This window comes from Gobio gobio (assembly GCF_949357685.1).
Source record: "Gobio gobio genome assembly, chromosome: 1".
Classification (NCBI taxonomy): Eukaryota; Metazoa; Chordata; class Actinopteri; order Cypriniformes; family Gobionidae; genus Gobio; species Gobio gobio.
Window position 1 is genome coordinate 76,291,617 of NC_137097.1, and position 72,089 is coordinate 76,363,705.

General features: G+C 43.0%; 2 pseudogenes across 2 annotated transcripts in view; both read left to right on the forward strand.

Moving 5' to 3' along the window:
* Positions 1-7,674: 7,674 nt before the first annotated feature.
* LOC307125019 (zinc-binding protein A33-like) lies at positions 7,675-34,492 on the forward strand (annotated as a pseudogene). Its single transcript, XR_013818698.1, has 6 exons — positions 7,675-8,204; positions 11,011-11,106; positions 12,966-13,196; positions 13,336-13,358; positions 13,440-13,558; positions 33,579-34,492. The product of XR_013818698.1 is annotated as a zinc-binding protein A33-like (transcript).
* Positions 34,493-63,345: 28,853 nt separating this feature from the next.
* Positions 63,346-72,089, forward strand: part of LOC307135856 (nuclear factor 7, brain-like) — a 43,042-nt pseudogene continuing 34,298 nt past the window's right edge. Inside the window, exons 1-5 of the transcript in view lie at positions 63,346-63,436; positions 63,964-64,148; positions 64,225-64,638; positions 64,738-64,996; positions 65,360-65,523. The product of the transcript in view is annotated as a nuclear factor 7, brain-like (transcript). The remainder of the gene's footprint in view (positions 63,437-63,963; positions 64,149-64,224; positions 64,639-64,737; positions 64,997-65,359; positions 65,524-72,089) is intronic.

The following is a 72,089-nucleotide window of genomic DNA, read 5'->3' on the forward strand; positions in this document are numbered from 1 at the left end:
CGCCACCGAAGTAGACGAGCCCACAGGCTTTGGGAGGGTGCTTAGGACAGCCACACCACGCCACGTCAAGCCCTCTGTGGACACCGTAGTGCGCAACAGAGAGTTCAACAGTGGGGGTGAGGGGGCCCCAGTGTACCCTAGGCCGCGGCCCCATCAAGGGCAGAGAAGGCGGAGGAGGCCACCAAACGATCGCGGGAAGCACGGGGACTTCCAGGACCGCGTGATCTCCTCATGCACCTCGGGAGCGAAAGGCATTGGGGGCGGGGCCCAACAGCTGTCGGGTGCCGTCCCCAAAAACCAATCGCGCAACCACGAGCACTCGCGACTGGGCGGAGTTCCACACCAGCGCGAGACTCGCGGCTGCCCGAGATAACATGGCTGTCAACCTTAGGTCGGATCAGGCAGTGCTGACACACCCGGAGGCGGAGCACAACTCCTAATCGTCATCCCCAAAGGATTCCAGCCCACCTTGGGATGTGGCGATCGACATCTCACTGCTATCTGGAGCGTGAACGAAACGAACGAGGCGTCAGAGACGGGCCGCTGTTTCAGTCCAACACTCGCGGGTTTAAGCAATGTGCAAGAGGGGGCGTGGCCCGAGGAATGATCGTCGGGGTTCTTAATACCACGGCACCGCACTCAGGTCACCCTGGCCACCAGCCAAAGTACCGCCTCACTCGGAGACGGTAGATTGGGGTGTGGCAGAGGGGACTCTCTCTCCTCACGGAGATCACTGAGTCTCGACCGCAACATCGCGATGGTCACGTTCCCGCAGTGGGAACATGACGCATCCACAAACACTGCCCGAACGTGCTGAAGCCCAAACACATCGAGCAGTGAATGTGCCCATAGACAGCAACGGAGATCGATCGCACCCGGAAGTGCACGGGCGAACCGTCTTGAAAAAGACGTGCCACGCGCAAGCTCTTTTTGTGAGAGGAAAGCTCTGCAGAGTGCCGAAGCGCCCAGGGAAACACACACACAGCTGTTGCAGATCACTGCACAGATCAGCAGGCAGGCAGCATGAGATCGCTGGAACGCGCCGTAACACCAACACCCTGGAGAACCGCTGGCCTCTCGAAGACTGAAGAGAAGACTTCAGAATTCAGGCTTGTAGGAGTGAAGAGATCCTCTTGGCTCCAAAGCAGAAACATAATGCGATGTTCGCAGCGTACTTCCTTATATACCCACGAGGTGGGGCGGAGTTACGCATGCAAATTCCGCATGCCCATGGCATTGGCACTGCCATTGGGCGCTGTTGAATACGATGAAGATGATTGGCTTCTAAGCGAAACCCCCATTCGTTAGTCACTAACGTACGTCGTAGTGACTGAACGAAAGGGAACTTTTTTTTTTTTTTTGAGATATCAACCTAAAATTTGGTACAGAATTTCAGATATTTAGCTTTGATTTTCAAGAGGTTTTAGAATTTAACATGTTTTGTAAAATGTATATTTTATATAAAATATAAAAATATATATGTTATATATTTTCATGTTCATAAACTTCTATAACTTGTTTTAAACTTTACTTTTATGATTTATACAGTGATGGCTGATTTCAAAACACTGCTTCATGAAGTTGTTAATAGTTGAATAGCTCTGACATACAACAAAGTGTTTTGTATTTTGTGTCTGTACAGTTGCTTTTGAACAGCTGTCCTATACGGGTCAAATTGACCCACAAACAGCAAGAGTGTATAAAATTTTGATAATCACATTTCACAACGCATTATCATGTTGAAACTTTGCATGCATGTTAATGACCCTAAATGAGAAAAGGTCACACAATTTCAAGAAAAACAATGTGGGTTAGATAGTATTTCAGATAGATTGAAAAAAGAAATTATAGCTCATTTTTACCATTTGTGGCATACAAAAAATATTTCTGTATTGAAAAAATTGGGAAAAGCTAATTTTTTTAGCTTCATAGGTTAGTAAAAAACTAAAATAACAAACTATAACCAAGAAATGTTATTATTTTGGGTCTCTACAATTGCCTTAGAACATTAAAATATGCGGGTCAAATTGACCCGTGTACATCACGAACGTAACAGTAAATGTGTGTGTATATGTCAAAACACATCAGCGTGTTGAAACTTTGCATGCATGTTCATGACCCTAAATGAGAAAAAGTCACAAAATTTAAAGAAAAAAAACATAGGTTAACTGATATTTCTGACAACTTAAAAATCAAAACGGGTCAAATTGACCCGCAACATAACACAAGGGTTAAGAAGAGGATCTATGACCTCTGGTAGCATCTCTTTTAATAGCCTAGTTGGTATAGGGTAGAGCATACATGTTGTTGATTTTGATGATTTAACGAGTTTAGCCAATTCTTCTTCTCCTATAGCAGTGAATGAGTGTAATTTTTCCTCAGTGACACTACAATGCCCTTTCTGATGTGATACGTAGTAGACGGCTGCATGGTTTTTTTTTCACTTGTAACATGGCTAGAGGATGTTTGAGAACTACATGCTCGTCATCAATGCTACTGGAGATGCCTGGCCAGAAGCCAGAAAACGGGCTTTGCTTCTTCACTGTCTCGGAACTGAAGGTCAGAGACCATTTTACACACTGCCCAATACCGGTGACAATCTGGCCAATGCCATTAAAGCGTTGGAGGAGCACTTCATTCCTAAAAGAAATGTGGTCGTGGAAAGACATGCCTTCATGAAACGAGTGCAGAGAACGGATGAAACGGTAATGCAATACATTGCTGCATTACGAGATTTGTCTACAACTTGTGAATTTAATGATACTCTTGATGATACGCTGCGTGACCAGCTTGTAGAAAACATTGCTAACCCTCACATTCGCAAACAATTATTACTGGAATCTAAATTGACACTGGAGAATGCCACACAGCTAGAGGCCGCTGATGTGCAGGCAAAATCCATGGCTACAAGCAGTTCTGCTCCAGTACAATCCATACATGCTACTTCTACAACTGGAAGACAGCAAGGCCAAAATCAAAGCACGTACCTCATCAAAACTCTCTGCTTCTGCTCCGTAAGCTCGTACATACTTCCGCTGTGGTTCTGATGGACATCTGGCAAACGCACGGACTTGCCCCGCTGCATCTGCTAAATGTAAGAATTGCAATAGAACTGGACATTTTGCACAAGTCTGCCATTCTGCTCCTACTCGTTCAGTGCATTCAGTTGAATTACCAGAGGTCTGTATTCTTTGTCTACCTGGAGCAACCGACCGTTTGATGTGTAATGTGACCATAAATGCTACACCTGCTGCTACACCTGTGTCTCTTCAACTCACTGTAGACTCTGGTTCATCAGTCTCCATTCTGCCAAAACAACTGTATGAGCAGCATTTTCACACTGTGCCATTACAAGCTCCTACTGTGAGTTTAGTAACTTACTTGCAGGAGCCAATTTCAGTGCTTGGATGTTGACCTGCCATGGTATCTAAGTATGGCTTTACTTGTCCTGCACACTTCTTCATTGTTGACAATGGCACAGCTTTGCTTGGCATGGACCTGATCAAGGGACTACAGCTTCTATTTGATGGACACGCTGTCCTGCCGCCGTCCCAACCTGCTTCAGTTTGTGCCCTCTCCACTCCTCCATCTAAGCAAACTGCATTGGGCTGTGTAAAAAAGTTTACACACAAGGTTAACATTTCTGACTCTGTACCTCCTGTCAGATATAAACTGTGTCGCTTACCTTTTTCTGTGAGAGATGCTGTTTCCGCAGAACTGGAACAACTTTTACATGCAGGTGTAATTGAAAGAGTTGACTCCTCTCCATGGGTTTCTCCGACTTTTGTGGTCCAAAAGAAAACGAGGGGGATCTGCATGTGTGTGGATCTGCGAGTGCCCAACAAGGCAGTTATAGTTGACAGCTTTCCATTGCCACACATGGAGGAAATGATGACATTACTGCAATGTGCAATTGTATTCTCAACTATAGATTTGGAAAGTGCAGATCATCAAGTACCTCTTCATGAAGACAGCCGGGACCTCACTGCATTCATTACACATGATGGCCTCTTCAGGTTCTGCAGGGTACCTTATGGCTTGGCATCTGCTCCATCTGCATTTCAGAAGATGATGGTTGTCATTCTAAAAGGACTCTTTTAGAGATTATCTAGATGACACCATCGTGTGGGGACGCTCGCTAGAGGAGCATGATCAAGCGCTAGAGAATGTGCTGCAATGTCTCAAAGATGCTGGGTTGGTGCTGAATGAGTCTAAATGTCAGTTCAGAAAGCAGAGCTTGACGTTTTTAGGTCATATGGAGACGTCACAGGGTATTCAGCTGAATCAGGAACATCTCTCTGCAATAACTGATGCACCTGCTCCATCGGATGCTGTTCAGTTGCGTTCTTTGCTGGGCCTCTCCTGGTACAACAAATTAATTCCAAATTTTGCTTCTGTAGTGATGCCTCTGCGTGCGTGCCTGAGAGATGAGAGTGGATTTCACTGGTCGGATGAAGCTCAACAAAGCTTAACTAATGCAAAAAAGCTACTTGTACACAGTCCTGCTCTTGCACTGTTTGACCCAGGGCTGCCAGTGGTCATTTCTACTGACGCGTCTGCTTATGGACTAGGTGTCTTCACACAAACATGCACTGATGGTCAAGAACCTACTGTTGCTTTTGCATCCAGAAAACTCACCTCAGCCGAACAGAAGTACTCCACTGTTGAAAAGGAGGCTCTGGTGTGTGTTTGGGCAGTGGAAAAGTAAAGGACAAACTTGTGGGGTTGCAGATTTACTCTGCGGACTGGCCATCAAGCCTTAACAACGCTGCTGACCACAAAAGGGACTTATAGAGCTGGTATGCGCTTAGCTCGGTGGGCTGCTCGGTTACTCTATTTTAATTACACGGTTGAGTATCATGCTGGATCTGAAAATTACACTGCAGATTGTTTGTCTCGTTTGCCCCTGCCTCTTACTTCAGATGCTGAGTCTGATACAGAGCCTGAGTTTGTTGCTTTACTGTCCGACTGCCATATCGCAGGATGAATTTGCTGCTGCCTCTGCTCGCTGTTCTGAACTTTTTGCACTTTGCACACAAAATGAGTGTGGATGGCCTTCATCTCCTGCTGCTTTGGATCCTGTCTTACTTCCCGTACTACAAACTAAGACCTGAGTTCAGTGTGCAAGGTGATCTTGTGTTCAGGGGATCTAGACTGGTGGTACCTGGGGAACTACGCGAGTCGCTGTTCTGCATTGCACATGAGGGCCATCAGGGGATTGTGAGAACAAAACAACGCCTGTTTGAAATTTATTGGTGGCCAAAAATGGACACACTGGTGGAAGAAAAAATTGCGCCTGTCAGTTATGCCTTTCTTTGGATAAAACGGCAAAAACTTCTGCTGTCCCACTCCAGCCTGTTCCTTTACCCTCTGCACCTTGGGAAAAATTGGCCCTTTTGAAACTGCTATCTGGGACTGTCGATATTCTCTGACACTCACTGACTATTAAAGTAAATGGCCAGAGGCAGCCTTTACTGCGTCTATTGCAACAAAACAGGTGACTGCATTTCTTACCTCTGTCTTCAGTAGATTCTGGTAACTGATAATTGGCCTCAGTTCACTTCACCAGAGTTCGCTGCGTTCCTGAAAGAGAGAGACATTAAACACATTCGCACATCAGTGTATCATCCTGCTGCAAATGGAGCTATTGAACGCTTCCAAAGAGTGCTCAAAAGCACAATTCAATCGGCAGTTCTTCAGTCCGCACCATGGAAAGCAACAGTAACTGACTTCCTGCAGATCGATCGTGCTTCACCTCATGCTGTGACAGGTGTTTCCCCCTTCGAATTACTTCATGGAAGGAAAATATGTACTCGCCTCAATGTCCTTAAACCCTCACCTTCTGGTCATGAGCCAAGTTGTGAAATCCCGTTTTGACCACAAGCATCGAATACATCATTCCGCTTTCCAAAAAGGGGATACAGTGCGCATAAAAAGGTCAGTACATCTACCAAAAACTCACCCAAAATTCACTTCTCCAGTTCAGGTTCGGAAAAAAGTTGGTCCTTACACCTACCGCTTGGATGACGGAAAGAGACGGCATGCATCATGTCTTGCACCCGTGCCGAATAATGCACTGGATAATGGACTGACCAACAAGGCTGAAGACTTGATTCCTTCTCCTGTTCCAGTGTCTGGACATTCAGTGGTTTCTGATACGTCAAAGACGTGAGCCAGGTTGGCTAAAGGACTATGTCTATTAGTCACAGAAACTGACATGCGCACACACACACACACACACACACACACACACACACACACACACACACACACACACACACACACACACGCACACACACAGAAACATTCAAGTACTGAATAGTAGTTTCAAATGTTATTTTGCATCCATTTAATGAGTTACTTTGTGTATATTACTTGGTGTATATTTCATATACAAGTGAAAATGTTGATACAGTACTGTTTTGATGTTCTTTATTTCTGTTGCATGTCAATTGTTGGCTACAGAAATAATTAAGTTAACTAAGAGGGGAATATGTGATGTCCTTATATTAGTGCACCACTAGATGACACTCGAGCTCCTTAAGTGAATACATGTGATGTAGAGTGAGTGAGAGGATGCTGAGGATGTGTGTGCATATTACCCTGCTCGTTGAGAACAGTTATTAAAAGTGAATTAAGGAGATTGCCATTTCTTGTGCTCCTTGTCTTGAGGACATAACATTAACTTTATTCTGTGATTGGGCTGCAACTGACTGAGATCCAGCACTACAGCAACACTGACAGAGACATATTAACACATCTTTCCTCAGACTGTTCAGTAAATAATTAATTTTCATGTTTTTTCTGTAACGATTGGAGACAATTTTAAGAATCTTTTTCCCCTCAGGCTACTTACATTTTACCTGATTATTTCAGTGAAGTGTGTCTGATTATTATTAAGCAAATATAATATTTTTCTCACTGAACCTCATTCATTGTACACACATTTATTTCAATTCTTGATGTAAATGAATAATTGTTTTATTTCAGTTATAGTGGTTAAATGATCATTTGTTTGTTGAGATCAATGAATGTAGAAGGCTCTTGCTAATCCACAAAAATGTTAATGAATTTAAAACAGTATAGATGAGTGTCTGTGTTCATTATGAGGTGCTGGAGGAGTGTTTTCAGAGGTGAACATGTTGAGATCTGCCAGTGAGGAAGCTCAGTATCCCGTTACACAGCACAGGAGGTTATGCAGATGAGATTTGAGCTCATGATAGTGTTAAATGCCAAACTGTACACTAAAGTAATCAGGCATAACTGTCCTTATTCTCCAAGTGGGTTATAATTTTGTGAATGGTAAATGAAACTGCATCCTCTGTGGATCTGTCTGTCCTGTACACAAACTGTAGTGGGTCAAATGACTCTGGGTTGGTTCCCAGGATGCATTTCTTAATAAGGCTCTCAAAACCCTTCATGAGAACCGGTGTTGATAAGAGCCGCTGGTCTGCAGGCGTTAAGACAAGAGACTTTCTGTGGAACAGGGATGATAGAGGAGGACTTGAAGCAGAAAGAAACTGCAGTCAGAGTGAGTGAAAGACTGAACAAACACACTCACATGACCAGAAACTCCACCCTCTTACAACACTTACCAGGAAGAGATGCACTTGCCAGGAAGAACACTGACTTTGTCTCGACAAAAGCCACAAACAATCAGCGATCAATGAAGAATGAAGAGGAAATATTTTCAAGAAGGATTTTAAATTGAATTTGTTTCTGAACAGACAGCAGATCTTTGTGAATCTCAGTGTTATTCATTTTTGAAACCTTGATTCAGAAAGTGAAAGTAAAGCTCAGATTGCTGGAGCTCAAACAGAGAAAATGGCTTCACTGTCTGAAGATGATTTCTCTTGTCCCGTGTGTCATGAAATCTTCAAGGATCCTGTTCTTCTGTCCTGTAGTCACAGTTTCTGTAAAGTGTGTCTTCAACAGTTCTGGAGAATTAAGAAAGCTCAGGAGTGTCCCGTCTGCAGGAAAAGATCCTCAAGAGGTGATCCTCCATGTAATCTTGTGTTAAAAAACTTGTGTGAGTCGTTCCTGAAGGAGAGAAATGAGAGGCGTTCATCAGGATCTGAGGAGCTCTGCAGTTTACACAGTGAGAAACTCAAACTCTTCTGTCTGGAGGACAAACAGCCGGAGTGTTTAGTGTGCAGAGATTCACAACAACACGACAATCACAAATTCAGACCCATCGATATAAGGTAAAACAGATTTACAGATAAACACTAGTTTAAACTTACAGTATGTATTATATATGTTACGACCGCTAGGGGTCAGCTGTAACAGGAAAAGAAAGAGAGTCTCACTACCTGAGAGAAGTCGAATAACAAGTGTTTTATTAATAATAAGGGTTTAGCTTCAGGGGTAGACAAGGCCAAAATAACAAACAAAACAAACTTCTTTTTAGAAACTAAATTAAAGAAAACAAAAATAATCTAATCTAATCTAATGTCTGATAAGGCAGCGAGGCAACAAGTCATGCCTAGGTTTGTGGACGCAGCAGAAGAGTGTTTGGGGCGGTCCTTAGATCAGGCAAGGCAAGTTTATTTGTATAGCACATTTCATAAACAGTGGCAATTCAAAGTGCTTTACACAGAAATTAAATTAAAATATTCGTAAGTGAATAAAAAAAAAAAAAAAAATAATAATAATAATAATATATATATATATATATATATATATATATATATATATATATATATATATATATATATATATATATATATAGTATAACCCTTATCTGGAGTGGAAGAAAAATGAGAGTCAGATTTACGTTAAAAATATTTGTCAGGTAACTTTGCGTTTAAACATTAGCCTTACAGACAAATCTTCCTGGACTGAACCACCAGGGCTATCTCAGATCTATCCGTCAGAGCAGATCTAAACGGATCGTCCTCGCGCTGGAGGGATTTCGATTTATCGCCTCTCAACCTCTTCCACCCAGACAGCCTTAACAAAATAATAAAAATAAATACAAAATAAAAAGTACAATTAAAACTAAAAATAAAAACAGGGTTAAATTGAAACATATAAATTAAAGTGCAAGCAGTTCGGACAAAGCACAGAGCTCATTCAGTAAATGCACAGCTGAACAGATGTGTTTTGAGTCTGGACAGATGTGTTTTGAGTCTGGACAGATGTGCACAGATGTGTTTTGAGTCTGGACAGATGTGCACAGATGTGTTTTGAGTCTGGACAGATGTGTTTTGAGTCTGGACAGATGTGCACAGATGTGTTTTGAGTCTGGACAGATGTGCACAGATGTGTTTTGAGTCTGGACAGATGTGTTTTGAGTCTGGACAGATGTGCACAGATGTGTTTTGAGTCTGGACAGATGTGCACAGATGTGTTTTGAGTCTGGACAGATGTGCACAGATGTGTTTTGAGTCTAGACAGATGTGCACAGATGTGTTTTGAGTCTGGACAGATGTGTTTTGAGTCTGGACAGATGTGCACAGATGTGTTTTGAGTCTGGACAGATGTGTTTTGAGTCTGGATAGATGTGCACAGATGTGTTTTGAGTCTGGACAGATGTGCACAGATGTATTTTGAGTCTGGACAGATGTGCACAAATGTGCTTTGAGTCTGGACAGATGTGCACAGATGTGTTTTGAGTCTGGACAGATGTGTTTTGAGTCTGGACAGATGTGCACAGATGTGTTTTGAGTCTGGACAGATGTGTTTTGAGTCTGGACAGATGTGCACAGATGTGTTTTGAGTCTGGACAGATGTGCACAGATGTATTTTGAGTCTGGACAGATGTGCACAGCTGTGTTTTGAGTCTGGACAGATGTGCACAGATGTGCTTTGAGTCTGGACAGATTTGCACAAATGTGCTTTGAGTCTGGACAGATGTGCACAGATGTGTTTTGAGTCTGGACAGATGTGCACAGATGTGTTTTGAGTCTGGACAGATGTGCACAGATGTGTTTTGAGTCTGGACAGATGTGCACAGATGTGTTTTGAGTCTGGACAGATGTGTTTTGAGTCTGGACAGATGTGCACAGATGTGTTTTGAGTCTGGACAGATGTGTTTTGAGTCTGGACAGATGTGCACAGATGTGTTTTGAGTCTGGACAGATGTGCACAGATGTGTTTTGAGTCTGGACAGACGTGCACAGATGTGTTTTGAGTCTGGACAGATGTGCACAGATGTGTTTTGAGTCTGGACAGATGTGTTTTGAATCTGGACAGATGTGCACAGATGTGTTTTGAGTCTGGACAGATGTCTTTTGAGTCTGGACAGATGTGCACAGATGTGTTTTGAGTCTGGACAGACGTGCACAGATGTGTTTTGAGTCTGGACAGATGTGCACAAATGTGCTTTGAGTCTGGACAGATGTGCACAAATGTGCTTTGAGTCTGGACAGATGTTTTTGAGTTTGTATTTAATCAGCATATCTGCAGTGTATTTAGGTACTTGGGCGCTGATTGGTTGGGTTCACGCAGCATTTTATTTCAACCGGCATTTTTAAAAGTCTTTTGCGAGGATCGTTCTGCGTTCAGTAAATATCAGTCTTGCTCTTTCTGTCCGATGGTGCGTGTTCGTCTAAGCCATCGCACGGTCAATGTCCTTAATAGCTGATAATAACACATGTTGTCTTATTTTAAATCTAGCTTTACGAGCTTTCAGAATACGCTTTAGTATCAGTGCTCGTCTCTTTTCCGCCGTTTTGTTAATGACCTCTTTATTAAACCAATACATAACTACCAAAAGCAGCGCTGCTTGCATCTCCTCCACTTGTTATTGTTGCAGACAGAATCACGCAAAAATTATTACTGTCCGTCTCTGACCGGGAGGAGCAGTCGAGTACATCTCTGGACTAATAATTTGCCTAATCTTCTCTGTACTTTAGAACGCAGTGGAAACGCAGACAGTAGCAGATCTGAGGGGAAAAAAGTTCCTGTAAAAAAAGTTCCTGGTACAAATTTTTCTGGGTAATTTCGGTGGAAATGCGGCTTTAGTTGAATTTCTGGTATCTTGAAGACTTTCTCTTTAAATCCCAGGAGGAGCTCAAAACAGCAGTGAAGTCCTTACAAGAGAAACTCAAACACAATGAAAACATTAAAGGAGAGTTGGAGAAAACAGTTCAACACATCAAGGTGAGGATTGAGTCAACTGTCATGTTTACAAGTTTGATTAGAAGTGATTTGTCATAATTACATGTTCCTTTATTGACTCAAACACACACACACACACACACACACACACACACACACACACACACACACACACACTGTTTGTGTATAATGATGATCTCTGTCAGTTGGTTATTCAGCAGTGGGCGGGACTAATGCACCAGAGCTAATCCCATTGGCTAGTGCTCACCTTTCACATTTTCATTTTAGCTCATTATTTTGGGCGAATGCAGATCATGTGATTAATATTCATGAGTGCAACAACCTGTTAGCACAACATTATGCTTCTACCTGAGGATTTGATTGATAATGTGTATTTTCACACTACACACACAGAACATCTACTGCTACAGTTATAGTGCGTCAGAAAGTACTTAGTAACGCGTTACTCTAATTTGACCACTTTTTCCAGTAACGAGTAATCTAACGCGTTACTATTTCCAAACCAGTATTCAGATTAAAGTAACTTATCCAAGTCACTGTGAGTTACTTTTTTTGTCATTTTCCTTAGTAAAAATATTTATTTTTGCTTTCTTGTTGAGTCTCAGCAGGGGTTTTCCTGCATAGAGAATTACGAAGCGGCCGCTCCGTCAAATTTCTTGCCGCCTCCGTCTGTCGACAAAACTCAAGACAGGCAGTCACTTCAGATTAGGCATGTCGTGATAATTAAATAATCATCAGAAATATATATTGTCACATTATCCTTCAGCAATCATTATTAGTATATTATTATTTGCTAGTAGCCTACAAAGTCATCTAAAGCCATTCCATAGCTGAATGTCTTTCCTCCGCTGTAGCTGTCAATCATTCTCCATTCAGCAAAACTGCGCGTCGTTCGGTTCCAGTCAGCAGTCAGCGGTAAAGCTCACTCCATATGATATATTCCCGTTATAATACTTGATATGTTGATAAAATAATTTATCTTCCTGGAGTTTATCTAGCGGTTTCTGAAAGATGTTGTGCTCGCTACTCGGGTGACAACACAAGGACTATTAATTAGCATCACACGCACAAGAATTAAAAACTGTGAAGAAACAAATAATCAGTGAATGTTTGGACCGATATAGGCTACATAGTAGACTAGGATTTGTGGGCTCAACGCTCATCTTCTCTTTATGCCGTGGACTTTTCAATGTGCACTCGCGCTGCACTGCACACTGACTCCATGTTGCTTTAAGCGCATCATTCTGCACCCGGGATGCGCATAAGCGCTTTGTTGCCGCTCTGTTTTGAAGCGTTTCATATATTTTCATAGTTTTGTGCACTTAAAGATTATTAAAAATATATATTGTTCTCACGGATCGATCATATATTTGTTGTCCCTTTACAGAGCTGCACATTACGTTTACAATAAAATATAAATCTTGTAATTTTATATTATTTGTGTAGGCCCATATAATTATTTACATTCATATATAAATATAAATTAAAAATTAAATATAAATTGTTTTTCATAAATGTATTTAATAAGAACACAAAGTAATTTGTACCTTTTCATTAACATGTTTAGGGTTTTATGTTTAGTGTTTTATGTTTAGTAACATGTTTTATGTTTAGTGTTGGCAAAAACAGTTGTCATTTCTATGTTGAGGCGGCAGGGGTGTTGTCGGCAACTGATGAATGTAACTAATAAAGTAACTTGTAATCTAACTTAGTTACTTTTAAAATCAAGTAATCTGTAAAGTAACTTAGTTACTTTTAAAATCAAGTAATCTGTAAAGTAACTAAGTTACTTTTTCAAAGTAACTGTGGCAACACTGCTCTTCATGCTGCTCCAGAATCAGTTCTTTGAGATGATTGAAGTGAATGTGATGTGATTTCAGTCTCAAGCTGAGCACACAGAGCGTCAGATTAAACAGCAGTTTGAGAAGCTTCATCAGTTTCTCAGAGATGAAGAAGAAGCTACAATCACTGCACTGAGGGAGGAAGAGGAGCAGAAGAAGCAGATGATGAAGGAGAAGCTGGAGGAGATGAACAGACACATCTCAGCTCTTTCAGACACAATCAAAGACATGGAGGAGATGATGAAAGCCAAAGACGCCTGCTTTCTGAAGGTCTGATTTCACATCATTGATTGATTGATTGATTGATTGATTGATTGATTGATTGATTGATTGATTGATTGATTGGAGTTCTTGATTGATTGATTGATTGATTGAGTTTGTGATGATCAATGGTGTGTTTGTTCTGCAGGAGTTTCCAGTCTCAATGGAAAGGTGAGTGATCTGCTGGTGTCTCTGGTCTCTCTGGTTCTGATCCAAAGCCACTGCAGTTCTGACTCCTGAATGTTCTTCCAGAGTCCAGATCTCACAGCCAGATCCACAGATGGCTTCTGGAGCTTTGATTCATGTGCCACGGTACTTGGGCAACCTGCCGTTCAGAGTCTGGAAGAAGATGCAGGACATCGTCCAAAACAGTGAGTCTGGAGAAGATCTGAGCTCTCACACACACACTGGAAATCACACATGGGTTTCTCATGACACAAAAGCATGTGATTCTTGTGAATCTTCAGACTGAAACACTGAAGCTCAAATATAACATTGTGAACTCAATGAACTTCATATGTGTTTTTAAGATCCTCAAAGAGTTTCCATTATGATGGTTTTACTAGAGGAACTATTGACAGTCTCTCGAGATCATGAATAAAGTTATTAATTTCATAATCTCCTCAGATTCACAACATACAATTATTTCTTATTTTGTAACTTGAGAAAAAAAGTGAATTTTTTTTATTCCATAAATTGCTACTTTTCTAATGTTTCTTAAGACAAAACTGAAGAATTCGAAATCTTATAAAGAATGTTCTTAAAAATCATATTGTTATATTATAAAATATATTGATCAGATTTACCTTGAGCACATCATTAAATCTATACAAAAGTCCACTCTTCACAAATGGACTCTCAAACTCCCCCACCTCTGTTCGTGACTTGGACTTTTCCAAAACTTTCCGCGGAGTTGTAAACAGAAGATCAGTGAGGGAGGCTGCAGAGATGCGATTGTATAGAGTTATTAACATTTAAATTAGCCAGAAGTGCCATTAACAGTTTTGAGGATTGTGTGCGCGCAACTGATTATAAACATGATGATAATTTGGTTTGCACATTATGTTGTTGCGTAAATACCTTGTATTAATGCCATATAATCTCACTGTGATCTTTATCAGTATTTGATGCTGCGCTTGTATTGTATAGACTTTAAAGTGTCTCAGGGAACATGTACCAGCATGTTATTCATACAAGTTTGACGCATGCACAACCGAATAGATAATCTTGAAGTACAGACTGGTGTGAGACATAATGTTCTGACCGGACATCCTGTAGCCGTTCAATTACTCCCAACCAGGAATACAAAAGAGTAAAAAGCAGTTTTTACAAAATCCCTTATATTATTTTACTTATATATCCCTTCTATTTCCATATATTTATGGTCTATATATTGAAAAATATATAATGTTAATATATATATATATATATATATATATATATATATATATATATATATATATATATATATATATATATATATATATATATATATATATATATATATATATATATATATATCAAATCAAATCAAATCACTTTATTGTCACACAGCCATGTACACAAGTGCAACAGCAGGTGAAATTCTTGGTGCAGTTCCGAGCAACATAGTAGTCACGACATGACATGTACAACATTTAGAGCAGCATCAGATTACACTGATGCGCCCACAATTACTCACAGCACAGTAAACTCTACAATAAACAATAAATAATTTACACAATGTGAGTGTGGTTCTCACAGCTTTAACCAATATACACATACTTACAATATACATATACTTTAAACAATATACTTTAAACAATATACACACTAAAACATACATTAAACAATATACATTACGCTATAATAATAATAATAATAATATACAATGTACAGTATACATTATTATTCACAGTAGAGATCCAATGTGCAATAGGTGCTATATGATAAATAATAAATTATAATGAATGTGTATATAATGTGTGTGTATCTACAGTGGGTTGTGCTGAGTGATATTCTGTCCAGTGTGTGTTATGATCCTGATGGATCAAGAGTTCAGGAGTCTAATTGCTTGTGGGAAGAAGCTGTTCTGGAGTCGGCTGGTGCGTGTTCTGATGCTGCGGTACCGTCTGCCTGATGGCAGCAGTGAGAGCAGCCCATGGCTCGGGTGGCTAGAATCTCTGATGATCCTCTGAGCTCTCTTCACACACCGCCTGGCGTAAATGTCCTGGAGGGAGGGAAGCTCACCTCCGATGATGCAGCTGGCCGTGCGCACTACCCTTTGCAGGGCTTTGCGGCTGCGGGCGGTACTGTTGCCGTACCAGGTGGTGATGCAGCCAGTCAGCAGGCTCTCTGTAGTGCTGGTGTAGAAGCGTGTGAGGATGTGGCGGTTCATTCCAAACCTCCTCAGCCGTCGCAGGAAGAAAAGGCGCTGATGAGCCTTCTTCACAACGGCCTCGGTGTGGACGGACCATGAGAGTTCCTCTGTGATGTGGACACCGAGGAACTTGAAGCTGCTGACTCTCTCCACCGGTGCTCCATCGATGGTGATGGGGCGGTGTTCTCTCTCTATATATATATATATATATATATATATATAATACAGTATGTGTGTGTATATGTGTGTATGTGTGTGTGTATATATATATATATATATATATATATATATATATATATAAATATTTGATCATACATATATGGAAACATATTTTCTTTACATAAGGGATATGATGAGAAAATACTTCTTAAGATGTTGTTATTGGTATATTTGAGAACTTAAAGGATTAGTTAACTTTTAAATAAACTTTTGCTGATAATTTATTCACCCCCATGCCATCCAAGATGTCCATGTCTTTCTTTCTGCAGTCGAAAAGAAATTAAGGTTTTGGATGAAAACAGTCCAGGGTTTTTCTCCAAATAATGAATTTCAATGGGCTCCAAACGGTTCAAGGTCCAAATGACAGCTTCAGTGCAGCTTCAAAGGGCTTTAAACGACACCAGATGATGAATAAGGGTCTTATCTAGCGAAACGATCAGTTTCTGCAAGAAACCGAGCAGTATTTATGCTATTATTTTACCTCTTTTCAGACGAACGTGATAATCTCTGAGCTCCGCCATAACTTCCGCTAAGTGAGGTCAAATATGATCGTGGTCATAGATGTATACGTAGATACCTCATTAGTGCCTGCATGGATCAGTAGAATGAGGCATCTACAATCGATATATCTATGACCAAGATCGGAATTTGTCCTCACTTAGCGGAAGCACTGGCTGTGCTCAGAGATTATCACGTTCGTCTGAAAAGAGGTAAAATAATAGCATAAATATTTCTCGGTTCCTCGCAGAAACTGATCGTTTCGCTAGATAAGACCCTTATTCATCATCTGGTGTCGTTTAAAGCCCTTTGAAGCTGTAGCAGTACTGATTGAATCAGCCAGCTGGCAGGATGTCCAAATCTTGACCTCCTCATCAATATCTCTGACTCTGCTTATCAGATCATACTAAACAAAGGGTCTTTATGTTGACTGGCTATCTAACGTTAATTAACAACCAAACTTCATAGCCTCAAGGCATTCTTGTGACTTCCCAAACACACACCCTTTGTGCAATAGGCACACAATACATAGACACGGGACTGTTTGCGTGACTCCACGCCACACACATATACTTTTTGTGGGAATGAGCACACACGCACACACACACACACACACAGTTGAACACGCTGAACTTTCGAACACGCGCATACACACACACCCATTCAGCCATGTATGGATTTTCACCGAACTGCCTCAATAACGTTTAAATATATATATTTTGTTGTTGTAATGTCTTCATACGATGGATTAAAATAGCTAGGATGTTTACTGTATGTAAAATTAATTTTGTATGTCAGTAACTGTAAAAAATCCTGTATCTCTGTATTCTCAAATCGCAGAACGATAGTGTTTGGTATCTTCTCGATCGCAGAAACCCGACTGTACAAAATCTCGTTCACAAATTACCACAAGATGCATTATTACAAAATACCAGCTTTCCAGCTAAGACAGCTAAGAAAGAGGTTTAAAACGATCACCCCTTTGATTAGCCAAGAGGAGAGGGGTTCCAGGAAAGGACAAAGGACAATGAAAAACTTGCGCCTTTGGTCTCTCGTGCACGATTGGATCACTCCAGAATAAGGGCGTTAGCCATGACGTCCATAAGAACAGAGACTGACCATTAACTCTTTGCATTTTCGCCATTGAGAGAAAGAGCCCTGGGCATTCCGCCACCACGAGAGCGAGCCTCCCCGCCACGGAGAAAAGACCGGCAGCCTCCCTAAGCTTCAGAGAAATCCTCCTGGAACCGCAAAGATCCGCACCGAACGTCTCTGACAACTCAGATACTTACACACGAGAAGCCAGAGCAATGCAAGTATTGTTATTTCACAATCAAACTGCGTGTAAAAGGTTGCCTGAATTATTCCTGTTCACAGGAATGTTAATTTCTTGAGATCTCTTGTGAATAGACTGCCTCTCTCTCGCTCTCTCTCTCTCTCTCTCTCTCTCTCTCTCTCTCTCCCTTGTTAATTCTTTCTATCCATCATTCTCTTCCCCTTTATATCATTCGTTAAGTTTGATTTTTCCTTGTTGGTACCTTATTGTTTGTTTTCTCCTACATGTATATGCATATTTACCCCATGTGAATCGTAGCTTTGTATACTTTAGTTGTTTAATTAAAACCCAGAAATTTCATTGAATTGAATCTGTACAGTATTGTCTTGCTCACAAAGCTCGAAGTCAATGACACGTAAGATCTTAGCTACCAACTAAGCTTGGTTTTCTTGTTACTATATTTCAGTAATACAAATTGTGCAAACATAGGGAATATTATTTGTCCTGATCAAGCAGATTAATGTTTCTTATAGTTTGCAAAATTGATAATTGATGAAGAAATCAATTTGGAGGGTTACTTTTACATGATTAAAGGTTCCGTTATAAATTAAAATTGATCTGTACAACAAGCAAATCATATTCATAGACTCATGAATATTTACACCATTTGAATTAATTATTCCCCGAAACTCATTGTTGTTACATATCTGGTGAAGAATGCGGGCAGTCTTTCAAACTTTGTTTTTGTGAGCATATCAATATTCATATTCATGTGTAATTGTGGGTATTAATATTATGCACGCGCGTTCCCATTCATTTGATTGAACTATGAGGCAAATCGCGAAAAGCGAACTCACTCACTGACTAGGCACAACGCCGAGCTCAGCTTAAGCATATTAACAGATGCTAAATTGACAATATTATACATCCTGCAGAGATAAAGAAATCTCTGTACAGCCTGTACATGTGTAATATTGTTTATCCCACTTGATTTGAACGAAGAAATCTTCTGTCAAGCGGAAGATTGAAATTGAGCGAGTTTCCTCTTTTCAATAATAGGCCTAATATAATATTATATCGTTAAGATAAACGATAACTCCTGGTTGAACATTGGCGTAGCTGACCAAGATCGAAGACCTAAAATATTTAACTCATACATGCTGAAAAACCATCAGCCAGTTTGATAAATGTCTATGGGAGTTCTTTTAAATGTGAAGTAAGCGGATGTGAATTCCTGTATCCACATTTTTTTTTTCTGTGCCAATATAGCACAAAGAGACCCGCCGTGGTCTGATAAGTAATTGTGATTTGTGTTGATTGTGTGTGCAACCATTATTTGATTTTTGGTCGCACATGAGCAGATGTGAATTCCTGCATCCACACTTTTTCTGTGCCAAAATAGCACAAAGAGACCCGCCATGGTCTGGCGTAATGGTGATTTGTGTTAATTATATGTGCAACCAGTATTTGATTTTTGGTCACACACAAGCAGGTGTTGCAACTCCGCGGGCTAAACACCAGAGGGCAACCCGACAGCTCTCGAGTAACACTTCACCAAAACTTTATCCTGAACGGGCACAACAGCGCCATCTGGCGAGCAGGCCTCCTAACTAACTCTAGTCTGTGTGGACTCGACTGCGCCATCGCGTGGAGAATTTCGGATAGTTCTACTCTCCGCTATTATTTTGTCTTAACAAAATTTACTTCCTAAGTAGAGCATGTAAATTGTTTATTGATTACTGTCATAAACGTTTTCATTTATGCAATTTTACTAGCATTAGGCAGCAACCAGGTCTCCGTTCTCGCTGATTAAACACACTTTGAGTTTTTGAGTTTAAAAGGAAAAATTAATTTCCTCTAACTTAAATTGAGATTAGATCTTCAAGTCACTGACAGTCCGCTTGGAAGGAAGGATGCCACCGTGTGGCCGCACCCTGCTAAGTCAGCATACAGCTCTCTTGCTCTTTTCCACTTTCTTCCAATTCTGTATGAAGTGCTTATTCCTGTTTTTTCCGTTCTGATTATTAATTTTCCTTTTGGTTATTGATGATACTCCAACGTTAGCATCAATTGTTATAAGATATTTGGACTTGCTTTCTTTTATTTACATTCTCCTTACAGGTTTATTCAAATTTAAATTCTAAACTTGTTTTGAATTTAATTTGAATTAAGCTGGACTTCTCAATTGTGAATTATTATTATTATTTATTTTTTTTCTCTCTCTTTTGGGTTAGGTTCATTTTGATAATTACCAACAGTATCAAAGTTGCCTTCTGGTTTAATCATTATTTGATAGAAACCTTTGCCTTTGTCTAAATCACTCTCGATATAGGATTTTCCACTTCCTTTTCACCTGCAACCATAAATCACTTGATCCGGTAAACAAGAGAGTCTTAATTCGTTTTGATTTCATCTGTTTACCCTCTTTGTGTATTTATTGTAGGGATCACAAGCATCTGTGGTGAATTGAGAATCGTCTCAAATTGGTCTCCACGAGCAAAGTTGTCCGACCAGCGTGACCAGCACCGGCTGTGTGTGAATCTCAGTTTCTTTTACCTCTGTCCGTCGTTGCGGCCCGCAGTGGCGACATCAGCAATTTGACACTCCAAAGCCAGTCAACCAGTCCAGCTGACACACACAAGGCAATTTCTGGGACCAGTACCTAAACCGGGGCCTAAAAGTGGGCCACTCTTGAAAAAGAGGGTTCTAGGGAACGTGCTGATTTTGCTGTGCTGGCTGGCGGTTGACGGGTTGGTGTTGTCAGGTTGTGTTTAAAGTCATAAGCTGTTTGAGTGGGCGTAACGCGATACAGAGTAACGAAGGACCGAGGACACGACAGTTGGGTGGGAACGCCCGGAAGGCCGACTGCGCAGCTGGTTTCCCACCTGAGCGACCGCAATTCGCCCGGAATAAACTAAATGTGATAAAACCCACATTATAAGCCGAATGTTGGATACTCCCTCGAGTATAGCCTAAGCGTTTGGCCCACTTTTCTTCTCTAAGCCGCACCCTCTTCTTAGGTTTCCTACCACGATAGGCCCTATCAGAAACTCTTACGAAGGGTAGCAGGTTTAGTCCTTTTAGTGTTTCTCCAACACTCCCATCGTGCACGCTCATTCCCCTTTTTAGTGCAGACCAATTGTTTTTGTGTTTGTTTTCACTGTGCTCTTTCCTACCTTCACTGTCCGGACTGTTGTAATTTTGTTTCTTTCAGTTCACCAAGAGACCCCAAGGAAAGCTGAATAATAGTGGGACAACCGAGCAGCCGGCGTCACCAGGTGACCCACAGGGCTACCGCCTGTCAAAATATCTATTCCAGGCCGACCCAAAACTGGCCTGCCTAATTGCCTAACTGTCTACATCAGTTAGCCAAAATTCTTGACGACGACATAGTCCGTACAAAAGCTTGTTAACCTTAGAACAAACTTGCATTGGCCTCTTTGTGTGTGTGTGCTGTGTTTCTCTCGCCCACAGTGAACCAGTATGTCCCGTTCAGCCAGTCCAGCTGTCCCTTGGGATCGCCTAGCGGTATGGCTGGAAGCAATGACGAGCACTGTTCTGTCTAAGGACGCCAGTGATCTGCAACGGCTGAGCCAGGAGGAACTAGACGCAGAGCTAGACAAGCTTACGGCACATGACCCGACGCAGAGTTACTCTCACAAAGAACTGGCCAAGATCCTCGAGAGCCTCACCCACAACCTTCACTGCATGAAAAGTGAGATTTTCGACCCCGTAAACGCCTGTATACTCCCTGAAATCTCCCTAATTTTCGGCAGTTTTCGACAATTTAGAGGCAGCGAACGTCGCGTTCGTCTGTGCCACAAATTGTCGTAAACGAACCATGACGTAGGTGGAGAGCCCCCCGCTGAGAGACCGTGCGGAGGTGCGACGCCTCTAATTAGCATATGAATAGCAGCGAAACCAGAGAGTCAACGGCCAGACTTGAATTTACTCACGCACTATTGGCTGAAGCCACTACATTTTAAAAAGAAAAATCCCTCGTGATTGGTTGGCAGATCACTGCAAACCAATCATTATTGGTCCCCCTGGCTCATTATAAATGTAAACCCCAATAATATTAATAAATATATAATTTATGTTGTAATAATTTGTTTTATATTAATGTTATTGTGCTATGAAGTATTCATACCATCAAGGAATATATAGGAAAATTATACGGACCGTGCCGTTTATTCAAAGAAAGAGCATTTATAAGCATACAGCTGTTCATTCAAAGAAAGGGCTTCATTTATAAAACACAGCTGTTTATTCAAAGAAAGAGCTTTATTGTTAAACACACAACTATGTACAGTGCAGCAGTAATGTAATGTAATGTAAAGTTCGGCGTGCTCCAGGCTGCGAGAGCGCGGTGGCCGCACAATCCATCCAGACACCCCGTCAACAATGCGTCTTCCTCGTCAAACATGAGTTCAATGGTCGCGGACTTCCAAACGTCCACCTCATCCAGCACACTCTCGCTTCCAGCAACTGTAATACAATCCATAAAGACAATAAGCAACCTGAACCTTTCCGCCTGCGATGTTAGTTCAGGTTGTTTGTATCTGAAGCTGCGGCGTGTCGATTCATAATACGTCTTACAGGCAGCTGGAAAACAATTACATGAGACTGGTATTAATAAAAACAGTCACGGTAAAATTAAACTAGGAATGAGAAACACATTAGAAGTTACTTACACACAATTTCGTCGTGATCAGCGGTTAAATCTGGACTCGCGGAAATCGCTCCAAGCAGATAAGAGCTCACGGCTTCGTTATGAGGCGAGGATAGTCTGTGTAAACAAAATGTGCAGTTTTAAGCTCGGATCTATTAACGCACCCATTTCCTTATACAGCTGAATAAAAGTATATTCTTAAAAACGTAACGTTACATTACCCATGCTCTGGTTCATAGCGCCTGCAGTTTGCCTCAGAGTTGTGAAGACGAAGACAGCCTCCTGAAAATTAGTCGAAAAAGTTGGTCGCGTCCAGGAGTTGAAGACGGCGTCCTGTCATTGTTGATCACGAAAAAGGAAAGCAGCAAAAAAAAATAGGAAATGTAAAAAAAAAAAAAAAGGTTTAAAGCTCGTCTTCTACGCGTCATGGCCATGACCTCGACCTCACACGTCATTGGACTAGGGCTCTACTATGGAACGCGCCCGGGGCCAAATCTCTTTATACGAAACGCGTGACTTATGACTGTTTCAACACGCACTGTTTGTCCGCGTCAACGCAGCAATTTTTTACGTGTTTCTTTTGTATGTGTAGACACGCACATTCTGGTCGTGTAACAGGCAAACACACACAGTCGACGCACAGTTTTAACATGTTAAGAAGACACATTTGAACGTGTTTCTTAACGCGCACATTCTGTACATGTCGAAGTGTAATATATATATTTTTTTAAAGCAGACTTACCTTTAGATGTAGCCTAGGCTACATACATATTAATATAAGATATTAATTAATTGCTTAACTGACTACTGTGCTAGAGTAAAGTAGCCTAATGTTACAATGTATATTAAGTAAATGCTTAATATTATACAATTATTATAATTTATCTATATGGGTTATTGTTTGTTTTTTAAAGTTAGGCTATATATAATTTCTAAAAGTATATATAGGCTAATTTACACAGCACATATTTATAACTGAAAACACACACACACACACACACACAACTTTATTCACTTTGACATAATAATGTTTTTCTAATTTGGTGTTTAGTTTGTTTATACTGTTCTGTCTCTGTTTTGTTTCCAGGAACATCTGATGAGTGCTATGATAAAATGACTTCATTATATTTAAAATATGTTTTGATATACATTTTATTTATATTATTAATATTTTATTTACCCATAAACGTGTCTTTAGGAAGCCATAAGTTATAGAGACAAGAATAACTTTTGCCATTTAAATGCCACATTAATTTACTGAGGACCCATACAGCCAATGATCATGTGTGAAAACACTTATACATAAATTGATCACTTAGAAATCAAAACTAAGGTTTGAGAAAGAAAGAATATGCATTCAACAAAATATATTGTTTCATAGCAGCTTCAGTAACAAGTTCAAAACAAATTCTGCTGTAAACCGGCTCTAACAAGCCAATATAGTGTCAATATTCAGCTCAAGTGACTTCAGTGTTGATTCAGTTCAGCTGATTTCAGTTCAACTGATTTCAGTTCAACTGTAAATTCCTCAGTTGTGCATATTTGTGTGTAGTTAGATATATGCAAAAACAACATTTTTGGAAGATTTAAAATAGTTTTGCACAAAGTGTTGCTTTTGCAAGCGATGTCTGATGTTTTGCATGTTTTATGTTTTGTGTTTTAAAACAATTTTTTAACTCGCGATTTACTAGATTAGGCCTACTCTTGGCATAATTTAAACCCTGTCCAGGAAACCACCTCTTGAAAATCTGCATTGATAATTCATAAAATTTAAATGACAATTACAGAAAAACACAATCTGACTTAACTATAAACACACAAACTTGTACTTTTCACATTTATGATTAATAGCCATTTAAAAAATCATTCACAGTGCAGGGTGGAAAAATTAATTTTGGTATGTAAACTGTATGCTTTACTTGATTTATTTGTGTGCTTTGGTTCATTGTCTTGATGCATCACATAACCTCTCTAAAGGTTGAAGACATGAACTGCTGTCCTGTATATTTTTTTTTTTACATAACATTGGTTATTGCTAATGACATACAGAGTAATTAATCTACACTGTGAGCCCGGACAAGTTGAATCTACTTAAAAAATTGGAGCAAACTAGTTGCCCTAAAAATTTTGTAATGTGAACTAAAACGAGTACATTTAACTTAAATTTAAGTTAACATTTGAACTTAAACTTTAAACTTGTTTTAGTTAAAAAAATTCAGAACCTAGATAAAACTCCCCCTGCTGCTACTCTGATTTGCATTTGTGTAGCTCACAGCATGTTCATTTACATGATAAAGCCTCCCCTAGAATTAAGGGGAGGGGGGGGTCATGGGGGGACAACTGCCAAGCAAGGCCCACGTCAATTTCCGACAATTTACGGCAGTTTTCGGTGTTGCCTGCAAATTGCTGTGCACAGTCGTAAACCTGAAGTTCCACGGCAATCTACAGTGCCACATACTGACGAAAATCCCACTTTTCATGCAGTGCTTGTCGCCCAGGCACGGCTAAGAGAAAAGAGCCACACTGACCTGGAACAGGAAGCGGCAGCTTTAAAGCTCCAAGCCGAGGAGGCCTGGAGAAACCAGGCCCTCATCCAGCGTCATCTAGATCAGCTACTTCTAGAGACCGAGAAAGAGGGTGAAACGGACACAGAACAAAAGAAAGAAGTAGAAAGACTTCGAAAGACCCTGGAAAATCTGCGTCTGGACACAGACCGCAGAGAGCAATCGGAGAAAGACACCAGGGAAAAACTCAACGAACAGCTCCGGCGAGGCGAAGCTCTCCTAGACTGCTCTTAAAGACAAAGATGCTAGAGCCAAAGCCTCCGAAAAACACTTGCAGGCTGCCCAAGCCGAGATCAATGAGCTTGTCCAGCAAAGACATGAGCTCAAAAATGAACTTGACCTTGTTCACAGAGAACTGAAACATGCATATAAACTGCAAAGTGACCGGGGAGGGGAAACACACCACACAGAGTTTCTCCCGACCAGCTGGTCCGCACCTTTTTAGCCAAGAACTAAGAGCTAGAAAGGGGGGTGACAGTCCACCGTTCCGACTGTCACCCACTAGCCTCCACTAATCCCCGCCAGCAGCGGAGGAAGGGAAGCCCTTCCAGGAAGTCAGGGTCAGCAGCCACGTATCTCATAAAGACCTTGACCAGCTGGCTAGGAATATCCCTACGTTCAGCCCAGACCCTGCAGGAGGACACGACGTTCACGCCTACTTGCATGACATAGACTTTCACCTGCAGACTGTCGCTAATGCGAACACTTAGGACAGATTGTAACTACTCAGAATCACGTCTAACCGGGACGTACGTAGCTTTCTAGACCGTCAACCAGAGACTGTCAAAGCGGACTAGTGGCAGCTACGACAAGCTCTAATTCGTGAATACTCTGATCCAGAATCAGACATGGGGCTCATTGCTGCTGTGGACCTCAGGCAAGGCCAACTTGAAACCCCACAGAACTTTTATAACCGACTGCGACGTGTATACTTCGGCGCACGGAACGAACCAGGCATGGAGGAAGACCTTAGCTTCAGAACCCTGTTCCTCCAAAACCTTCAACTGACAATTAATCTGTCAAGACACAGAGGTCACGGGAACTCCTGCAGCCAGCTTCAAGTTTACCACTCTGCACATTTCAGCTCACCATAGACTCTGATACCTACAGCCCCAAGGTCATGACTGACCTGCAGCTGAATGATATCACCACAACAGACACTATTCTAGCACTATGGGCAGACAACTCAGCCATTAGTCTCTCACTGTTCAACTCAATCAGTGAAAACGCACCAGATCTGCCTTATTCCGCCAGCAAGCGCACCCGTTTCCCTTTGAAGCCACACCCCTCCTCTATGGTGTCCGCCGAAGGAATCTGTGCGCTGCGCTTGACATGGAATCACCGGTGCCTGGTCCTTCCGGACCCGCCCCACGATGTTTACATTGGAGCAGACATTTTGGTTCGCCTCCGGGCTCTGGTGGACACGTTTAATGAATTGGTATGGGCCCCATCGACTTTACAGTAACACGTTTCCATCAGTCATGACAACCTCATGTCGGGACCGACCATCCCGGAGGTCTGCACCCTAGTCAACGAAAAAGGAATGGTGATACCGGCATACACCAAAGGGGTCGCTGTTCGGCTCAACATGCGATGTGGTCAAACCTTAAACCACACGCTGGGTTTCTTCCAACCCTCACCTGAGTGTGTGGAACTCGGACTCACACTCGAAGTCACACCCCTCACTGAAGTGTCATCTCGTGTAGTCTACATCCTCTTCAACAACTGCACAGCAACTGACATCAACATTCCCAAGGCCTACCGGCTGGGATGGCTAGTGAGCCATGACTTTCATGACTTTGAACTTGTACTACCCATCATTGGGCCCATTCCACCTGCACTGATACCCGAAGGGAGTACAGATAACACACTGTTCACTGCACCCTTCAAGTTCATTGCCATCACGCCTGTCATGCCGATGACCAAAGACCAAGTGTGCCGAACGAAGCTGACCGAGGACAGTCACCTCGCAGTATACACAGTCTCCCACCAGCCTGTCGGCGAGACTGATGAACCTGTTAAACCTCTCAATACCAACCTGACTGATGACCCACATACGGAGGAACCGTACCCAGGTTTTGAGTCCCAAGTACAGCAAATTCTACGAGACGCTGATGCGCTCCAGAGCGAGACAGACCGTCAAAGACGAGTCCTTTATAAGTTCAAAGAATCATTTGCCAAAGACTCTTTAGACTGTGGTCTCCATGCTTGAGAAAGGTGCATCCATCCTTGCAACAGTACCTATTCGAGTCCAATCTGGCCGGTTCTGAAATCCAGCGGCAAATGGAGACCCACAATTGATTATCGGAGACTGAATCAACAGGTGCCGTTGTCAAGATGGCCTATGACCCAGCTAGAACAAGAAATACCCCGAATCAGGGGAGCCACAATCTTCTCTACACTTGATGTGGCCTCTGGATTCTGGACCATTGCGGTGCACCCAGAAGACCAACACAAGCTAGCATTCACATTCGGCAACTGACAATACACCTTCAACAGGTGTCCGTTCGGCTATGCCAACTCACCAGCTGAGTTCAACATCTTTCTGAATAAAGCCTGCCCAGACGCCAGAGTAAGAGGCAACCTGATCTATGTAGGCAACGTTCTCATGAAGAGCACAACGGTGGCCGATCACCTAAAAGAAATAGACTATGTTTTGAACCAACTATCCGCAGCCGGTGCCAAGCCGGTGCCATGGCCCTCCAGGGACGCAACGTTGAGGCACGATATGCACAGAATCACAAGTCTGCACTGGGCAATGGCCTGGCTGCATGCCAAAACTGCTCTGATAATACGCCTGCTGCTGCAGCGGATGCACAAGAACCCCAACAACAACAACTGACCTGCCACAGATACTTCGAACCGAATGCGTGCCAGGGCATGCCCACGGCCTACGTCGATGGGTGCTCCTACAACCACGATGGCATCCTCAAGGCAGGTACAGGAGTGCTGTGGGTGAGCGATCAGCCATACCCACCACAACGCTTCAAGTTGGGTCCCCAGTCATCGCAATATGCAGAGATAGCAGCTATCCTCATAGCCCTACAAATCGCATCAGCCCATGACATCAGAGAACTGCTCATCTGTTCAGACTCTAACTTTGCCAGACTCAGTTTCGTGTGCCACCTTCCAAGCTGGAAACAGAATAGTTTCAAAACCACCAACAACAAACCAGTCAAACACCAACACCTGTTCCAGGAATGTGACAACATCACAAGAACACATGACCTGACAGTGTATTGGAAGGTAAAAGCACACTCAAAGCTACCAGGTCTCGACAAAGATTTAAATGACCAAACTGACGCCCTCGCCAAGACGGGCGCACTACACGGCGACATGTGGGTACCCCCAAACCCCACATCCAGCCCCAACGTTGCAGTGCTAACCCGCAGCAAGCGACCGGCACTGGCTACAATGCCCGCCTCACAGCCGCTATCGCTAACTCCGCAGATTTCCAACAACGACATTGCGGATATGCAAGCCTCTGACACTGCAATAAAGACAATTATTGACAACCTCTCTGACCCCTCCTGCCAGCCTATCTCTGACTCTGAGCTCACTGATGACTCAGGCCTCAGACACATGTTGTGTATACAGGACAACATTCTGTGGTTTGCGCCCGATGACACCACAGCGCCAAGGCTTGTGGTGCCACGGTCACAAAGGAGGGCGGTGCTAATGTATGCCCACGACACACCATGTGCTGGACACCACGGCACCAGAGCCACGTATGACACACTGAAGCAGGTGGCATATTGGCCCGGGATGCAACAAGATGTGGCAGAGTATGTCAGAGAGTGCCTGGTTTGCTGCCAGTTCCAACCAGCAAACCCGAACCACAGAGCCCCACTGCAATGCAGAGGGATCACGTTCCCGTGGTCAGACCTCTGCCCAGGTCCGCAAGAGGCAACAAGTACTTCATCACGGTGGTGTGCCAGTTTACCAAATGGGTAGAGTGTCTGCCAGCACCCAACGACACCGCCCAAACCACGGCATACCTCCTGATGAACCACATTTTCTCCCGGTTTGGATTGCCACTGAGAGTCAACTCAGACAGAGGCACCCATTTCACGGCCGAGATCATGCAACAGATCTGGAAATGCCTAGGGGTACGGGCTAAACTTCACATAAGCCACCATCCAATCTTGTCCCTAGTCAACAATCAGGTCGAAAGATCCAACTGAACGGTGGTCGCCATGTTGAAAAAGTATGTGTCTGCTAACCAGAAGGACTGGGATATGAAACTCCCCCTCATTCTGATGGCTCTCAGAGCTACCCCGCAGGAATCGACACGGGTGTCCCCCTTCAAACTCATGACTGGGCGGCAGATGACTCTGCCACTTCACTTGCTGTACCAACCCGGAGACTCCAATCTTGTCACCGCTTACACCACATTCCAGTACCTTGAGGAGCTCCATAGACACTTAAAAGCAACCTTCGCTTTTGCCCAGCAACACCTGCAGAAAAGTGCTGAAGGTCAGAAAGCATATTACGACCGGAAAGCATCACACCAGGAACTGGATGTGGGCAACAAGGTCTTGTACTACAGCTTCAACCCGCCACCTTTGACAGGGCCCCGGCGGTTGTCAAAGAAATTTCTGCCTCACTGGACGGGACCTCATGAGATCGTGAACAAACTCTTCCCAGTAGCATACCAAATCCAGCTAAACCGGGGACACAGAGAATCAGTTCTCAAATGGGTCCACCGGAACCAGATTAAGAGACATGTTGTCACTAGCAGAGAAAGACAGGGAGGAGCCAATGCAAACTAAACTCAACCGCTGTAACCGAAGCAGAAAGACTGTCCCATCCAACCCGGGACAAACCTTGCTGACCTGTTCCTTCTCTCTCTTGCCTGTAATAGGATGCAGCTGTGGATCATCCTCCTGTGCCTCCAGTCAACCAGAGGCCAGCCGCCACCAGACATCATCACCCCAGGTCCAGCCTCGGGCATTGTATTGAGAGGACAACCGGGGCTCCTGATCACCAATTGCCAGACGCACACCCAGAAAGTGTACGTTCGACTCGACCTCCGCAACGTCTACAGAACACACCACCCCCACGCAGTAGCCCAGTACAGCTGGGCCGGTGCCCGTTGGACAGAGGATTCTCTCCTCCATGCAGAGGCTGATGTCAAGCACATGCTCAACCAACTGGAGAAGATGACAGTCACCCAAGCGGAGTTAGGCGGACCCAACCGCCGCTCCAAATGGTTCCTGGGAGCGTTGCTCGGAGCCGCCGCTGGAACTCTGTTTAACATTGGCATGTCCAGTGTCAACGCCGTAAACATAGCCACGATAAGACGGCATGTGGCTGAAATTCAGACTGAACTTCCACAGCTAAAAGAGCAACTCACCACACAGAGTGCAGCTCTACAAACCATCGGCAAGACATTGAGAGGAACCTAGGTAATTCTAAACACCCACAGTGTCCTGTTGAACCAGACTGTGAACTCCATGAAACAGCTGTTTACAGTCTTCCAGAATGACTTTGCTCAAACGCAGCTGGTCACCGCCTTGATGACTGACATGCTACGGGAAGTAAGCTCCTCCATCGACAGCTTAGCCATGGGTAGAATCCCACCATACCTTATACCCTTAAGCCTGGTGCAATGTGTGCTGGCGTCTGCTATCAATGCACCCACCGACCCTCTGCAAATACACCTTGCCTACTCTCTGGGTAGCGCCATTCCCCTGGATGTGGACCCCGAGCAGAAGGAGATGGGCTTCCTTCTTAACTTACCCATCATCGAGTCGAGCCGAATTTACCGACTCAAAGACATTGTCAATGTGGGTTTTTAGAAGGGTAACACACACCTTAAGGTGCGCACTTCCGAAGTGGTCGCCTACCACGACAGCGATACACAGCTGTACTTAGCCCCGAACCTGCACATGTGTACCCTGTCTAAAGATATTCATTATCTCTGCCCCAGCAAGCCATTCCTCAGAGACAACACCGAGGGAATCTGCGGATTGCAACCGATGATCAGTGACACTTGCTGCCCTGCTGACGCCACGCCTCGTACCCAAGTCACCGAGACACAGGCAGAGATCGTAGGTGACAGGTGGCTCATCAACACTCCGGTGCGTACCGAGACGCTGATCTACGACCAGCATGACACCGCCACCCGCATCAACTTGCTTGACCAGAGCATGTGGATCCAGGTACCGCGAGGGGCTATCCTCCACCTGGACGATTTGGCTTTGTACCATCTTCCGAGTGAAGAGTATCAGTCGGAGCTAGAAATCCCAGCCTTTTTCAAGGACCACAACTTCACTCTATATCCAGAACTAGAATGGTGGATTGAAAAAGGGGGGCCTCAGCTCATTGACATTGCTCCCCTCGACACAGCCCTCCAAGCATTGTCTTGATTGCCTATTCTGAATACCTCGCCTGTTGTCCAAACCTGGACCGCAGCTGACACTGCGCTATGTATCTCTATGATCATCGGCCATACCCTAACCCTGGGAATAGCCTTCCTTCTGTACAGGAAATTCTCTAAACTCACTACAGCTGTATCTGGAGGTCTCCGATGGAAATCCCGGGGGGAGGTTCCCACGCCAGAAGCAGATGCGAACCTCATCGAGCTGGCTCCTCAGCCATAACGAACACCTGCTCTCCAACCGTCCTGATTCACCTGCCATCTGACCACTGTGATGAGGGGTTGTCCGATAATGTCCATAGGACATCATCCGACAAAAGGGGGGACTGTAGCAGTACTGATTGAATCAGCCAGCTGGCAGGATGTCCAAATCTTGACCTCCTCATCAATATCTCTGACTCTGCTAATCAGATCATACTAAACAAAGGGTCTTTATGTTGACTGGCTAACTAACGTTAATTAACAACCAAACTTCATAGCCTCAAGGCATTCTTGTGACTTCCCAAACACACACCCTTTGTGCAATAGGCACACAATACATAGACACGGGACTGTTTGCGTGACTCTACGCCACACACATATACTTTTTGTGCGAATGAGCGCACACACACACACACGCACACAGTTGAACACGCTGAACTTTCGAACACGCACACACACACCCATTCAGCTATGTATGGATTTCCAGAAAAGGACAAAGGACAATGAAAAACTCGCGCCTTTGGTCTCTTGTGCGCAATTGGATCACTCCAGAATAAGGGCGTTAGCCATGACGTCCATAAGAACAGAGACTGACCGTTAACTCTTTGCATTTTCGCCATTGAGAGAAAGAGCCCTGGGCATTCCGCCACCACGAGAACGAGCCTCCCCGCCACGGAGAAAAGACCGGCAGCCTCCCTAAGCTTCAGAGAAATCCTCCTGGAACCGCAAAGATCCGCACCGAACGTCTCTGACAACTCAGATACTTACACACGAGAAGCCAGAGCAATGCAAGTATTGTTATTTCACAATCAAACTGCGTGTAAAAGGTTGTCTGAATTATTCCTGTTCACAGGAGTGTTCATTTCTTGAGATCTCTTGCGAAAGGACTGTCTCTCTCTCTCTCTCTCTCCCTCTCCCTCTCCCTCTCCCTCTCCCTCTCCCTCTCTCTCCCTCTCTCTCTCTCTCCCTTGTTAATTCTTTCTATCCATCATTCTCTTCCCCTTTATATCATTCGTTAAGTTTGATTTTTTCCTTGTTGGTACCTTATTGTTTGTTTTCTCCTACATGTATATGCATATTTACCCCATGTGAATCGTAGCTTTGTATACTTTAGTTGTTTTATTAAAACCCAGTAATTTCAATGAATTTAATCTTTATTGTCTTGCTCACAAAGCTCGAAGTCAATGAGATGTAAGATCTTAGCTACCAACTAAGCTTGGTTTTCTTGTTACTATTTCAGTAATACAAATTGTGCAAACATAGGGAATATTATTTGTCCTGATCAAGCAGATTAATGTTTCTTAAGGTTTGCAAAATTGATAATTGATGAAGAAATCAATTTGGAGGGTTACTTTTACATGATTAAAGGTTCCGTTATAAATTAAAATTGATCTGTACAACAAGCAAATCATATTCATAGACTCCTGAATATTTACACCATTTGAATTAATTATTCCCTGAAACTCATAGTTGTTACAAAGCTGTACTGAAGCTGTCATTTGGACCTTGAACCTTTTGGAGCCCATTGAAGTCCATTGTATGGAGAAATATCCTGGAATATTTTCATCAAAAACCTTAATTTCTTTTCGACTGCAAAAAGAAAGACATTGATATCTTGGATGACATGGGGGTGAGTAACTTATCAGCAAAATTTTATTTAAAAGTGAACAAATCCTTTAATAATTGTTCAATAATTGCACTTTGGATCATTCAAAACGTTTCTTTTCTTAATAAGATTTTCATGAATCCTGAATCGATTTTGAAAGGGTTTCTAGAAGACGTGCTTCATGAATCTTCATATTTCTATGTTTCAGAAACACAATGATGAGGGTCTGTTCAGATAATGATGTGTTTACCAGAAGAACCTGCTTCAGTTACACTGAGATTTATTACATCTGAAAATATTAACATGATTGATTATTCATAACTAACACAAACACAACTGACAGAAACAAAGTATTTTACACACACACACACACATCGGTTTCTCTTGATGACACAAAAATGTTTGAATCACACATTTAATGTTTGTCTCTGATGCCATTAAACACTGATGATAAAAATGAGTGTGTAACTAAAAACACTGACAGTGATCAGAGGAAAATGTCTGATGTGTTTGATCAGGACGAGTCTCATAATTCATAATAATCTGTGATTGGTTCACTCATGATCATTATATGAAGATCAGAATAAAAGCAGCTGTTGATTGTGTCTCATCAGCTCCTGTGATTCTGGATCCAAACACGGCTCATCCACGCCTCGTCCTGTCTGATGATCTGACCAGTGTGAGAGACATGGGGAATAAACAACTGCTTCCTGATAATCCAGAGAGATTTGACTGTTATGACTGTGTTCTGGGTTCAGAGGGTTTTAACTCAGGAACACACCGCTGGGATGTGGAGATTAAAGAGAGTGGATGCTGGAGTCTTGGAGTAACTACAGCATCAAACCAGAGGAAGGGAAGTGATTTCTATAACACTGATGTCTGGTGTGTGCAGTACGGACTGGGTTGGGGTGGTTTTCCTGTTGAACAGAAGCTTGATCGTGTGAGAGTTGATCTGGACTATGACGGAGGAAAGGTGTCATTCTCTGATCCTGTAACTAACACACATCTACACACATTCACAACCACCTTCACTCACACACTCTTTCCATTTTTCTTCTGTTGGTTTTCCTCTCTGAGGATCTTACTGGTCAATAGTCAGTAAACGTTACACCTGTAGGTCTGGATCAAGCTGATTTCAAGGAGAGCTGGTGCGTCTCCTCTCCTCTCTCTGGGAAAAGGCTGGATGTGAGGAACAGTTGAAATTATTTAAATGTTTTACGAGAGAAAATGTTTTCAAAGAACCGTATTCAATACCCCAAAAACATTTATGATAGTATGAACTAAGATAATATACTGTAAAGGACTCAGACGAATACTGCGGTTTAATGCATTGACTAAATCAACCAAATGCTGTACTGGAACACAGAGTAACACCGAGATAACACCAAGCGCTCACTAGCATTACAACTAAATCTAGGAAACAGTTTTAAGTGGAAAGGGGAAAACAAACATGCACATAATTACAACCCCAAATCAGAAAAAGTTGGGACAGTATGGAAAACGCAAATAAAAAACAAAAGTGATTTCTAAATTTACTTTGACTTGTATTTCATTGCAGACAATATGAACACAAAATATTTCATGTTTTGTGTGGTCAACTTCATGTCATTTGTAAATATGCATCCTTTCCTGTCATTCAGACCTGCAACACATTTAAAAAAAAAGTTGGGACAGGAGCAATTTAGGGCTAGTAATGAGGTAAAATGGTTAAATAATGATGTGATTTGAAACAGGTGATGTCAACAGGTGATTGTAATTATGATTTGGTACAAAAGCAGCATCCAAGAAAGGTCTAATCCAGTTTTCCAACAAATACGTGAGAAAATTATTGAAATGTTTAAAAACAATGTTCCTCAAAGAAAGATAGGAAGAGATTTGGATATTTCACATTCAACAGTGCATAACATAATTAAAAGATTCAAGGAATCTGGAGGAATTTCGGTGCGTAAAGGACAAGGGCGCAAGCCTAAGCTGAACAACCGTGATCTCCGATCCCTCATGCGGCACTGCATCAAGAATCGTCATTCATCTATAAGCGATATCACCACATGGGCTCAGGACTACTTTGGCAAACCTTTGTCAAGTACCACAATACGTAGTTACATCCACAAATGCCAGTTAAAACTGTACTGTGCCAAAAGGAAGCCCTATGTTAACAGTGTCCAGAAGCGCCGTCGACTTCTCTGGGCTCGGAGGCATCTGGGATGGACCATCACACAGTGGAAACGTGTACTGTGGTCAGATGAAGCAGTATTTCAGGTATTTTTTGGGAGGAATGGACGCCGTGTGCTCCAGACCAAAGAAGAAAAGGATCATCCAGACTGTTACCATTAACAAGTCCAAAAGCCAGGGTCTGTCATGGTATGGGGTTGTGTCAGTGCCCTTGGCAAAGGTAACTTGCACTTCTGTGAAGGCACCATTAATGCTGAAAAGTACATAGAGATTTTGGAGCATAATATGTATATATATATATATATATATATATATATATATATATATATATATATATATATATATATATATATATATATATATATATATATATATATATATATATATTATTGTATGAGTACTACTACTGTTGTTATTATCATTATTATCATTACAATCAATGTTATCTATTATTATTATTATTGATATTACTATTTCCATCAACACAATTTATCACCATCTTTAGTGTCATTATTGTGATATTACTGTTGCCGCCATCACAAAATATTATTATCATTATTATTATACATGCTATTACTATTTAAATACTTCCACTATTACTATTATTATCTGTCATTTCTGCTTATTTTTCATTGTTGTTATTATTACTGCTGTTTTATTGTTGTTTTTGTGTTTTGTTGTTGTGTTCTGTGTTCACCCTGTGTTGTAAGTTTTGCACTCCTAAATAAAAAAACACATAAGATCTCGTTATTACGACATAATTGAGTGGAAAAAATATGTATGTGGCATCTATGCATCACCGTAATATTGTGTGTGTTTTTGGCTACAGGTGTTGTGAATTGGGGGAGATAGAGTGAAACATCCAAGGCTGAATTGCGGGTGCCTTTTGAAATTAAAGAGTGCAAAACCTGTTAAAGGTCCCGTTCTTTGTGTTTTTTTGAAGCTTGGATTGTGTTTACAGTGTGCAACATAACATGTGTTCATGTTTCACGTGTAAAAAAACACAGTATTTTTCACACAATGTACTTATCTGTATACCGCTGTTCTCACTGTCCTAAAAACGGCTGGTTACTTCCTCTTTCTCTGAAGTCCCTCCTTCAGAAATACGTAACGAGTTCTGATTGTGCCAGCGGTTCCTGTGTTGTGATTCGACAGCAGCTTAGCACACGTTGGAAAGGTCACGCCTCTTAACGGGGAGATGTATGCGGATATGCGCTCAGTGATCCCTACAGCGTCCCTGGGAAAGCCAAACAAAGGTGATTTGACTCCTAGATGAAAATAACAGCGTCTCGACGACATGGCGACAAACACACTCAACGCAACAGTTCCTTTTCTCCACGCGACCGTCCTCTTTTCCACGTGGGACAGCAACAAGAACACGCCCCCTTTTTCGCGGATTCTTGTGGGCGGAGGTTGGTCTGTTCTACTGTTCTACAGACGTCATCTATGTAGGAAGTACCAGGATGTAGTCCAAGCCGGCCGTTCGCTGTAGGCTTTGAAAGGGAACTTCTGTTAAATAAAATATCTCGCTTGGCATTGAACTTTGAGCTTTATAATTTTACAGGTATTATTTATGCTCTAACAGCAACATTACACACTAACTAAAGTTTCAACAATGGGATCACGAAGAACGGGACCTTTAAAACTTTTTTTGCAAATCCTGCTCAGGTTTTTACGGAAATGGGAAGTGTGGTTGCCTGAGAGGATTCTACGAAAGCATAGAGGACTCAGACTGCTGTTTCATGTGTCAGGGAAATTGTGTAAACGAAGGATTAATGATTAAAGGTAATTTAAAGGAGGAAAGGGTGTAAAGGATGTATATGAGAGAGCGAGAGAGAGAGACAGAGAGAGAGAGACAGAGAGAGAGAGAGAGAGAGAGAGAGAGAGAGAGAGAGAGAGAGAGATGTATATGTACAAAAAGAGATGTTTATGTATAGATCAACAAATTTCACCTTTCTTTATCAGAACTAATTAAACTTCATACCTAAATAACAGTAAACTATTTGTCTTGGCATGTTATTCATATACAAACCATGCTGGTATTTTTAACCATAACCCTTTTCATTATCAAATTAATCCATAATCTATTAATTTTAATAACAGTTTAAGACTTGACACTCTGTTAATAAAGTATTAACTAAATGTTAATAATTAATACGTGTAACCATAAAGCATATAGTGAAATAACACAAAGAAACAACCAGAAAATCAGTAAATAAACAATGTACTTGAAAAAAATAACTTAAAACTAAGCTGTAAATAAACTATATTCGTTGACATTGCGATTACAATGTAATTGGATTCTTGCATGGAAAATACATAAAACGTTTTCCAAAATACAACATATTTACAATGTATTGTTTGATACTATGTATTATCACCAGGTATAATAAGTAATTAACGGATTCACAGTTTTTGTTTTCTACATAGTAGTACTTCATAAGTACAACCCCAAATCAGAAAAAGTTGGGACAGTATGGAAAACGCAAATAAAAAAAAAGAAGTGATTTCTAAATTTACTTTGACTTGTATTCTATTGCAGACAAAATGAACACAAAATATTTCATGTTTTTTCTGGTCAACTTCATGTCATTTGTAAATATGCATCCTTTCCTGTCATTCAGACCTGCAACACATTTAAAAAAAAGTTGGGACAGTAAAGCATTTACCACTTTGTAATGTTGCCATTCCTTTTCACAACACTTAAAAGACGTTTAGGGACTGAAGACACCAAGTGATGAAGTGTTTCAGGTGTAATTTTGTCCCATTCTTCCTGCAAACAAGTCTTAAGGTGGGCAACAGTACGGGGTCTTCGGTGTCGCATTTTGCGCATCAAAATGCGCCACACATTCTCTATTGGAGACAGGTCGGGACTGCAGGCAGGCCAGTCAAGTACCCGTACCCTCTTCCTCCGCAGCCAGGACTTTGTAATGTGTGCAGAATGTGGTTTTGCATTGTCTTGTTGAAATATGCATGGACGTCCCTGGAAAAGATGTCTTCTTGAAGGCAGCATATTATGCTCCAAAATCTCTATATACTTTTCAGCATTAATGGTGCCTTCACAGAAGTGCAAGTTACCTTTGCCAAGGGCACTGACACAACCCCATACCATGACAGACCCTGGCTTTTGGACCCTGGCTTCTGGACACTGTTAACATAGGGCTTCCTTTTGGCACAGTACAGTTTTAACTGGCATTTGTGGATGTAACTACGTATTGTGGTACTTGACAAAGGTTTGCCAAAGTAGTCCTGAGCCCATGTGGTGATATGGCTAATAGATGAATGACGATTCTTGATGCAGTGCCGCCTGAGGGATTGGAGATCCCGGTTGTTCAGCTTAGGCTTGCGCCCTTGTCCTTTACGCACTGAAATTCCTCCAGATTCCTTAAATCTTTTAATTATGTTATGCACTGTTGAATGTGAAATATCCAAATCTCTTCCTATCTTTCTTTGAGGAACATTGTTTTTAAACATTTCAATAATTTTCTCACGTATTTGTTGGCAAACTGGCGATCCTCGGCCCATCTTTGCTCCTAAAGGATTAGACCTTTCTTGGATGCTGCTTTTGTACCAAATCATAATTACAATCACCTGTTGACATCACCTGTTTCAAATCACATCATTATTTAACAATTTTACCTCATTACTAGCCCTAAATTGCTCCTGTCCCAACTTTTTTTTAAATGTGTTGCAGGTCTGAATGACATGAAAGGATGCATATTTACAAATGACATGAAGTTGACCAGACAAAACATGAAATATTTTGTGTTCATATTGTCTGCAATGAAATACAAGTCAAAGTAAATTTAGAAATCACTTCTTTTGTTTTTTATTTGCGTTTTCCATACTGTCCCAACTTCTTCTGATTTGGGGTTGTATATAAGAAACTATAATCATTGTTTTCAACCACATTTCCTGTTTGCCGTGGTGTCGACGTCAGACTTGACGGCACTAACCAATGAGAAGGCGAGTCGTATGCTCGACGTCAGTGTTTTGATTATTCACGGCGTATGATGTTATCACGCCGGAAAGGTCATGTGACATAGGTGGAAGTACCGACCCAGTGTCGAAAAACTCCATCTCAGGTTCTCCTCCAACTTCAAAATCGTCCAACATCGTTGTTTTAACTTTATTTTTGTTAAAGCTGTTTGATTTAGTCTTTGCACGTTCTTTTTTACACTGGGTCGTGAATGACATCATACGCCATGAAGAATCACAATACCGAAGTCGAGCATTCATGGTTAAAAAGTATAAGAATTGTTATTTTTTTCTTGAAAATGGCCGATGGTTTCTCTAGATCAGACCCTATTCCTCGTCTGGGATCATGCAGATCCTCTAAAGCCCTTCCTTTGAAACTGCATTGATTTGGACCTTCAACCATTGGTTCCCATTGAAGTCCATTATGTGAAGAAAAATCCTGGAATGTTTTCCCCCAAAAAATGCATTTCTTTTTGACATCTTGAGTGAAATGGGAGAGAGTAAATCATCAAGAAACCTTCATTTTAAAGTGAACTAAACACAGACTCTACTCTTCCACTGCATGAAAACACTGAAATCCGGCACTATCCGGGCATGGTATACTCCTGTGTAATTTGATGTTTACCGGATGTATGTGGGAAAAAGCGGATCAGAGTAACACGGAACAGTATATTTCCAGAAAAACCCGGAAACCTCACGTATGCGGACGTATACAGGAATCCGTGAAATTTCACGGACATATACAGCTGAAACACTGCTGGGTGTGCTAGGACTGAAGACTGTTAGGTGTGAAGAAGACCTTTCATATGTTAATGACTGACACTTGTGCTGGCTGTTCTCAGAGGGAGGGGGGGCAGGGGAGGACTTCAGGATTGAGAATTATCTCTGGTCTACTGTAGGCTACAGCAAACAAGCTTTTTGCACAGAAAAAAGAATTCTTAAGGCCCTGAAACACTAAACTGAACTAGCAATGACTAAAGCCGACTGTGGGGTTGGTTCACGTTGCCTGGGTCTGGGCCAAACCATCAGAATGGTGTGTCAGGGCCTTAAAACCACTGCATGAAAAGAGTCTCTTAATCAAATATTTTTTATAAAAACAGTACAAAATAAAAACCCTGTCTGAACATATACGTTCACAAAAAAATCTGAATATGTAATGAAATAAACAAAGAAATGTAATGGAATTAACAAAGGATAATTAACCAAACATTTTAGACTATCCCCAAACAATTTTTGCAAAGTTTTACAAATTGTAGGCAATAATAGAATTAAATAAAGAGGAGATGAAATGTGGAAAATGAAAAAGTTTGTTTTAAAAACACCAAAAACTGATATGCTCAAAATAAAAATATGGAATAAAAAAGAGCAGGGATTCACTTGCTCAAGAAACACAGAAACACAAGCAGGTCTTTCAGCTCTGCAACTGTTCACAAAAAGTGTCACTCCAAGATTCTTAACTTTAACACGCTGCAAAAGAGGGGCATTTTGAGGTTTGAAATCCACCACTCACAATAGATGTAGGTGCAACCAATAAGGTTACCAATAAAAATAAGGCAACCAATAAAAATAATCCTAATTTTACAGAAAAAAACTTCAGTTTATTTACAGTATTTTCTTGTAATTTTGAATTATGTTTAAAACGATGTAAAATTACAAACAATATCTAAATACACAACTTGACTGTTATTTTAAGGATTATATCATTAATGACAAACTACAGTAATTCTCATTTTTTTATACAGGAACATAACTGTATTATTTTTCTGTTTTCATAAATAACAAATTCATGCAAAATTACAAACAATATCTGTAAATTAACAACTGTAATACAATATTTAGCTCATTATATTAAAGATTTATGTTTATGTCCATACTAACAATTTAACATTATTCTTTGTCATTTTGAAGTAAATCTTATTAGTTTTATATTTACACTGTAAAAATAAAAACCTAAAAAAACAGCAGCTACAGCTGCAAAACAAAAACCGTAAAATTAAAGTCAAATATCTTAAGTCAAATAAAGTTAAAAAACTTCACAGAAATTTACATTAAACGTTTTAGAGAAAACACTATTAGTTTACAGATTTTTCCTTATTTAAATTAAGATATTTTAATTTAATTTTCTGTTTTACAGTGAAGGTGTATTTTTACATTCAATTCTGGATACAAATATAACAAAATATATAGCAAACTAAATATCAAACAATAATTGTTTTTAAAGAGTACAAATCTGCACTGCTCTCCAGGTTGAAACTTCTGCCCACACCACAAAACACCATTTGACCAATTAATTAAATATAACAGCAAATAAAAATAAATATACACATTTTCTAACTGTTGTTTAAAACAAGTTTTTTCTATATTTGCAAGGCTATTTGCTGTCTTTCCGTGTTCTTTTGAGCGTGATTGGTCAATCTGAACGTCATCCAGAAATCTGGCCAATGACAGTGCGCGCCTTCAGTTTGAATTATACACCCGTTGCCGTTGCCGTTGGAGTTGATCGTGGCTCGCGGGGACGCGACGCGATCGCGGCTTCTAATCTTCACGTCGGTCTATTAATGGCATTGCATGGACCATTTAAGTTAAACCTGTTAAAATCTTATTTTGGACGAATTTTGATGGTGGGATGTCGACTGAGAACGAAAAAACATGAATACGAACAGACTAAGTTTCCAATGGCGGACAGCAGACGGCAGAAGGTAACGTAAATCCCTTTATATTGTTTCTACTGCTCATCAAGATATAACGTTAGTGCATTAAAGTCATATGCTAATCGTGATTAACTTACATATTCTGTTTCTGTGTTTTGTTGTGTTGTAATATTGTTAAGATAGGGCTGGGTGTTATGGCGATCTGATGATACTGACTATTGTTAGCGATTTTGCTGTAAACGTTAACATTACCTTTTTATATTGCGGAATGGGAATATAGCGTATATAACGCAGCACTGACTGTACTAAAACTTTTTGACATTTTGACAAGGAAACATGCATGAATGTAGAATAATGAACGGGACATGCATGTGTTTAAATAAGCCTCTCTCAGACAGCATGCGATCCCGAAATCAATTATCTTTCTGTAAAATGCACACAATTATCTCAGTAAGCCTGTCATGTGAGGTATTCACTTGATTTAAACAGTCAGTTATGTCTTAAGTAAAGTCAAACAGTTCAAGTTAACGTGGGGAAACCCGGATGCGTGTCATTATGTGCATCCGTTCTTAAAGGGGCTGCAGCTTTGTCATCATTTTAATAAAACAAAAGAATAGAGAAGACCTTCTGCTTCTTTAAGAATCAAGTGATATTAATTAATTGAATATCATACAGTGAAGACTTTTAAAGCAGTATTATTCTGTAGCATTTTAATAAAATATCTATCAAAATAAATATATTGTGATATCGTTATTGTAAAATAAAATTTCTCATGTATGTATAATTATATGGTCATAATGCCCATCTCTACTGTCAGCTAGTTTTAAGATCAAGCTTGTCATAAAATGTAACAGAGTTTTGGAAAGAGTAATCCGAAAACACTGTCATGTACACTTGTTCAACAGAGAGGACAGGAATCCACCATCCTTGGACTCTGAAAAATTATAGGCAAACCAGGATTTTGGATCTACTGTAAAGTTTTTGTATGGACCCGGTGAGTACGTTTTGCAAGTCCATGTCCGTAAGTTGATAATTAATATTAATGTTTTATCAAACAAATTAATATTCATTTGTGTGTGTGCATGTTTCTTCCCCCCTCATGATCCAGAAGTTTTGGATCCATGATCCTGAAGAACTTTTACAGATGTTGACCCTGAATGTGTAAAAGGTAATCTTAAAAATTATTTTAATGTTCTCTGTTTTTTTCTGTAATGTAGACGCATGCATTTTCTGTGAAGTTGCTTTGAAACAATATCAGGGTTTTTCCTACATTGAAAATTTTTTGCCGGCCGCCAAAACAAATTTTTGTCCCGCCAAAGCCTTATTTGATCAGTTATTGTGATTTATGATTGATGTAGTAGATGACTGCTGCGCTTGCGTTAACTGAGTGACAGAGAGAACGACCAGTGAGCTCCTCCCGCTCGCACGCTCTCTGTCTTCAAAATAAGCATTCTTAGCTTTCTAATGTTTCACATATTACGTTAATCAAAATCAAAAGGTCGGAAGACCGAATCCATGTTGCACGTGGCGCTATCAGACGATGTCTTCCTTTAATTACCGCTGGGTGTGAAATGCGCTCAAAAAACATTGACTGATTCTCTGACCAGCTGACATAAAGCATACTTTCAATAAACGTGAAACAAATCCTATCCGGTTATGAAGTGTTTTCTGTGTGTTGACAAATCTTTCGCGATGTTCTAAAGACGGGATTCACACACAACGCGTCTGCTAATGTCCGATTCGCCACCTAATGACTCCTTTGAACTGAATCATTTTAACAACTGGTTAGAACTGATCGGTCCAACACTGAACTAACGAATTAGTTTAATCATTTACTCAGAACAACACCTGAAATGAGAACACAAGTGTGCTTACCCACTTTAGCAAGAGTGGATAGTAAGAATTAGTTTTAATTATCAACAGTCTTTCAGCTTATTTATGTTTATAATGTGTAGTAAAATAAATCGCCTAAAATCATTTAGTTTAGACTGGAGTGAGGTGAACCCAGAACAAAGTTGTTGTTAGCTAGCTGATTGTATATGGCAGAAAATTAGGCTATTTGTTCATTTTTTTAATATTGATATGATTACCAAAACAAACAATTATCAGTAAATAGTGTAAAAATGAGGAAAAAAAACAAACATCAAGGTATCAAAATAAGATATGCAAAAGTTACAAACTTTCTTTGAATTTATTTCAAATTTATTGTCAGTTTTGTGCTTGCAGATCAAGTGGGTAGGGTATTTTTGTGTGTGTGTGTGTGTGTGTGTGTGTGTGTGTGTGTGTGTGTGTGTGTGTGTGTGTGTGTGTGTGTGTGTGTGTGTGTGTGTGTGTGTGTGTGTGTGTGTGTGTGTGTGGATGACCATGTCTGTCAGCCACCACCGAAGACCATTTTTGACCCAGGAAAAACCCTGAATATGTATTGTGAAAAGCGCTATACAAATACATTTTAATTGAATTGTTTTATTTGCATTAACTATATATTATTAATGTATTATTTGGCAGGTCGCAAGATGTATTTTATTTTCTGAGACTTTGCTGAGGAAGTATTCTTTGGCTCAGTCTGAAAAGGCCCAGAAAAGAAACACTATGAAGAACATCACACAGAACCGTCAGAGAAAGAGACGGGTAAGTTAAGAAAGTGGTTCAGCTTTTTCCCTCCAGAATGTTACTATACTCCTCTCTGAGTTTTAGTGGTTAATTTACTGTCATGTTTTGCAGTTGCTGGAGACCAGGTCCAGGGTTGCACAAACCAACACAGAACCTGTGGAAGACTGCAACTATAGACCTGATGAAGATGAAGATGATGCTGTTGTTGATGGAAGGCCAGTGTGGGTGGTTTGGCTAGCTCAAACAACATTGTGTTAGAGTTGGTCACAATTATTTTATAATTATAATTAATATTCAATTGTTCCATTTTATATTTTCTTTATTCCTATGTTTATATACTTATACTTTTATTGGTTCCCATATATAGAACATTTACATATATTTTATATACACTTTTTAATTTATAGATTTCTTTGTCTCGTTTTATATTGTATACTTTGTATGTTTGTTCCTTTTTAGATGTCCATGTTGCTTTTGATCTCCACGTTTTGTATTGTTGTTCCTCTTACGTCGCCTTCCTTTAGAAACATTTTGTTCACTTATCTTTTCCCCCATTCATTTGAATGTATGTTTATAATGCTCTTTGTTCTTTTTATTTGGTTATATTGTTTACTTGGAATATTTATGTGTATTTTATATACACTTTTTTTTGTCTTATAAATTTATTGTTCTCATTTTATATTGTTTAATTTGTATATTTATTATTTTCCTTTTTATGTTCACTGTGTATTTTATTCCTTTAAATCTGTCTTTTAAATGCATTTTGTTAATTTTTTTTCCCTTTTTGTTTCTTTACCAATTCAATTTAACGTATATTTATGTTCTTTGGACTGTTTATATTTTTACATTTGTTCCTTTACATTTTCATCCCTTTTAAATACATTTAGTTCACTTGTTTTTGTTTCACCATTGTTTTAATGTTCGTTTATAATGCTGTTAAGAATGTTTTTTTTTTTTTTTATATACCTTTTTAATAAATATTTAAGACTTTCTCAAATAGTTTTGTGTGTATTTTTCTTTTGGGAGGGAGAGGGGATTATTTTTTATATATATATATTATATATTAATGAGCAAAATCTGCATAGCTGGCCTATAACCAATCAAGTCCCTATGCTACAAAACCTAGCCCACCCTTAGCCTTAGAAGTAACCAATAAAGTCACTTGACTGGGTTTTCAATGCGTCCTGTCCTCCAATAGCAGTCTGGGTTTTGGGAGTGGTTTTAAAAAAAACAACCAATCCAGTTTGAGATGAAGGACCAATAGGGGGTGGAAGGCAAAGCTGTTTAGAGGTGTGAAAATGTCTCCTGGGAAAAACTTGATGGGATTATTTGCCATGGCAACAAATGGCTGTAGCATGGGAGTATACGGCCACAACATACATCCGATTTGGTACCATTTCGGATGAATACGGACATATACGGATCCATGGAATTTGACCTATCCGGCCAGTATACTCCTGGATTCTTCCGAATTTCAGCAGTGTATACAGGAGTATCCTGGTCCGGATACACCTTTTTTCATGCAGTGTTCAGCATAAGCATGACATCCTCTGGCCTGAATTTGCTAGTATGATTTTCTCATGTCATTTCTCTTCGAAGCTCGCCTTTTTTGAAACGGGTCCTTCTCGGCAGTGGTTAAACGGGCCGTGGACATGGCCTTGTGGACGCTGCGCCCCGCCCCCTCAACATTTTTTAGGGGCGGGGCAATGACGTCCGCCGGCCCTCGCCGGCCGCCTGACTGACCCTTACCAGTTTTGGTGGTCCTGACCCTCCCAGGGGCCCGACGGGAGCCCGCAGAAATTTGGGGCCGCAAAAAGCAGTTTGTCCTTTCTCCACAGGGTGGCACTACGCAGTCCCACTCCAGGATTACGACAGTGACATTCATTTATATGGTCGGGGTGGACACTTTCTCATCCCACAAACCCGTTATTTGTCCACTTACCCACTAAAGTGACGGAATGACCCTTGATCCCTCTGCTGACCACTGCCCCACCCCCAGGCCCCGCCCCCATCCCACAAAACCACTATTTGCCCACTTACCCACTAAAGTGACGGAATGACCCCTAGCCCCCAGCTGACCGATGCTGACCACCGCCCCACCCCCAGGCCCCGCCCCCCATCCCACAAAACCACTATTTGTCCACTTACCCATTAGAGTGTCCAATTGAACCATTGATCCCTCTGCTGACCACCGCCCCACCCCCAGGCCCCGCCCCATTCCACAAAACCACTATTTGCCCACTTACCCACTAAATTGACGGAATGACCCCTAGCCCCCAGCTGACCGATGCTGATCACCGCCCCACCCCCAGGCCCCGCCCCCCATCCCACAAAACCACTATTTGTCCACTTACCCATTAGAGTGTCCAAATTAACCCTTGATCCCTCTGCTGACCACCGTCCCACCCCAAGGCCCCGCCCCCATCCCACAAAACCACTATTTGTCCACTTACCCACTAAAGTGACGGAATGACCCCTGTTGAATGACACATGTTAATTAAGTGTATGTTTCATAAATATAATCAATATTTCTGATAAAAACCACCACTACTGTACTTTACACACTCAGTGGAACCAATGCATGTCTGTTTCATGTCACAATAGTGTATAATTAGCATAAAAACTGAATGTCCACGAAACCAGTACCAAGGGCCCACTGAATACATTGGGAATGGGATGTCCCTTTATGAAGGTAAGCATCCCATTTGCAATGTATTCAGTGGACTCCCTGTAATGGTTATGTGGACACATGTTAATTAAGTGTATGTTTCATAAATATGATCAATATTATTGATAAAACCACCTCTACTGTACTTTACACACTCAGTGGAACCAATCCATGTCTGTTTCATGCCACAATAGTGTATAATTTGCATAAAAACTGAATGTCCATGAAACCAGTACCAAGGGCCCACTGAATACATTGGGAATGGGATGTTCCTGTATTACAAGGTGCAAAAAAGGGAAAACATCCCATTTCAATTGTATTCAGTGCACTCCAGATAGTGCTTAGGTAGAATTTTTTTCATTCAAGTTCTTGTCATGATATGAACTATTAACTGCACTCAGCAGGTGCCCCTGAGTCCATAGCATCAAGTTTCACCACAAAATTCTACTGTCCATGAACCTAGTATTTTGTATAATGGGAAAAGTTGCATGTGGGATCTCCATATCTCAGCTTTGGAGGGGTCTAGAGAGCCAGGACTTGCACTCCTATCTACGTCTCAGTGCCCTCTATCAGAATCCAGAGTTTAAAGAAGATTCGAGAAACTCAAAATTTTTCCACAAAAAAACTCTAGAGATTTTTTGGGTGGGAAAAAAAATTGTCTCTGATGTCCTCAAAAGTCTGGATTCTGATAGAGGGCACTGAGACGTAGACAGGAATGCAAGTTTGGTGGTGCTAGATCCTTTCAGAGCTGAGATACAGAAATCCCACGTGCAATTTATCTCATTCTTCAATATACAGGGTTCATGGACAGTGGAATTCTGGGATGAAACTTGATCCTGCTGACTCAGGGGGCCCTGCTGAGTGCAGGTAAATAGGTTTTATCAGAATAGTTTGGCAGGAAAGCTTAAAAACCACTGTGTCCCTGTATCCACAAGCTGGGTCCCATTAAATAAATTGGAAACAGACAAACATCCCATTTGCAATGGATTCAGTGGACTCCCTGTAATGGTTATGTGGACACATGTTAATTAAGTGTATGTTTCATAAATATGATCAATATTATTGATAAAACCACCTCTACTGTACTTTACACACTCAGTGGAACCAATCCATGTCTGTTTTATGTCACAATAGTGTATAATTTGTATAAAAACTGAATGTCCACGAAACCAGTACCAAGGGCCCACTGAATACATTAGGAATGGGATGTTCCTGTATGAAGGTGCAGAAAAAGGTAAGCATCCCATTTGCAATGTATTCAGTGGACTCCTTGTAATGGTTATGTGGACACATGTTAATTAAGTGTATGTTTGGTTAATATGATCAATATTATTGATAAAACCACCTCTACTGTACTTTACATATTCAGTGGAACCAATCCATGTCTGTTTCATGTCACAATAGTGTATAATTTGCAATAAAACTGAATGTCCACGAAACCAGTACCAAGGGCCCACTGAATACATTGGGAATGGGATGTTCCTGTATGACTTGGTGCAAAAAAGGGAAAACATCCCATTTGCAATGTTTTCAGTGGACTCCCTGTAATGGTTATGTGGACACATGTTAATTAAGTGTCTGTTTCATAAATATGATCAATATTATTGATAAAACCACCTCTACTGTACTTTACACACTCAGTGGAACCAATCCATGTCTGTTTCATGTCACAATAGTGTATAATTTGCATAAAGCCCGCTCCAGCCCACGAGCCCGCTCCAGCCCACTCTAGCCCACGAGCCCACTCCAGCCCACGAGCCCGCTCCAGCCCACGAGCCCACTCCAGCCCACTCCAGCCCACTCCAGCCCACGAGCCACTCCAGCCCACGAGCCCACTCCAGCCCACGAGCCCACTCCAGCCCATGAGCCCACTCCAGCCCACGAGCCACTCCAGCCCACGAGCCCACTCCAGCCCACGAGCCCACTCCAGCCCACTCCAGCCCACGAGCCCACTCCAGCCCACGAGCCACTCCAGCCCACGAGCCCACTCCAGCCCACTCCAGCCCACGAGCCCACTCCAGCCCACGAGCCCACTCCAGCCCACGAGCCCACTCCAGCCCACGAGCCCACTCCAGACCACGAGCCCACTCCAGCCCACGAGCCACTCCAGCCCACGAGCCACTCCAGCCCACGAGCCCACTCCAGCCCACGAGCCCACTCCAGCCCACGAGCCCACTCCAGCCCACGAGCCCACTCCAGCCCACGAGCCCACTCCAGCCCACGAGCCCACTCCAGCCCACGAGCCACTCCAGCCCACGAGCCCACTCCAGCCCACGAGCCCACTCCAGCCCACTCCAGCCCACTCCAGCCCACGAGCCCACTCCAGCCCACGAGCCACTCCAGCCCACGAGCCACTCCAGCCCACGAGCCCACTCCAGCCCACGAGCCCACTCCAGCCCACTCCAGCCCACTAGCCCACTCCAGCCCACGAGCCCACTCCAGCCGACGAGCCCACTCCAGCCCACGAGCCCACTCCAGCCCACGAGCCCACTCCAGCCCACGAGCCCACTCCAGCCCACGAGCCCACTCCAGCCCACTCCAGCCCACTCCAGCCCACGAGCCCACTCCAGCCCACGAGCCCACTCCAGCCCACTCCAGCCCACGAGCCACTCCAGCCCACTCCAGCCCACGAGCCCACTCCAGCCCACGAGCCCACTCCAGCCCACGAGCCAACTCCAGCCCACGAGCCCACTCCAGCCCACGAGCCCACTCCAGCCCACGAGCCAACTCCAGCCCACGAGCCCACTCCAGCCCACTCCAGCCCACTCCAGCCCACGAGCCCACTCCAGCCCACTCCAGCCCACGAGCCCACTCCAGCCCACGAGCCACTCCAGCCCACGAGCCAACTCCAGCCCACGAGCCCACTCCAGCCCACGAGCCCACTACAGCCCACGAGCCCACTCCAGCCCACGAGCCCACTCCAGCCCACGAGCCACTCCAGCCCACGAGCCCACTCCAGCCCACTCCAGCCCATGAGCCCACTCCAGCCCACGAGCCCACTCCAGCCCACGAGCCACTCCAGCCCACGAGCCACTCCAGCCCACGAGCCCACTCCAGCCCACGAGCCCACTCCAGCCCACGAGCCCACTCCAGCCCACTCCAGCCCACTCCAGCCCACGAGCCCACTCCAGCCCACTCCAGCCCACGAGCCCACTCCAGCCCACGAGCCACTCCAGCCCACGAGCCCACTCCAGCCCACGAGCCACTCCAGCCCACGAGCCCACTCCCGCCCACGAGCCCACTCCAGCCCACTCCAGCCCACGAGCCACTCCAGCCCACGAGCCCACTCCAGCCCACGAGCCCACTCCAGCCCACTCCAGCCCACGAGCCCACGAGCCCACTCCAGCCCACTCCAGCCCACTCCAGCCCACGAGCCCACTCCAGCCCACTCCAGCCCACGAGCCCACTCCAGCCCACTCCAGCCCACGAGCCACTCCAGCCCACGAGCCCACTCCAGCCCACTAGCCCACTCCAGCCCACGAGCCCACTCCAGCCCACTCCAGCCCACGAGCCCACTCCAGCCCATTCCAGCCCACGAGCCCGCTCCATTCCACTCCAGCCCACGAGCCCGCTCCAGCCCAAGAGCCCGCTCCAGCCCACGAGTGCACTCCAGCCCACGAGCCCGCTCCAGCCCAAGAGCCCGCTCCAGCCCACTCCAGCCCACGAGCCCGCTCCAGCCCACGAGCCCACTCCAGCCCACGAGCCCGCTCCAGCCCACGTCCAGGCTCCAGCCCACGGCCACGTCCAAGCTCCAGTCCACGGCCACGTCCAGGCTCCAGCCCACGAGCCCTCTCCAGCCCACGAGCCCGCTCCAGCCCACGAGCCAACTGTCCCGCCCAAGAAATTTTTTTTGGGGGGGCAAGGGGTACATGGAGGGGTACATTGTCTTGTTCTGTCAGCTTCCTGGTTTTGTCATGTGTTTCATTGTCATGTGACTCCCATGCCCTCACGTGATCTTGTGTCTTGTCCTGTCATTGGTTCATTGTTTAATCACTGTTCACAGGTGTCACTTGTCTTGTCATTAGTGTGTGTATTTAAGCCCTAATGTTTGCCATGTGTCTTTGTCGAGTATTACTATGTGTAACCGCTGTTGGTGAGTGTCTGTCATGTTTTTTAGTCAAGTCTGTTTCAGTTCAAGTCATGTCACATCAAGTCAAAGTCACCATCGGATTCTGTGTTTCACCTTGTAAATAAACTGCACTTGGGTTCTCAACTTGCCTCCAGTGGATTCGTTACATTTACACACTCAGTTAAACCAATCCATGTCTGTTTCATGCCACAATAGTGTATAATTTGCATAAAAACTGAATGTCCACGAAACCAGTACCAAGGGCCCACTGAATACATTGGGAATGGGATGTTCCTGTATGACTTAGTGCAAAAAAGGGAAAACATCCCATTTGCAATGTATTCAGTGGACTCCCTGTAATGGTTATGTGGACACATGTTAATTAAGTGTATGTTTCATAAATATTATCAATAGTATTGATTAAACCACCTCTACTGTACTTTACACACTCAGTAGAACCATTCCATGTCTGTTTCATGTCACAATAGTGTATAATTTGCAATAAAACTGAATGTCCACGAAACCAGTACCAAGGGCCCACTGAATACATTGGAAATGAGATGTTCCTGTATGACTTGGTGCAAAAAAGGGAAAACATCCCATTTGCAATGTATTCAGTGGACTCCCTGTAATGGTTATGTGGACACATGTTAATTAAGTGTATGTTTCATAAATATGATCAATAGTAATGATTAAACCACCTCTACTGTACTTTACACACTCAGTAGAACCAATCCATGTCTGTTTCATGTCACAATAGTGTATAATTTGCAATAAAACTGAATGTCCATGAAACCAGTACCAAGGGCCCACTGAATACATTGGAAATGGGATGTTCCTGTATGACTTGGTGCAAAAAAGGGAAAACATCCCATTTGCAATGTATTCAGTGGACTCCCTGTAATGGTTATGTGGACACATGTTAATTAAGTGTATGTTTCATAAATATGATCAATAGTAATGATTAAACCACCTCTACTGTACTTTACACACTCAGTAGAACCAATCCATGTCTGTTTCATGTCACAATAGTGTATAATTTGCAATAAAACTGAATGTCCACGAAACCAGTACCAAGGGCCCACTGAATACATTGGAAATGGGATGTTCCTGTATGACTTGGTGCAAAAAAGGGAAAACATCCCATTTGCAATGTATTCAGTGGACTCCCTGTAATGGTTATGTGGACACATGTTAATTAAGTGTATATTTCATAAATATGATCAATAGTAATGATTAAACCACCTCTACTGTACTTTACACACTCAGTAGAACCAATCCATGTCTGTTTCATGTCACAATAGTGTATAATTTGCAATAAAACTGAATGTCCACGAAACCAGTACCAAGGGCCCACTGAATACATTGGAAATGGGATGTTCCTGTATGACTTGGTGCAAAAAAGGGAAAACATCCCATTTGCAATGTATTCAGTGGACTCCCTGTAATGGTTATGTGGACACATGTTAATTAAGTGTATGTTTCATAAATATGATCAATAGTAATGATTAAACCACCTCTACTGTACTTTACACACTCAGTAGAACCAATCCATGTCTGTTTCATGTCACAATAGTGTATAATTTGCAATAAAACTGAATGTCCACGAAACCAGTACCAAGGGCCCACTGAATACATTGGAAATGGGATGTTCCTGTATGACTTGGTGCAAAAAAGGGAAAACATCCCATTTGCAATGTATTCAGTGGACTCCCTGTAATGGTTATGTGGACACATGTTAATTAAGTGTATGTTTCATAAATATGATCAATAGTAATAATTAAACCACCTCTACTGTACTTTACACACTCAGTAGAACCAATCCATGTCTGTTTCATGTCACAATAGTGTATAATTTGCAATAAAACTGAATGTCCACGAAACCAGTACCAAGGGCCCACTGAATACATTGGAAATGGGATGTTCCTGTATGACTTGGTGCAAAAAAGGGAAAACATCCCATTTGCAATGTATTCAGTGGACTCCCTGTAATGGTTATGTGGACACATGTTAATTAAGTGTATGTTGCATAAATATGATAAATATTTCTGATAAAACCACCTCTACTGTACTCTACACACTCAGTGGAACCAATCCATGTCTGTTTCATGTCACAATAGTGTATAATTTGCATAAAAACTGAATGTCCACGAAACCAGTACCAAGGGCCCACTGAATACATTGGAAATGGGATGTTCCTGTATGACGGTGCAGAAAAAGGTAAGCATCCCATTTGCAATGTATTCAGTGGACTCCCTGTAATGGTTATGTGGACACGTTAATTAAGTGTATGTTTCATAAATATGATCAATAGTATTGATTAAACCACCTCTACTGTACTTTACACACTCAGTGGAACCAATCCATGTCTGTTTTATGTCACAATAGTGTATAATTTGCAATAAAACTGAATGTCCACGAAACCAGTACCAAGGGCCCACTGAATACATTGGAAATGGGATTTTCCTGTATGACTTGGTGCAAAAAAGGGAAAACATCCCATTTGCATTGTATTCAGTGGACTCCCTGTAATGGTTATGTGGACACATGTTAATTAAGTTTATAATGGATACCTATACCACAAGTCATTTATTCTGAAGCAAAACAAGCACAACAGGTGTTTTTCAATGCTTTACTGAATATTTTGAACAAGAACAATAAACAGAAACATTTAACATTTCGAACTGAACAAAACTTCACAGCAAAAACAAAATAACACATTAAAAAAACGGAACTATTTACATTATTATTTACAGAGCCGGTTTACATGGTCGAACAGCCCTTAAATGGCGCCGCGCACGCTCTACTATACGTTGGCTCTCTGCTTTCAGCGGGGACAGCTTGACGTATGGTGAGAGTGGTCCCCTGTGCAGCCTCTTTTTCCCGTCCCTGCCGAGCAGCCTCTTTTTTGGGCTTGGTCCCTCCTGGAAAGAAAGAGAAAGGCAAAGACTAAGCGAACATGCCTGCTTGTCACAAACAATTAAAGCAATCCATTAGACGGTGGACTTACAGGGGCAGACTCTGAAGCTTCTTCCTGTGGAGAGCTGGCAGAGCTCGGTGGGCTGGTGGGAGGGGACGGTGTGGCTGCTCGTTTGCGTGCCTTGGTGGTGGCGGGGCGCTTCGAGGCCGGTGGGTCTTTGGCTGGGTCTGAAGCTGCCTCCTCACCCTCGACAGACGCCTCAAAAAGCTGTCGGTGTCCCGTCGCCTGCATGGCATTTAGGTTAAGCGCATAAAACCGGTCCGCGGTCGACGTGTCGTGACACATGAACTGGGCGATCTTCTGGCGGTCTTCTGGCGTGAGGGTGTTCTTTGCCTGTTCGGAGTGAAGAAAGCACAGGCAAAGAGTTAGAAACACACACACACACACACACACACACACACACCGAAAACTTGCACAGCAGAAACCTGCACAGGAATGCTTACATGGGTGGCGATGGAGGTCCTCAGGTCAGTAAAGGTGGGCGAGCCAGGCAGGCCCATTCCAGCCCAGGCCTCCTGAAAATACTGATTTAAGTTTTTATAGGGGCTGGGCTTGGAAGTGAAAAAAAAGTAATGGGCCAACTTCCCGCCCACCAATGTTGACCTAATGGACAAGAAGTCCTCCAGCCATCCATATTCCTCCGTCCCCAATGACAGCTGCGCGGCACCGAACGCCTGGTTGGTCTTGTGGGCCAGTATCTGCAGAAACAGCATCAAGCAGCATAAGCATTTTATTTTTTTACTATATGAGAGAACTGTGCACAGAGAGAGAGAGAGAGAGAGAGAGAGAGAGAGAGAGAGAGAGAGAGAATAAACCACTCACGTTGATGACGTATCTGTCACCGCAGGCCGTCTTCTTGGCGTCCTCCACCTCTTTTATGGTGAGGTTTTGGAAAACCCCACCGCGGTGTCCATAGATGCTGGACCAGTAGGCGGTGAGGTGCCCATAGAATGACCACTGGTCCTTCTTGTCCCCATGTTTCTTCAGCCGATCTGCACAGACAGAGAAAAAGAGAAGCGTTAAAGGGGGCGCAAAGCGTCAAAGGGGAATTTATTGAACGGGATTTCTGTAATACCCAGGATCTCAGGGATCCTCTCTCTTGCAGTGACCCGGCAGGCGCGAAGGCTGGCCTTTGGAATGAGGCGGCCCTCCTTGGCCTGTTTGAGGGCCACCTCATGAATGACAACCTTGCGGCGAATGGATTTAATCATGCATTTTATCTCCCTTCGGAGGCAGACCATCGCTGTGCGGGAGAGCCGGCAGGTTGGTGGCGGGGTCTCATTGATATATTGTAGAAACTGACCAACATTTTTTAAATAATGGTGGATGGTTGGCTGACTAATTTTTGCACCCTGTAAATTTTGCATCCAAGCCCGCATCTTGGAAGCACTGTTAAGAAATGCCAAGCTGGCCAGGTCGGTCTGGCCAGCAGACATGAACGCAATGAAATGTTTAATGCGGAATATTTTGGATGCCACATTATTAACAAGTTTCAGCGAGGGGTCGGCACCCTCCTGGTGGCCACGAAAGTCTTTGATTAGTACATCTGCAACAAAAAAAAGAACACACAAGAATGACCGGGTGAGTCAGGTCGAGGACACAGAGCAAGAGCAAGAAGCGACACGTGTCATACTCACTTAACGCCGCCACATGGTCGGGGAAGGGTAGCGCCTCCGACGAGCGAGAGGTTGAGGGGCGTTCTTTCGTGGCACCCATGGCGGCCCCAGCGCTGGCCGGCTGCTCTGGGGGACTGGTGGTCTGTTGCTGCTGTTCCTCGCCGGTGGCCGGCTGCGCCTCGGTCGCTCTCTCCTCCTCCTCCTCCTCCTCCTCCTCCTCCTCCCCGCCGGAGAGATTGGAGAGCAGCTTCCTGGCCACTCTGGCCACCTGGACACAGGGTTTAGCACGCGAGCGCCGCTTGAGCAGCCGGTACCTGCGGCTCACCTCGCGAACTGTGGACGCCATAGTGTCGACTTGTTCTGTCAAGTCGGCCACCTGACCACGCAGCTGCTTGATGGTCTTTTGGCAGTCTGCATTTTGGCACTCCTCCTGCTGCTGCTGCTCCTCTTCTTCTGGCCCTGGTGGGACATCAGAAAAGTCAGGGAGGCCTTCAAGGTCCAGAATGGAGACCATGGCGTCTTTGGGTTCAGACGCCCTCAAGGCGGCGAGGTCTTCCAATACTTTCTTGCGCTTGCAGGCCTCCATGGCTTCTCGCCGAGCCGCCTTGGTGAGCTCAGTGTGGGCTTTAAGGTGGCGGTCCAGGCGTGTGGTCTCCTTCTTGCAGGAGGGAAAGGGGCAGGTGGCCTTCCTGACATTTACCCTCCCGGACGAAAGGGCGAGGAGAAGTTTCCTCTCTGTCAGGTTGACCACCTTGTGGGAGACCCGAAGGTGCTGGCTAAGTTGCCTGTACGGGCTCAGGCAGAGGGGACAGTCCTCGAAGCCCATGGTCATCTGTTGGAGGTCAGATCGCAAATGGCCAACACTATGAGTCAGGGAAGCATGTTTTGCCCTCTAATAGACCAGAAAGTGGAAGAGCGGTCTATTTACCATTCTAATAGACCAGAAAGTGGAAAAGCGGTCCATTTACCATTCTAATAGACCAGAAAGTGGAAAAGCGGTCCATTTACCATTCTAATAGACCAGAAAGTGGAAGAGCATCCATTTACAAGTCTAATGGACCAGAAAGTGATAAGGAAGCAGACAGGTTGTCCATTTGCAATGTATTCAGTGGACTCCCTGTAATGGTTATGTGGACACATGTTAATTAAGTTTATGTTGCATAAATATGATAAATATTTCTGATAAAACCACCTCTACTGTACTCTACACACACAGTGGAACCAATCCATGTCTGTTTCATGCCACAATAGTGTATAATTTGCATAAAAACTGAATGTCCACGAAACCAGTACCAAGGGCCCACTGAATACATTGGAAATGGGATGTTCCTGTATGACTTGGTGCAAAAAGGGAAAACATCCCATTTGCAATGTATTCAGTGGACTCCCTGTAATGGTTATGTGGACACATGTTAATTAAGTGTATGTTGCATAAATATGATAAATATTTCTGATAAAACCACCTCTACTGTACTCTACACACTCAGTGGAACCAATCCATGTCTGTTTCATGTCACAATAGTGTATAATTTGCATAAAAACTGAATGTCCACGAAACCAGTACCAAGGGCCCACTGAATATATTGGAAATGGGATGTTCCTGTATGAAGGTAAGCATCCCATTTGCAATGTATTCAGTGGACTCCTTGTAATGGTTATGTGGACACATGTTAATTAAGTGTATGTTTGGTTAATATGATCAATATTATTGATAAAACCACCTCTACTGTACTCTACACACTCAGTGGAACCAATCCATGTCTGTTTCATGTCACAATAGTGTATAATTTGCATAAAAACTGAATGTCCACAAAACCAGTACCAAGGGCCCACTAAATACATTGGAGCTGGGACGTTCCTCTGTTTCAGTGAATAAAACCCTTAAATTTGGGCTAGGGACCTAGGGGCGTCGAATGCTTGTTTGTGTGGCCCTCAAAAACAACATATTAAAGAGCCAAATCCCTCAGAGTTTGGGAAGGCCTTTAAAAAAAATCAACAAAAATATTCAGTGAAAATTATAAACATGTGCTTGTTGCTTTTTTGACCTTTCGACCCCTAAACAGGGCCGTATGGCCCCAAGACTTTTCTGTCCACTTCAGGGGCCCCTGGAGAGTCCAAATCTCAAATCTCAAGGGCCCAAGACCTTTCGTCTCCGTATGGAGGCCGTCCCACGCTCAATTTAATCACGTAGTGTTTTTATGGACGCGCTGTAGCTTTTTTGACCTTTTGACCCCTGAATGAGGTCGTAGGGCCACCAAACTTTTCAGCCAGCTCCAGGGGCCCGTGACGATAAGAAAAATGGTGCCCCCTAGTCGATCGGCCCTTTCGAAGGGGTGTACACGAAACCACTATGGTGAGCCCATTCAAATAAATGGGGGGTGGGAGTTTTTTACAAAGGTGTTAGGGGCCCCAAATTTTGCACAGTGGCTCCTGGGGGCCCCCCGGGCGACATACCGAGAGCGCCGGGCTGTAGAGCGCAGGCAAAAAAAAGTTCAGCCCCTAACCCTAATCTCTCAGTCAGGCCTCTGTCACTCTCAAAAAGACAGAGGCTTTCAAGTGATTTTTGGATGAAAGCAAGCAACTTTTTTTGAGAAGGTCTTACATTTTCACGCTTCGGGGCCGTCAGTCGGGGGCCCCTGGAGAGTCCAAATCTCAAATCTCAAGGGCCCAAGACCTTCCGTCTCCGTACAGGGGCCGTCCCACGCTCAATTTAATCACGTAATGCTTTGATGGACGCGCTGTATCTTTTTTGACCTTTTGACCCCTGAATGAGGTCGTAGGGCCACCAAACTTTTCAGCCCGCTCCGGGGGCCCGTGACGATAAGAAAAATGGCGCCCTCTAGTCGATCGGCCCTTTCGAAGGGGTGTACACGAAACCACTATGGTGAGCCCATTCAAATAAATGGGGGGTGGGAGTTTTTTACAAAGGTGCTAGGGGCCCCAAATTTTGCACAGTGGCTCCTGGGGGCCCCCCGGGCGACATACCGAGAGCGCCGGGCTGTAGAGCGCAGGCAAAAAAAGTTCAGCCCCTAACCCTAATCTCTCAGTCAGGCCTCTGTCACTCTTACAAAGACAGAGGCTTTCAAGTGATTTTTGGATGAAAGCAAGCAACTTTTTTTGAGAAGGTCTTACATTTTCACGCTTCGGGGCCGTCAGTCGGGGGCCCCTGGAAAGTCCAAATCTCAAATCTCAAGGGCCCAAGACCTTCCGTCTCCGTACAGGGGCCGCCCCACGCTCAATTTAATCACGTAATGCTTTGATGGACGCGCTGTATCTTTTTTGACCTTTTGACCCCTGAATGAGGTCGTAGGGCCACCAAACTTTTCAGCCCGCTCCGGGGGCCCGTGACGATAAGAAAAATGGCGCCCTCTAGTCGATCGGCCCTTTCGAAGGGGTGTACACGAAACCACTATGGTGAGCCCATTCAAATAAATGGGGGGTGGGAGTTTTTTACAAAGGTGCTAGGGGCCCCAAATTTTGCACAGTGGCTCCTGGGGGCCCCCCGGGCGACATACCGAGAGCGCCGGGCTGTAGAGCGCAGGCAAAAAAAAGTTCAGCCCCTAACCCTAATCTCTCAGTCAGGCCTCTGTCACTCTTACAAAGACAGAGGCTTTCAAGTGATTTTTGGATGAAAGCAAGCAACTTTTTTTGAGAAGGTCTTACATTTTCACGCTTCGGGGCTGTCAGTCGGGGGCCCCTGGAGAGTCCAAATCTCAAATCTCAAGGGCCCAAGACCTTCCGTCTCCGTACAGGGGCCGTCCCACGCTCAATTTAATCACGTAATGCTTTGATGGACGCGCTGTATCTTTTTTGACCTTTTGACCCCTGAATGAGGTCGTAGGGCCACCAAACTTTTCAGCCCTCTCCGGGGGCCCGTGACGATAAGAAAAATGGCGCCCTCTAGTCGATCGGCCCTTTCGAAGGGGTGTACACGAAACCACTATGGTGAGCCCATTCAAATAAATGGGGGGTGGGAGTTTTTTACAAAGGTGCTAGGGGCCCCAAATTTTGCACAGTGGCTCCTGGGGGCCCCCCGGGCGACATACCGAGAGCGCCGGGCTGTAGAGCGCAGGCAAAAAAAAGTTCAGCCCCTAACCCTAATCTCTCAGTCAGGCCTCTGTCACTCTTACAAAGACAGAGGCTTTCAAGTGATTTTTGGATGAAAGCAAGCAACTTTTTTTGAGAAGGTCTTACATTTTCACGCTTCGGGGCTGTCAGTCGGGGGCCCCTGGAGAGTCCAAATCTCAAATCTCAAGGGCCCAAGACCTTCCGTCTCCGTACAGGGGCCGTCCCACGCTCAATTTAATCACGTAATGCTTTGATGGACGCGCTGTATCTTTTTTGACCTTTTGACCCCTGAATGAGGTCGTAGGGCCACCAAACTTTTCAGCCCGCTCCGGGGGCCCGTGACGATAAGAAAAATGGCGCCCTCTAGTCGATCGGCCCTTTCGAAGGGGTGTACACGAAACCACTATGGTGAGCCCATTCAAATAAATGGGGGGTGGGAGTTTTTTACAAAGGTGCTAGGGGCCCCAAATTTTGCACAGTGGCTCCTGGGGCCCCCCCGGGCGACATACCGAGAGCGCCGGGCTGTAGAGCGCAGGCAAAAAAAAGTTCAGCCCCTAACCCTAATCTCTCAGTCAGGCCTCTGTCACTCTTACAAAGACAGAGGCTTTCAAGTGATTTTTGGATGAAAGCAAGCAACTTTTTTTGAGAAGGTCTTACATTTTCACGCTTCGGGGCCGTCAGTCGGGGGCCCCTGGAGAGTCCAAATCTCAAATCTCAAGGGCCCAAGACCTTCCGTCTCCGTACAGGGGCCGCCCCACGCTCAATTTAATCACGTAATGCTTTGATGGACGCGCTGTATCTTTTTTGACCTTTTGACCCCTGAATGAGGTCGTAGGGCCACCAAACTTTTCAGCCCGCTCCGGGGGCCCGTGACGATAAGAAAAATGGCGCCCTCTAGTCGATCGGCCCTTTCGAAGGGGTGTACACGAAACCACTATGGTGAGCCCATTCAAATAAATGGGGGGTGGGAGTTTTTTACAAAGGTGCTAGGGGCCCCAAATTTTGCACAGTGGCTCCTGGGGGCCCCCCGGGCGACATACCGAGAGCGCCGGGCTGTAGAGCGCAGGCAAAAAAAAGTTCAGCCCCTAACCCTAATCTCTCAGTCAGGCCTCTGTCACTCTTACAAAGACAGAGGCTTTCAAGTGATTTTTGGATGAAAGCAAGCAACTTTTTTTGAGAAGGTCTTACATTTTCACGCTTCGGGGCCGTCAGTCGGGGGCCCCTGGAGAGTCCAAATCTCAAATCTCAAGGGCCCAAGACCTTCCGTCTCCGTACAGGGGCCGCCCCACGCTCAATTTAATCACGTAATGCTTTGATGGACGCGCTGTATCTTTTTTGACCTTTTGACCCCTGAATGAGGTCGTAGGGCCACCAAACTTTTCAGCCCGCTCCGGGGGCCCGTGACGATAAGAAAAATGGCGCCCTCTAGTCGATCGGCCCTTTCGAAGGGGTGTACACGAAACCACTATGGTGAGCCCATTCAAATAAATGGGGGGTGAGAGTTTTTTACAAAGGTGCTAGGGGCCCCAAATTTTGCACAGTGGCTCCTGGGGGCCCCCCGGGCGACATACCGAGAGCGCCGGGCTGTAGAGCACAGAAGGTCAATAAATGGGGGGTGGGAGCTTTTTACAAAGGTGCTAGGGGGCCCTAATTTGACAGGGAGTTTCGTGGGGCTCCCTGTAATGCCCCGATGAGAGCGGCAGTCACTCTGAGCGACTTTGCACTGGTTGTCGTAAAACGGCCGGGTAGGGGGCGTCGGTGAGCATCCGTAGGTCCAACGCACCTGCCCCTTGCCCTTAAGAACATGAAGAGAAGCTTTTTGTAAACTTAGTAGGTAAGCGGACAAATAGTGGGTTAGTGGGACTGGGGGCGGGGTCCCGGTAGGTGGGGAGACCGAACATTGGGGTCAAAGGTCCATTCCATCACTATAGTAGGGAAGCTGACAAATAGTGAGTTCCTGGTACTCAGGGGGCGGTCCCGGAAGGCGTGGCAGTGAGGCGAGCGGTCAGTGGGGGTCGATGGGTCATTCCGTCACTATAGTAAGTAAGCGGACAAATAGTGGGTTAGTGGGACTTGGGGCGGGGTCCCGTTAGGTGGGGAGAACGAACATTGGGGTCAAAGGTCCATTCCATCACTATAGTAGGGAAGCGGACAAATAGTGAGTTTGTGGTACTCAGGGGGGCGGTCCCGGAAGGCGTGGCAGTGGGGCGAGCAGTCAGTGGGGGTCGATGGGTCATTCCGTCACTATAGTGGGGAAGCGGACAAATAGTGGTTTAGTGGGACTTGAGCGGTCAATGGGGGTCAATGGGTCATTCCTTCACTATAGTGGAGAAGCGGACAAATAGTGGTTTAGTGGGACGGTCAATGGGGGTCGATGGGACATTCCATTACTATAGTGGGGAAGTGGACAAATAGTGGGTTTGTGGGAGAAGCTACCCCGTTTGACCCCAAAAAAAGGATTGGAAATGGACAAATAAACTGTCCAAGGGATGGGATCGAGGTCAGCAGGCGAGTGTCTCCCCCTTAAGGTGTCCGTAACCCCCTTATTCCGGGGTCAGCAAATTGAGAGCCGCGGAAGGTGAGGTAAGCGGACACGTCCCAATCGCCTGTTATCTAAAGGACAAAGTGGATCCAAATTCACCCTACGATCCATCCGGGCCACTACGGGTACAATGGCAATTTAAATGAATGGGGTTTTTCCCACGAACCCACTATTTGTACTTCCTCTTCAAAGCGTCCAGGTCTCTCAGTGATTTGACATTACAACCAGCATCTGATTATTGACCTTGAGGGTTTCGGTCCTTCTCATTGGCTCGGTCCAGTTCAGTCTCTTTCGTCTCTGTGCTTCCTCTGTGTTTCTTCCTGTTTCTCTGTGTGTGACTTGTGCATTAATTTCCATACATTTTCTTTTTGTGACAAGCTTTACATATTTCCCTGTGTGCAGGACATGTCGTTCATTCATGTTTTGCCACATCTTGTGTATTCTGCTAGTGTCTTTTTTTTGGCTACAAATAATCTTTCTCCCTTTTCACATTTGCTTCATTGATTCCTCATCATCATTAACTTGTTCTGCTACTAAATCTGCTACTCAAGTTATTGACATTAAAACTTTTACTTTTGCTTGAGGACTCATAAGTTATTTTACTTATACTTCAGTACAGATTTTGTTTGCTCTACTCTACTAAAGAGTGCAATAAATAAAACACAAGTTATTTTTATTATAAATATTTGTTTGTATCAAGGTTTTGTAGCCTTATACTTGACAGTTTCAATTTAAGTCAATTTTGAATGTATTTACATAAAATGTAACTGAAGCGCCCTCTTACAGAACTAACCAGGAAGAGACAGACTTATTTCTCCTGTCATACTGACTCTCTTCTCTTTCAACAAAAGCAAAAAAGAATCAGCAATCAATGAAGACTGAGGAGAAACACTTTCAAGAAGGATTTTTCAGAAGTTTGTTTCTGAACAGACAGCTGATCTTTGTGATTATTGTGGTTATTCATTTTTGAAACCTTGATTCATAAAGTTGAACTAAAGCTCAGATTGCTGGAGCTCAAACAAAGAAAATGGCTTCACTGTCTGAAGATGATATTTCTTGTCCTGTGTGTCATGAACTCTTAAAGGCTCCTGTTCTTCTGTCCTGTAGTCACAGTTTCTGTAAAGAATCTTCAACAGTTCTGGAGAATCAATGAAGCTCAGGAGTGTCCCGTCTGCAGGAGAAAATCCTCAAGAGACAATCCTCCATGTAATCTTGTGTTAAAAAACTTGTGTGAGTCGTTTCTGAATGAGAGAAATGAGAGGTGTTCATCAGGATCTGAGGAGTTTGCACAGTGAGAAACTCAAACTCTTCTGTCTGGAGGACAAACAGCCGGTGTGTGTGGTGTGTATTAACTCACAGAAACACGACAATCGCAAACTCAGACTCATCGATGAAGTGGTTTCATCATATAAGGTAAGACAGATTTACAGATGAGGATAAACACTAAACAGCAAAAACTCCATTGTTAAATTAAGGCCCGTCCACACAGAGACGCGTTTAGCCGCATACGTTAAAATTTTGTATCGTATCAGAGTTTCGTCCACAAGGATCCGGCGTTTTGGGAGCATGAAACCAATATTTTTTGAAACCGGGTCCCAGAGTGGATAAATCTGAAAACGACACCCTTGTGTTTTCGTGTGTACAGTTCACAGGGAGATATACACGCTTGAGTTACCCAAGGATTTGAACGGATTCATGAATTTAGCCCTGCGGGTGGATGTGAGATTACAGAGACATGGTCAACGCTCAGGAACCAGAGGAGTCTACGAGCTTCACGAGTTCGCTGGAGAGAGCATGGTCAGCCCACAGGTCGATCACGAGCCCATGCAGGTAGGTCGAGCACGGCTTTCCCGGGAGGAGAGGGAACGTCGTAGATCGAGGGGATTCTGTCTCTACTGTGGTGCAGCGGGGATTTCCTCGACAACTGCCATGTAAAAGATCAAGCCCGACAGTAGACAGGAGGTTACTGTCGGGTAGGTCTATGTTGGGGAAGTCCTCGTCCACCTCCCTCCTCTCGGGAAGATTGCAATCGGCCAACAAGACTCACGACTGCCAGGCGCTGGTGGACTCTGGGGCCGAAGGTAACTTTCTGGATTATTCACTGGCCATTCAACTCAAGATCCCCATTGTTTCACTGCATCACCCCATCACTGTTCACGCCCTTAACAGACAGAGTCTGCCAGCCATCACACACTCCACTGACACTCTCACTCTTATCACATCTGGGAACCACACTGAGAGCATTAACTTTTTCCTGACCGATTCACCCCAGGTTCCCATCGTACTCGGTCACCCCTGGCTGGTCAAGCATAACCACAGGGTTCACTGGGGTCTTAATTCTATTTCCGCCTGGAGTAGTCAGTGTTAAGCCTCTTGTCTTGTGTCTGCTTGTACATCTGTGTCTAGTTCTGTGTTGCAGGATGAGTCAGTGAACTTGTCTAACGTGCCACCGGAGTACCTTGACCTGAAGGAAGTATTCAGTAAGTCCCAGGCTGCTTTTCTGCCTCCTCATCGTCCCTATGACTGTGCGATAGAGTTACAGCCAGGTACGTCTCCGCCTAAGGGCAAGTTATCCGTTCCTGAAAGGGAGGCCATGGAGAAATATATTTCTGATTCACTGGCTTCTAAGTTCATCCGCCCTTCCTCTTCTCTAGCGGGGACGGGGTTCTTTTTTGTGGGTAAGAAGGATGGGTCTATGTGACCTTGCATTGATTACCAAAGGCTGAATAACATCACGATAAAGAATACCTATCCTTTGCTGTTGATGTCTTCGGCTTTTTTAGAGGTTGCAGGGAGCATCCGTATTCACAAAATTGGACTTACATAATGCTTATCATTTGGTCCGTATAAGGGAGGGGGATGAATGGAAGACTGCGTTTAATACCCCCATGGGCAATCTTGAATTTTTGGTCATGCCCTTTGGGCTGTCCAACTCTCCTGCGGTCTTCCAAGCACTCGTCAATGATGTGCTGAGAGATATGGTCGATCAGTTAATTTATGTCTACCTGGACAACATATTGCTTTTTTCCTCTTCTCTCCAGGAACATGTTCAGCACGTCAGAGTGCTCCAGAGGTTGCTAGTGAATGGGCTTTTTGTCTGAGAAAGGCAGAGAAATGCGCATTTCACGCACAGTCTGTTCCTTTCCTTGGGTATATCATCTCATCTGAGGGAAAGTGCATGGATCCCGACAAGGTTAAGGCTGTGGTAGATTGGCCAAGTCCAGATTCCCGTAAGGCCCTACAGAGATTTCTGGGATTCGCCAATGTTTACCGATGTTTTCAAAGGTAGACGCACGAGTTGATTCATGCGGGGTGGTTCTGATGTCCATGAGCATCAACAGAAGTTTCACATCCCAGTCTTTCTGGTTGGCAGTCAAATACTCTCTCAGCATGCTGACCCCAGTTCGATTGGTTCGTTCGACTTAGTGTCGTTGGGTGCTGGAAGACATTCCACTCACTTGTAGAACTGGCATACCACCGTAAGGAAGTCCTTGTTGTCCCTCGTCGATCTGGATAGGGCTCCTGTCCAGTCTCACTGCATGAAAAGTGGGATTTTCGACCCCGTAAACGCCTGTCTACTCCTGGAAATCTCCCTAATTTTCGGCAGTTTTCGACAATTTAGAGGCAGCGAACGTCGCGTTCGTCTGTTCCACAAATTGTCGTAAACGAACCATGACGTAGGTGGAGAGCCCCCCGCTGAGAGACCGCGCGGAGGTGCGACGTCTCTAATTTGCATATGAATAGCAGCGAAACCAGAGAGTCAACGGCCAGACTTGAATTTACTCACTCACTATTGGCTGAAGCCACTACATTTAAAAAAGAAAAATCCCTCGTGATTGGTTGGCAGATCACTGCAAACCAATCATTATTGGTCCCCCTGGCTCATTATAAATGTAAACCCCAATAATAATAATAAATATATAATTTATGTTGTAATAATTTGTTTCATATTAATGTTATTGTGCTATGAAGTATTCATACCATCAAGGAATATATGGGAAAATTATACGGACCGTGCCGTTTATTCAAACAAGGGGCTTCATTTATAAGCATACAGCTGTTCATTCAAAGAAAGGGCTTCATTTATAAAACACAGCGGTTTACTCAAAGAAAGAGCTTTATTGTTAAACACACAACTATGTACAGTGCAGCAGTAATGTCTCGTAATGTAAAGTTCGTCGAGCTCCAGGCTGCGAGAGGGCGGTGGCCGCACAATCCATCCAGACACCCCGTCAACAAAGCCGTCTTCCTCGTCAAACATGAGTTCAATGGTCGCGGACTTCCAAACGTCCACCTCATCCAGCACACTCTTGCTTCCAGCAACTGTAATACAATCCATAAAGACAATAAGCAACCTGAAAAATACTCACATTGACAAAAAACGGATCTAATTAAATAAATCTTACCCTTTTTCTTCTTGATCGACTCCGAGCTAAACCTCGCAGTTTCAGGTTGTTTGTATCTGAAGATCCGGCGTGTCGATTCATAATACGTCTTACAGGCAGCTGGAAAACAATTACATGAGACTGGTATTAATAAAAACAGTCACGGTAAAATTAAACAAGGAATGAGAAACACATTAGAAGTTACTTACACACAATTTCGTCATGATCAGCGGTTAAATCTGGACTCGCGGAAATCGCTCCAAGCAGATAAGAGCTCACGGCTTCGTTATGAGGCGAGAATAGTCTGTGTAAACAAAATGTGCAGTTTTAAGCTCGGATCTATTAACGCATCCATTTCCTTATACAGCTGAATAAAAGCATATTCTTTAAATCGTAACGTTACATACCCATGCTGTGGTTCATAGCGCCTGCAGTTTGCCTCAGAGTTGTGAAGACGAAGACAGCCTCCTGAAAATGATTCCAAAAAGTTTGTCGCGTCCATGCAGAGATTGAGTTGAAGACGGTGTCCTGTCATTGTTGATCACGAAAAAGGAAAGCAGCAAAAAACATAAAAAAAATAGTTTAAAGCTCGTCTTCTACGCGTCATGGCCATGACCTCGACCTTGCACCTCATTGGACTAGGGCTCTGATATGGAACGCGCCCGGGGCCAAATCTCTTTATACGAAACGCGTGACTTATGATCGTTTCAACCTTCAACACGCCCTGTTTTCCGCTTCACGCACAGTTTGAACATGTTAAGAAGACACATTTGAACGTGTTTCTTAACGCGCACATTCTGTACATGTCGAAGTGTAATATATTTTTTTTTAAAGCAGACTTACCTTTAGATGTAGCCTAGGCCACATACATATTAATATAAGATATTAATTAATTGCTTAACTGACTACTGTGCTAGAGTAAAGTAGCCTAATGTTACAATGTATATTAAGTAAATGCTTAATATTATACAATTATTATAATTTATCTATATGGGTTATTGTTTGTTTTTTAAAGTTAGGCTATATATAATTTCTAAAAGTATAGGCTAATTTACACAGCACATATTTATAACTGAAAACACACACCACTTTATTCACTTTCACATAATAATGTTTTTGTAATTTGGTGTTTAGTTTGTTGTATAGTTTGTTTATACTGTTCTGTCTCTGTTTTGTTTCCAGGAACATCTGATGAGTGCTATAATAAAATGACTTCATTATATTTAAAATATGTTTTGATATTCATTTTATTTATATTATTAATATTTTATTTACCCATAAACGTGTCTTTAGGAAGCCATAAGTTATAGAGACAAGAATAACTTTTGCCATTTAAATGCCACATTCATTTACTGAGGACCCATACAGCCAATGATCATGTGTGAAAACACATACATAAATTGATCACTTAGAAATCAAAACTAAGGTTTGAGAAAGAAAGAATATGCATACAACAAAATATATTGTTTCATAGCAGCTTCAGTAACAAGTTCAAAACAAATTCTGCTGTAAACCGGCTCTAACAAGCCAATATAGTGTCAATATTCAGCTCAAGTGACTTCAGTGTTGATTCAGTTCAGCTGATTTCAGTTCAACTGTAAATTCCTCAGTTGTGCATTGTGTAGTTAGATATATGCAAAAACAACATTTTTGGAAATAGTTAACTCCTTAAAGTTCATGAGCACGTGCACGGGTTGAAGCGCTATTTTTAGCACGAGTGTAATGTTTGTTAATAGATTTAACGTAAAAAAACATCATTAATCTTGACAAACTATATATCATTCTAAAGGTCTAAACCTCAAGCATCGAGGAAAGACCACTGTTTTTCAATGAAAAGCTTATAACGGCTGTATTTTTGCATGAATGTAAGCAATACACATCAAATCAAGCATAAATTAAAACAGAGCACATACCTTTAATGTCCTAATTACGAGCCACACACGCATCCACAGCAAACAATTCCAGAATGAATGGAAAGGTGAGGGTCCACTGAATAACATCCCATAGAGCATTTTAATCCAACGAAACAATAACGGTGTAATATTGATGGTTAATCCTTTGTTTACATCGCATTTCTGCGGAGCGAAGTATCATACTAGACTGTTATGCAATAAAATAATGCACCAAAAACAGTCTCCCGGTAGCATAAAGTGGCATGGGTTTATAGCTTTGAATGTTACGAACATAATACAACGAACCCCACTCAAAAACATGCAAAGATAGCCGCGATATAGTCAAAAATATCCAACCATAGCACTCGTTTTATCTGATGTCATGACGTGCTCATCCAATGATAATGTCTGTTTATCTGGAGCCAATAAAAGCATTGAATCGTCATGACTGACAGAAAATGTAGCCAATGAGCACACGATTCCAACGAGACCTCGCATGTGTATATTTGTCACATGGGCGTGAATATTTATTCATTTGAATGTGCCAATGTGGCGCGCTCTCCCCACGAGATGCAGCGAGTTTGACACACCCCCATCTGACAGCTAAAAGCTAACGGGCTAGTAAACAAACAGACGGTCTCTTTGTAGTAACTGTTTGCTAATCTTACTAACTGGACGGAATGTATTATCCAATGGATCGTCAAAAGAAGTTTTTATTGTGCTGAAGATGTTTTATTTGAGCTCACTCGAAGCAGCTATGTGGGAAACATTGAGGAGAGTCAAGACAGCGATGGCGGTGCTTGTTGACAGAGAAGTTGATCCAATAACATACCGGTGAGTTGCTATGTGTAGTTGTTTATGTATATTGAGAATGTGTGTGAGAATGTATTTATTTTATTGTTTCTGTGTGCTAGAAAAAATGCAATATACCAGTATGCATTATACATATGCTGATATTTTGCATTTTTCCTAGCACACATGGGGAAAAAGTATATATAATTTTTCCCCATGTGTGTGTAAATAAAACATATATATATATAACACATGTAATTGTTTATATATATATATATATATATATATATATATATATATATATATATATATATATATATATATATATATATATATATATATATATATATATATAGAGACTGTATTTATTTTATGTTTTTCCTGTGTGCTAGAAAAATTACAATATACCAGTATAGATTATACATATACTGATATTTAGCATTTTTTCTAGCACACACAGAAAAAAAAAAAAAATATATATATAATATATAAAATGCATTTTTTTCTCCTGTGCTACAAAATCAAATTGACGAAAAAAGAAAAGTTCTGGACGGCCGACCATCTGTGTGATTGTTGAATGCTCACTGTATCACCGGCCATTATATTGATTGTAGGACTGTGTGTGAATGTATGGGCCGCCGTCAATATGAATGCTCACTGTATAGCCGGCCGTTAGATTGATGCTTGGGCTGTGTGCGAATGTATGGGCCGCCGTCAATATGAATGCTCACTGTATAGCCGGCCGTTAGATTGATGCTTGGGCTGTGTGAGAATGTATAGGTGGCCGTCAATATGAATGCTGTCTAACCGACTGCCCATCAGTTTCATTGTTCATGGGATGGCCTGTAATTAGAGTGAATGATGACAGTGTGATTGTTGATTGAATGGGCAAACTATACAGAAATAGGACATGCAGTGCTAATTCTCATTCCTTTCCTTGCCATTTTACAGGCATCAGGTTGAGTCTTCAGATGAGCTATGGCATCCAAGCACCAGCCAACCAGCAGAAAAGAGAAGAAAGCTTTCAGATTCTTCAAGATCTGCACTTGCTGTTGTAGACCTGAATCCGCCAGTAAATGTTTTTTTTTTTACATTTGCAAATTGTGTGTGTTTTTATAGCTATATATTTATATTATATTGTTATTTATATTACTAGTTATATTTATAGTTATTATACTTATATTTAGGGCCCAAGCCCTGAAAGGGCGCAGAGCCCTATTGTTCTTCCTCAGATTATTAGGGCCCAAGCCCAAAGGGCGCAGAGCCCTAATGTTCTTCCTCTGTTTCTTATTAGGGCCCAAGCCCTGAAAGGGCACAGAGCCCTATTGTTCTTCCTCAGATTATTCTTTTTAGGGCCCAAGCCCAAAGGGCGCAGAGCCCTATTGTTCTTCCTCAGATTATTCTTTGTTTTTTTTTTTTTTTTTTTTTTTTTTTTTTTTTTTCGACTTCTCGGGTACTTTTGGGGCACTTAACATGCTCGAAAACTCTTGAAACTTCGCACGGGCGTCGGAATGCGCGGCCATCAGAGCCGGGCTGAAGCTGGTACCCGGGCGTGGCAGGGGGGCTCGACAGCGCCCCCTAAAGTGGGGTCTGAAAACTTGGTCCATATATCAAACACACTTGCACGTACATGTATGAAACTCGGTACACATATAGATCTCATCAGGCCGAACAACTTTCGTTCTCTAAGTTATGCGTCAGCCCTACAGGAAGTGAGCTATTATGGGTTGTTCGGAAAACGCATGCTCTGGAATTTAATATACTCCTCCGAGGCCATTGTTTCGACCATTGCCAAACTCGGTCAGCATGAAGAGAACATATCCAGGATGCTAAATTGCGAGCGGATTTTTGATATCTCAAATGGTTTGGCCGTGGCGAAGCAACAAATTTATGGCGAGAAAAGGGAAACAGGAAGTGTGTTATAACTTGTGCAAACATTGACTGCTTTGGATGAAACTTCAGCTGTGTGTTTGTTGTAAGAAGCCGATCACATGGATATGACTTTTGTGAGTCAAAGTTATAGCGCCACCAACTGGCAGCAGGAAGTGTGTCACTTTCAAAAATGCTTTGAATCACCATCTTATTTTCACCAGATTTATTTCAAACTTCATCAGTATAATGTGAAAACATGACAGATAGAGACGTATGAAATGGATTCCTGAAATTTCAAATACTGTTGCCATGGCAACGTGTCAAAGTTTAATAATCTTTTGGCTGTTCTGAGGCTCTTAGCATGCTTGAAATTGCTTGAAACTGCTTGAAACTCAACACACACATCAGAGATGTCAGTCAGTACACATTGGCAAAGCATCAGAAATGGGCGGGGATGAGGGGCTCTCTAGCGCCACCTTTTGACAAAAGTGGGGGGGTTAGTTTTATCTTCAGTCACCAAACTCGGTACATATATTGTTCTCTTCGAGCCGGACAACTTTCTAATTTACAGTCATTAGCTCCGACCAACAGGAAGTCAGATATTTTGGTTTGAAGGTGAATATTTATGTAATTCAGGGTCTGAGTTTTTACGTTCTCCTCGTAGGCGATTTATTCAATCTCCACCAAACTCGGTCAACATGAAACAAAGATACGGAAGATGCTAAAATGCGAACGAATATTGGATATCTCAAACGGTGTTGCCATGGCGAGGGATTAAATAAGGACAAAAAAAGGGGAACAGAAATTGTCTCATATCTTGTAAAATAATA